Source organism: Taurulus bubalis, assembly GCF_910589615.1.
Source record: "Taurulus bubalis genome assembly, chromosome: 2".
Lineage (NCBI taxonomy): Eukaryota > Metazoa > Chordata > Actinopteri > Perciformes > Cottidae > Taurulus > Taurulus bubalis.
Genome location: NC_136590.1, coordinates 14,269,713 through 14,340,320, shown reverse-complemented (window position 1 = coordinate 14,340,320; position 70,608 = coordinate 14,269,713). Strand labels below are relative to the sequence as shown.

General features: G+C 41.6%; 6 protein-coding genes across 7 annotated transcripts in view; 4 read left to right on the top strand and 2 right to left on the bottom strand.

The window, feature by feature from the left end:
- LOC306753698 (SH3 and multiple ankyrin repeat domains protein 1-like) overlaps positions 1-16,171 on the top strand; it is a gene marked incomplete at both ends in the record, with an annotated part of 24,772 nt that extends 8,601 nt beyond the window's left edge. Inside the window, 18 exon segments of the mRNA XM_079237608.1 lie at positions 80-157; positions 348-414; positions 640-815; positions 973-1,103; positions 2,152-2,291; positions 2,750-2,863; positions 3,297-3,375; positions 8,256-8,338; positions 8,504-8,628; positions 9,552-9,687; positions 9,835-9,915; positions 10,491-10,517; positions 10,611-10,667; positions 10,835-10,956; positions 11,478-11,601; positions 11,685-14,862; positions 14,958-15,854; positions 16,120-16,171. Coding sequence (XP_079093734.1) covers positions 80-157; positions 348-414; positions 640-815; positions 973-1,103; positions 2,152-2,291; positions 2,750-2,863; positions 3,297-3,375; positions 8,256-8,338; positions 8,504-8,628; positions 9,552-9,687; positions 9,835-9,915; positions 10,491-10,517; positions 10,611-10,667; positions 10,835-10,956; positions 11,478-11,601; positions 11,685-14,862; positions 14,958-15,854; positions 16,120-16,171 — 5,667 coding nt within the window.
- A 4,278-nt stretch (positions 16,172-20,449) lies between these two features.
- LOC306732866 (protein kinase C and casein kinase substrate in neurons protein 1-like) lies at positions 20,450-27,313 on the top strand. Of its 2 annotated transcripts, none has more exons than XM_079214040.1 (10): positions 20,450-20,596; positions 22,146-22,216; positions 22,363-22,519; positions 22,689-22,924; positions 23,644-23,799; positions 24,175-24,350; positions 24,440-24,560; positions 25,122-25,192; positions 25,317-25,396; positions 26,722-27,313. In XM_079214040.1, exons 2-10 carry the CDS (start codon positions 22,160-22,162, stop codon positions 26,832-26,834), a joined length of 1,167 nt encoding a protein of 388 aa, XP_079070166.1. In that variant the 5' UTR covers positions 20,450-20,596; positions 22,146-22,159; the 3' UTR covers positions 26,835-27,313. The 2 variants fall into 2 exon arrangements, with proteins under 2 accessions (XP_079070166.1, XP_079070167.1); XM_079214041.1 differs by lacking the exon at positions 20,450-20,596 and adding an exon at positions 20,878-20,982.
- An 853-nt stretch (positions 27,314-28,166) lies between these two features.
- Positions 28,167-36,597, top strand: LOC306753822 (circularly permutated Ras protein 1-like). The gene is given in 21 exon segments (XM_079237739.1): positions 28,167-28,236; positions 28,514-28,613; positions 29,734-29,982; positions 30,442-30,669; positions 30,765-30,910; positions 30,999-31,077; positions 31,182-31,255; positions 31,530-31,700; positions 31,822-31,863; positions 32,029-32,118; positions 32,302-32,453; positions 32,995-33,076; positions 33,439-33,569; positions 33,690-33,774; positions 33,892-33,998; positions 34,087-34,199; positions 34,399-34,516; positions 35,021-35,161; positions 35,872-35,965; positions 36,059-36,085; positions 36,171-36,597. Coding segments are annotated over 20 exon segments (2,304 nt in total). The 5' UTR covers positions 28,167-28,236; positions 28,514-28,528; the 3' UTR covers positions 36,261-36,597.
- Positions 36,598-42,387: 5,790 nt separating this feature from the next.
- On the top strand, positions 42,388-48,170 carry znf646 (zinc finger protein 646; the record flags this gene model as incomplete). The annotated part of the gene is made up of 3 exons (XM_079233588.1): positions 42,388-45,020; positions 45,224-46,303; positions 47,276-48,170. The coding sequence occupies 3 exons, from the start codon at positions 42,388-42,390 to the stop codon at positions 48,168-48,170; spliced, it is 4,608 nt and encodes a 1,535-aa protein (XP_079089714.1).
- Positions 48,171-51,772: 3,602 nt separating this feature from the next.
- LOC306753297 (tumor necrosis factor receptor superfamily member 12A) lies at positions 51,773-58,603 on the bottom strand. The gene is made up of 5 exons (XM_079237168.1): positions 58,451-58,603; positions 55,030-55,128; positions 54,784-54,927; positions 53,845-53,893; positions 51,773-53,253 (listed from the first exon to the last, which is right to left on the bottom strand). The coding sequence occupies exons 1-4, from the start codon at positions 58,530-58,532 to the stop codon at positions 53,853-53,855; spliced, it is 366 nt and encodes a 121-aa protein (XP_079093294.1). The 5' UTR covers positions 58,533-58,603; the 3' UTR covers positions 51,773-53,253; positions 53,845-53,852.
- Positions 58,604-59,526: 923 nt separating this feature from the next.
- The window catches only part of rnf40 (ring finger protein 40), a gene marked incomplete at its 5' end in the record, with an annotated part of 14,289 nt that continues 3,207 nt past the window's right edge, over positions 59,527-70,608 (bottom strand). Inside the window, 13 exons of the mRNA XM_079237386.1 lie at positions 59,527-60,919; positions 61,301-61,402; positions 61,534-61,674; positions 62,183-62,308; positions 62,409-62,621; positions 65,310-65,459; positions 65,543-65,660; positions 66,501-66,766; positions 66,921-67,042; positions 67,345-67,480; positions 67,607-67,786; positions 67,893-68,012; positions 68,648-68,722. Of these exons, the coding sequence (XP_079093512.1) occupies positions 60,743-60,919; positions 61,301-61,402; positions 61,534-61,674; positions 62,183-62,308; positions 62,409-62,621; positions 65,310-65,459; positions 65,543-65,660; positions 66,501-66,766; positions 66,921-67,042; positions 67,345-67,480; positions 67,607-67,786; positions 67,893-68,012; positions 68,648-68,722 (1,926 nt within the window). The 3' untranslated portion in view covers positions 59,527-60,742. The remainder of the gene's footprint in view (positions 60,920-61,300; positions 61,403-61,533; positions 61,675-62,182; positions 62,309-62,408; positions 62,622-65,309; positions 65,460-65,542; positions 65,661-66,500; positions 66,767-66,920; positions 67,043-67,344; positions 67,481-67,606; positions 67,787-67,892; positions 68,013-68,647; positions 68,723-70,608) is intronic.

Genomic DNA, 70,608 nt, shown 5'->3' with positions numbered 1-70,608 from the left:
GAAACTAGTATGACCATAATGACTACAGCTGTTCTTCCTAAAGGTCTTAACACATCACTTTCCCTCTCTGAATAATCAGGAAAGCTGTGTCCGCGTTCTTCTGTACAGGGGAGCAAATAAGGAGGCAAAGAACAAGCTTGGTCAAACCCCTTTTCAGGTTAATGGTTTACTTATCAATTATCATGTTTTCAAAGTGAAATTGCATTTTTTTTTTTAGCAGCACTGATAAACAGTTCTGTCACAAACTAAAAAAGAAAAAGCAGACACCACAATACAACAAAAAATAACATTAATTACAATGGCTTAACTAATTACATCTTATTTTGTTTTTTTTTGTGTATTTGCAGCTAGCTATAATGTCTGGTCACTTTGAACTTGGTGAAATCATCAAAAACCACAAAGATTCTGACGGAGGTAAGCTGTTGTACCAGACTGTGTCGTCTCAGGGGGCTATCGAGTGTTACAGTCCCACACCTGCTTTTCTTTGTATTTTCCTGTAAATATCATGGACTTTTTTCCCCCTAACAATCTACCTAATTCTTCCCTCCATCAAACCCCACTGCCCTTCCTCACTTCCTACTCCTTCTTCCTCACCACCTCTGATCCCTCACCCGTTAACCTCATACCTCCCATCTTCAGTGCCCTTTTTGGAATCGCCAAAGTATGTTCCCAAGCGAAAAGAGAGCGCCCACACTCTGCCTCTCCCCTCACTTCATTCCCACCCCCTGCTGCGCGCTAACAGCGATAACTCCATGACCCAGTCTGACCCCCTGGCCCTGCCCAACAAGGCTGCAACCAATCCCAACCCGGGACAGGTACTGAGGACCATTAGGTGGATGCTCATCTGCTGATCTTTGTGTGATAATAGATATACTTTGCTGGTGTTGCATTTCTTTTTCTGTCTTTGACGTGTAGTAAGTCACAGGATCAGCTTTGACGTTCTGTCCATGTGGGACTTGTATGTTTCAGCAGGGCCAACGCAGGGCCTCCATTGGCATGAGAAGCTCAAGCAGCCCCAGAACTCGTACTCGCTCTCCATCCCGGAGTAGAGGAGGCCAAAGTGACACAGAGGAGAGGCACCGGCAGCCAAGAGGCAGACAGGGGTAAGGAGGGAAGATATACAGCGTATATGAAGATAGGGAGAGTGGTGGATTCTTATTCTGAGCAGGTGCTTTAAGGCCATCTACTCACAGGGTTCACTAAATATCCAGTTACCATCTGCTGTATGCAGGAAAATTACTATTTGTGTCTCAGATGCATACTGTATACTATTTTTAGGCGCAAGAATGTCACATACTTTAAGTGTGATATAGATGGACATTGTGGTCCTGCAGGATAAAAGAAATAGGTTTTTTAAATGTCAGACAGTGATGCTATTGCTCAGCCAAGACCATGCTGGTGGCTCGCTGAGGCTGTACAGTTGTGTTTACTATGACAGATATTAACATGCTTATGTTTACCACGTTCATCATTTTAGTTTATCATGTTAGCATGCGAACATTGCTAATTAGGCCTAAACACAAAGTTGAGGCTGATGGGAAGGCTATTAGCTTTGCAGGTGTTTAATCATAAACAAAAGTATTGAACAAATTAAAATTCAAATGTTGACATAATCACAGCACGAGGTGCGCTAGATCAACAAAGCTATTCATCATCAAGGAACTGTGAATATCTGAACCAAATATTGTTGTATCCAGTTGTTGAGATACTTCAGTCTAGATTAAAGTTGTGGACTGACAGACAGACCGACATTTTCAACTATTCTATTTCTTCTAGATCTAGTGTGGTTAAAAATAAACCAAATAATCCCTCATTATGTGAAATGTATTGTACTTGCTCTTTGTGTTTTTTTCAATTTTTTAAACACTAATTCCTTGTATACTAAATTGCATTAATTTCAACCATACATTACTTTATTGTGTACTAACTGCCCTAATAGTGTGTAATAATGTGTACTTTATCTTAGAGCAATGATTTGAGTCACACTGTGTTGACATTGTTAGCACTTTCCATATACCTGACATACGCTTTGAATTGAATACTGGATATTTTTTAAATACAAGATTGCTGCACACACCTCACTTTGTCTCACTTGTTTTTCCACAGTGTGCAACCCAGTCTTATCTCTTGTCTCTTGTTTTACCTCCGTAGTGCAACCTCAGCGGGCAGTGGAGAAGGTCAGATGAAGCGTATGTACAGCGCAGTGCCAGGGCGGATGTACGCGGCCATTCGGGCCTACTCTGCTAGCGGAGATAAAGAGCTCTCACTTAAAAAAGGCGACAGAGTTAAAGGTGAGATAGAGCCAATTTACAAATAGTAAATTATGACATTATATGGAAAAACCTGCACAAGACATCGTTTTATTCATGTCGTTGTTTGAGGACAATTAGCTGAACGTTCTCAACTGAGTAACTGCACAGATCCTGTTCTTCCAGTGCAACTGCAATAGTTTAATGCCAGACTTTTTTTTTTAACTGTATCTAAAACATCAACAGCAAGAAGAGATGTTCATCAGGAAAGAGAGAATTGTAAACAAGAGAAATGAGAAGCAACAGTCATCACAAAGCAATACATGTTCCTCTCCATTTTTAGTGGAGTGTTCAATGTTATTACTAAAAAATGGCTTGGGGTAAACAAGGAAGGTTGAGGGAAAGACATATAAGAGTTTGTGACAAACAATGTATTAGCCAAATTAAATTATATCCATCTATCTATACTATTGATTTATCTGTATATCTATCTGTCTCAGTGTTAAGTGTAGGAGAAGGGGGATACTGGGAAGGAACAGCGAAAGGTCGCACAGGCTGGTTTCCTTCAGACTGTGTAGAAGAGATGGCGGCTCTCAGCAAAGACAGTCGACCAGGTAAGACAAAACCAGTTGGAGTCCTCTCTTTTTTTTCAATCATTCATGTATATTTTAAAATAATTTCGCTATTGATGTTTTTGAGTTAACTCTCATAAGACACATAACATAGTAAATAGCACATAGATTGGAGAGAAAATGGGTTACATACTCCCTCAGGCTGGAATTGTCTAAGTCACTGTAACACCCAGCACACACTCATATTTACCAGCTGCTCTTTTTGCAGGATGTACAGCACAGACATTAAATTGTCTCCTATTTTCACAGCTGCACAAACTATATGCCATGTAGACAACTGGGTGTAAATATAATTGATTAATCTGTGCGTTGCACTACTAAAGACACAATATGTCTACAAAATGGTGGAGAAGGTGTCATGTGGGAAGCTGAAGGTTTAAATCGAGCATATGTTTTGACTGCGTGTGCCTTGCAGAGACACGCAGTGAGAAAGCCAAAAGGAAGCTTTTCCGTAACGTCACTGTTGGAGCCTACGATGGCACTGATGGCCCCAGGTAAGAAAAGTTGCTATGGCCCTTACAACCTGTGATCGCTCGATAAGTTATTTGGGAAAGTCTAAACTGCTGAAAAAGCATAAATGTGTTTGTCTGCTGCCCTGTGACGTTTCAAATTTGTCCTTGACCTTTCTCCCAATGCATGCTGGGACAGGCCCTAGCACTTCCCTGAACAGGATACCAGTTTAGAAAATAGATGGACTCATAAAACAAGTATAAACGTGATTGGCTGCAGCCTCTAATATAGTTTAGCTGAGGATTGTCACATGAGCGTGGGCAGCCACTGAACTGTCTGCTCTCTGGGTTTATTACTGTAAGGAAAGACTGTGAGGCTATTTAAGGTGATTGAATAGTTGAAACACAGGAGGTTCACGTGCGTGTGCGTGCCTTCTCACTTGTTTCGCCTATTGTGCTTTCATGTCATTCTGTCTGCTGCATGTCTGTTTTCTCTATGTTGCTGTGTGAAGGCGTCAGCGTTGAAAGCACAAAGAGCAGCCATGTCATTTTCAGCTCTGCCCCTTTTGGCTCCACCAGACAAATGTACTTATCTCTTTGATTCATCCAGCCACATGCCTCTCTCTCTCGTCTGTTGTCGCTTGTTTACACTGAACACAATAATGCCATAATGAAAAGTAGAGGCATGGCATTTGTCTGAAGCTACAGCTCAGCCCTGGGCAGCTGCAGCGGCGTATTTTGAAGCTGTGCATGTTTGTTTGAGAGTTGGTGTGCATCCAAATATGCCTGTGTGTCTTTGCGTGTATGTACATCCTCCTGCTGATGAGTCATGAGAAGGCTGAGACACCAAGCAATGGTTAGGTCCCTAGGCTAGTGAGACTTACCAGTCGCTACCCCAGGGTTTTACAGCCTCTTACACATTGTAGCTGACGTTACCCTTGTGCTGAGCCACTGCCACTGTCATCACAAAAAGGCATTCACTTTAATGCAGCTGCGCATGTGTTCTAAATGGAAATAGCAGCCACTGGGGATATATTACCTGTGCTAAGCTGGTTAAGCATAATTGCAGCACTGTGGTGAAGTGGTGCTCAATTAAGAACAAGGTGATCCAGAGCATGTTCCCTCGCTGCAGCTAGGCATTTGGGAGAATGTCAAATACTATTTCAGCGAGCTATAGAGAGAGGAAGAGTGTTTGTCAGCCTGTTTGGTGATGACAGCTCTGCTTTAGAGGAGAGGAGGGAGTGACAGAAAAGTTAGCAAATGTGCGTGTGAGTAAATCCATGGTGAGAACGAGCTGTTAGTATATCTGTGATACACCAGTCAGTGGATGTGCAATTCAAGCACTGTCTCTCCCTGTGCCGCCTTATATTTGTACCCATCCCCCGCATCCCCACACCGCAAATTCAGCTCTCCATCTCCTTCTATTCTGCAGCCAAACCCTCTTTGTGTCATGAACCAGCACACACCATACACTCTCTTCCTGTTGGGATAATTGCTGGTATTCTCTCTCTCTTTTCATTCACATTGTCTTTCTCTTGTCACGCTGTCTCTCTCCTTCTCGTTCCCCACCTCTCTCGCTCTCTCCTCCACCCTCGCGGCGCTCTCCGGCTGAGCTCTCGCTGGAAGACCGGGAGCAGTAGGAGGGAGGAGGGAGGAGGAGGGAGGAGGGAGGAGGAGGTGGTTGAGAGTGTGCGCGAAAGAGGAGGGGGGGACATGGCAATGGGGGGTTGCGGAGAGAGAGATCTCTCTCTCTCCCTCTCTTCTTCGTGGCCATCACTGGGCCCCAGAAACAGGAGCGTGTGGTTCATTTACAGGTAGCGGCTGTTTCCTCATTCATTGGCTGGCTATGGATGTGAGGAGAGGACAATGGAGAGAGGGGAGAGGTAGATGATGCTATTGAGAGGCCGTGTCTTTTCAAAGACAGACTAATAAGCTATGTATTTTGTGCCTGTGTGTCTTTGAGTGTGCGTGTGGATATATGTCCGTGTGTCTAATATGTGTTTTTTTCCTATGCATGTGAATATCTGTGGTACGGAAGTGGCGATTGAATGGAGACTGCAGTCTGTTTATTTCTGTGTTTTCCTCCCGTGTGTCTCTGAACGCTGTGTGCGTGTGTGTTAGTGCATGAAAGGGAGCACATATTGATGCATTTCAGTCAGACAGTGTGGGTGTATTTCATTCTCTTTGAGTCATGATTTCTTTAAGCAGCTATTTTTCATTCACCAGGACTTCCCATTTATGTCGGTTCCTTTTAAGATTTGTGTTGTCACATCCGATATCTTTTAATGTATCCCAGTCTATCATTAAGAATGTGGGTTATTTTGTCTGTACAGAGGGGTGAAAGTGAATAAGTGAATGAAAGAGTGTGGTTTGTCGGTTCCTTTCAAGCTCAAATTTGAGATACCTTTTATTTCTGTGCATGTTTGTGTGCACGCATTTGTGTTTATGTGTGTGTGCATGTGACTATATACACTGAATTAAATATATGTGTTTTCACTTATAAGTGTATACGTCATAGTGCTTAATTGCTGTGGGAGGATCTCCCCTGTATATTTATGTATATGTACTGTTCATCTACGATGTCTCCATCCACAGTGTCGGTCACTAACACCTGTCATGTGCCTCACTTGTGTTGTGTGGGTATAGTCCCCACAAAGCCAGTCTATCTGCATGTACATTCAGCAGGTTAATGGTTAAAAAGCTGTCTTTTTTCTCAGTAATTGTGGCTAGAAGAGAGGATGACTCAGGAGGGTACATAATAACTCTGGTCTCTTGTAGGCTTACAGCTTCATTGCAGCCAGTTCAGACAGAATGTGTCCTACAACAGGGATTAACCAGGGACTTTGCCATTTGTATGGTCCTAATTGGCCAGGCAATAGTGGCCCATGAGGTGACGTACAAGTTGAATAGCTTTACATATGTAAAGGAAATCAGGTATGTTACTGCAAGCAAGCAACACAACTTAGACCACCTGGAGGACCAACGCAGGCCACATTTCCCCTTGTCGAAGTGGATGGATGAAGAGCCCAATGGATTTGTCCACCCACTCTTTGCTACTTTGATCCTCAGAGAGGGTAAGCATGGTGGAGGACAGGGTGAGAGAAAAAGGAATGAGGTGTGAGGAGCAGATGGCTGGAAGGCGGCTGTGCGTTGGCGAAACAGTAACATTGATGGAGAACACACAAGGGATGGACCTCAGTAGGGGAAACTAGCGATCGTCTGTTCAGTGCTAAAGTTACAACTTGGTGTCGAAGTCTGGATCTTCAGGACTGTCGGCTAATGCTCATGACTCTGCTGTACCTCTGTGATCTGTGATTCTACAGCCAAACTTTATTACATGCTCTTGAATACACAAAACCTTGCTGGGTCTGTACTGTAAGAGGTGGTGTGGAATATTCTATTACTGCTTTTGTTATTTTAGGACTTGTATACACATGGGTGTTTCACAAGTGGTGGAGGCAGAATGAAGTTGGTGAGTGATCGGATCCTCTGCCAGACACAGAGAATATTTAAATCTGCTGCCTAAAAATTAAAAATGAATCAAAATGCTGGCATTTTAAAATGTTGTATTGTGGGTTTTCTTTAGGGTTACATGGGCAAGTTACCCTGCAGACCTAATTGTCAGGAAATGGTTGTGTTTAGGTTACGGACAGTTAAGGTTAGATTTAGCCCCAAGGTGAGAATTTGTATTGAGCCTGAGAGGAGGCAATGCCTGACTTATTGGATTCATGGCTGCAAAATGAAGGTCCAGGTGTGAACGCACACACAATTCACCCCAAATTCTCATTTGAAAGGGGGAGGGTCATAAAGAAAAAAACATGTCATTTTAAAAAAACATGTGAATGATGTCCGGGGCTTTTCCCCTGCATTATTGGGGCTCAAACTATCACTTTAGATCAAGACAATTCTTCCACCAGACAACTCATCCTGTTCACTCAAAGTTCATCCCTTTTAGGAAATCAAATCCTTTGATTTGATTTCAGTTGGATTGTCAGTTTTGTTTAAGTTGAAGAGCACATACTAACACTGAAATGCGCTGCCTAGGAACGAAATATCTGGAATTCCTCTTAAATCATACAGCTCTGCTCAAGCCTCAGGCTCTCTAACATAACCAGGGTGAATTGACATTGTTAGAAAGTCAAGTCCAGAAATGAGTCATGAGATGTGGCTGTGGCTGTGTGTGGCAGTGTGGAGTCCATTTAAAACCAGTCCTACATTAGAGAAAGGGCTGTAAAGCAGCTTGGCCAAAAGCCCCAGACATGGTAATAGAATAATGAAGGAGCTTCCCGGGGCAAGCTGTTACACTACTCCAACAGTCTTATGTTAAGATTGCATCAAATCTATGATCATTTCTGCCTTCCGAGGCTGTGGTCTCTTAACAAGAGGAGCTGTTTGTGGAGGAAGATCAGAGGCCTGTCCAGTGTCTTCATGTCCATGATGTGAAGTGTCATGTATGACCGGCAGTGGTGCGCTGGACTTGGTAAAACAGTATCCTTGCAAAAGCTGGCAGAGGCAGTGAAAGCTAATGCAGCAATTTAGGTGCATTTGGAAGTTTCCATTATCAGTGAAATGTATGTGCACATTTTATGTGCCATTCCCCCCCAACCCAGTGCTTGTCAGCTCTAGCGGGATTAGTCCATAGTATGGAACGTCATCTCATATACACTTCCTCCCATTGTGACACTAACTGTATCCCTGACATCAACCCATTTGTGCACCAGTGCTTTTTTGTATGACATTCTCAAGCCAACCTCTTTTGCTGCATTGTGATATCATAATGTGATGCAGTATAGCTGTTTTACACACTCAGAAAATGCTTTATTTGCATGACAATAACACTTTTCTGTTGATCAAGTCATCTGTTCCTCCCCTGTTCTCTGTCATTTTCTCCCTCTCTCTCCCCATCCTATTTTCCCCTTCCTAAGTGACTACATCATTAAGGAGAAGACAGTGCTCCTACAGAAGAAAGACAATGAAGGCTTTGGCTTTGTGCTTAGGGGAGCCAAAGGTGAGCCTCTTCAGCCAAATTGACCTAATATTTTTTTGTCTATATTTTTCTGTCTCATATGCTCTTTTTCTCTCTTTATATCTCTCCCCCTCCCTCATTTTCAAATCCATGTTCTTGCTATCTGTGTCCACTCATGCTTATCTGTTGGTCTTCTGTCCTCTGCAGCTCAGACTCCCATAGAAGAGTTCACTCCAACGCCAGCGTTCCCCGCGCTGCAGTATCTGGAGTCTGTCGATGAGGGGGGCGTAGCCTGGAGGGCGGGCCTGAGGATGGGGGATTTCCTCATCGAAGTAAGTACAAGAGGCATTTTGGACTAACACACAAACTGAACCTGAGGCACTATATTACATATTGAGTGAGGGATTAAAAAAAATACTGTACTTAAAATTATAGTGCTTTTCCCACTAATGAATGCAACAAGTGCAGGCATTTACCTCCGAGAGTCTCACAATCTATTCGGGGAAATGTAGCACATGAAAAAGACATAGACCAAGCAACCTGAAGATAAGTGGGTACACCAAAAAACTAGACTTCATTACAAAGTAACTTCTAGGATGCATCACACTGATCACTGGTTACTATTCCTCAAAATGTTACCCACACATGTTGCCACCTCACAATCAAGAAGAGTCAGTGTTCAATTCCCTGGGCATTTCTGTGTGAAGTGTGCATGTTCTTTGTGTTTGCGATTGTGCTCTGTTTCCTTCCACGACCAAAACATGTATCCTCGCTGGGCTGTAAATCCAGCGTAAAACCTATGCCCTTTCATATCCGTTTAGGCAGCAACTTTTCTGGTCATTTTGTACTTCCTGTTAGTTGCCTAAAAAAAACTCAGTTTTAAAACTGTGAATGTCAAACCTCTGTTAAAGCAGGCAGATCTGCTGATTAGTATTCAACATAATATGAGTCACTTATGTAGCTGCCCAAGCCTTTGTAATTGTGATTTACTGTAGTCGCTGCCTGAATTTCTGGTGCACTCGTCCAAAACAGTGGAAGATTATGTATGTTGAAGAAAAGTCTTTGAAAACTGCAACAACATATGCCAAACATGGGAAAGCTGCATTACGAAAGTGAACCAGTGGTCACAAAAAGACCCAAACAAATTATTTAAAGTGTGTTTCAGTGTTTCTGTCCAATCTCTTTTACCAACCTTTGTTTTTCAGCTCATCAGCTCATTCTTCATTCAATTCTTCCGTGTCTTTGTGTCTGTAAGGTGAACGGCCATGACGTAGTGAAGGTTGGCCACCGGCAGGTGGTCAACATGATCCGACAGGGCGGCAATAGCCTTATGGTGAAAGTTGTGATGGTTGCTCGAAACCCGGAACTGGAGGACACTGCTCGGAAGAGAGGTACGAGTCAAACTTTCCCCGTGTGTCATTTCCATCCTATGTTTATGATGTGAAGATATCTGTTACAATGTGGTTGTCAATGGTGACTGCATGTTTATACGAAAAGACTAAACATTACATTTGCATTTGGCTGGTTTCCCTTGGCAGCCCCGCAGCAGACTAAAAGACTGACTCCTCCTGCCATTGCCCTGCGCTCCAAGTCAATGACATCAGAGCTGGAAGACATGGGTAAGGTGATAGGGGGGTCTGGAAAGAACTTGTAAAAAGAAAAAAAAGATGATAGTCCCCACTAGCCTTTTTTTCAGGGGGACCACGTTTGAATATCAGCTTCTCTGCAGGATGATGGTCTATGGCACTATTAGATAAAACACATCATTAAATATGGAAGGTGATGCAGAGAGCCAAGAGAATAATCCAGTACTTGCGCAAAATAATTTTTTTCTTTAGCAATACTTTATTGTGAAATAAGCTTTTTGGTTAATTTGCACGTTTGTTATTACATATAAAGAAGAAAGGTTATATTTAAACAGATTGTGAAATAATAGTGTTCTGGGTTTTCTTCTTTTTCTTTTCAACCAAATGTGCTTCTGCATACAGTGGACAAAGGTGGGAGAATCACAGATTTGTGTGCTCTCATTGTTATTTCCGTCCCCATCACCATTCCTCTCATCACATCAGTATTCACACCATCACATGTGTCTGAGTATGTATTACATCCAGCTATGTCATCTGTCTAATACACATGACTACACAGCAGTTCTAGTCACACCTAATTTCTGTTTCCCGAATTATGTATGCTACAGCTGCGTCTCCATGGAAAAAGAAAGCAGGTGAATATCAGCCTTAATCATTACCCCTATCAGCCCCTGAGCTTTAATTAAAAGTTAGCCTGTTTGATGCTCCTTTCCCCCCTCCTTTTTTAGAATATGAGTCTTCTCTTGGTCCTGATAAGAAGAGGACCGTCTATCAAATGGCACTAAGTACAAAATCCCTCTCATCACTCTTGTCATACTGTAAAAGGGTGTTTTAAACATTGAGGAGATGGGAGGGGATCCTTCTTTTCATGTTTCTGCCTTTATTTTATGCCCCCTCTCAATTTCTCTCTACATTTCTTTCCTGCCCTGCCCCTGCTTGATCTTTGTTTTAGATAAACTGGATGAAATCTTGGCTGCTGCCCAACACACTATTACACCAGACAACCAGTGCCAGAGGGGTCATGGAGGCAAGAGAGATCGGAGCAAGAGTATTGTTCCCAACGTCTCCAATGAGGTACTGTTGATAATTTAATGGAAATTGTCCTAGTTTTGGTCGTTACCATAATTTGTGGTCCTGCTGTTTTTTTTCAAAACTTAATTTCCATATCTTCAAAATATTAACAAATCCTGTACAGTTATGAATCTCTCTCCGATTCTCTTCTTTACCGCGTTCACATACAACCAAGCTTCTTCACTGATTTAGGATAAAGCAGACATTTAGTCATGGAACTAAAAGCTCTCTATTATAGCTGTGTATGTTCTCCTGCTCTCACTGCACTTTACAGAAAATGATTGACAATGGACCAACCACACCAAAACATTTATTTAAGTGTGAGTCAGTTTGTGTCTTTGCATTCCAATACTCAGACTGACCGGTCCTTCTGTATTATATCTTCTATATTGCATTATACTGTATATCAATATCAGCTTAACAGCCGATATCAGTTTGATTTGATTATGTGTTATTCATGTTTCCTCTTCTTCTTTTCAAATTCTCTGTTGCTCCCTTTTCAAAATGTGTTTCGACAATTGAAGCAACCCTATGAGCATCAGTCATCAGGGAGTATGGTGCAGCCTGGACCAGGTTTTGGCTACAACCAAGCTCATTTTCAACCCGGCCACACTCAGCATGCAGTCATGATACGTCAAAAATCTATTGGTAATGGCAATCATCATGGAAAGATTTCTGCCTGCTCAATAGTTTCATTTTAATTTTATAAACACCTGTTTTCTTGTTCTCAGGTGTAACAGAGGAGGAAAGACAGTATCTACACCCACCCGCTATGAAACTGGCTCGCAGCCTGTCAGTGCCAGGACCGGAAGAAATACCCCCACCCCCTAACACATCTGCCCCAGAGCCACCTTTGTCAGCAGGCCCTCATCCTGTGAGAGGGCCTGCTATGGCCATACCCCCTGGATCTCAAGCCCACTACCAGCTCCAATCCCAGCCAGGGCATGCTACACAAGCAGGCTGGGAGAGGGGAGGTCCTGGTGGGATGAACCAGCAGGTCATGGCCCCCACCCTCCGCAGACAATCTGAAGGACTGTGTGCCAAAGAGCCGGAGGCTCCCAAGAGAGGTGGTGGAAAAATGGGAGGGTTAAGGAGAGGCTACAGTAGTGCTACACCACCGACAAGTGCTAAGCCAAAAGCCCCACAAGCACCGCAACATCACCCGCATATGGCCAACCGAGATCAGGTTGGAGGCGTTACTAGGGGGACAACCAGGAGGGGTGGTCGAGGAGCTCTGATGAAACAGTCGAAAGTGGAGGATGGACTGAGACAGCACCGAGGAAAAGGGGTTGCAGCCAAAGAGAAGAGCTCCATCCCCATCCCCACCATCATTGTCAAGGCACCCTCCACCAGCAGCAGCGGGCGAAGCAGCCAGGGTAGCAGTATGGAAGCTGAGCCCGCGCAGGATGTTGAAGACCACACCTCAGCAGATACAACCTCAGACAGCCCCAACACCAGTCTACCCTCACCACTCACCACTTTGCCACCTCAGCCCACTACGCCCACTTCCTTGCCTTCATCAACTGTTGCCCCATCTGTTTCCTCGCAGCAAAACTTGGAAAACTTGGACTACACGTCAACATACGGTACGGCCTTCAGAGGAGGAGGGGCACGCAGGGAAAGAGAACGTTTCCGAGATATGAGAAGAAAGAGTGCTTCTTTCTTCCTATCATCTGAGGAGGATATTCACGGGGAGGCAGGGGCAGGAGCAGGGGAGATAGGAGCAGTACTAGGGGCAAGAATTCAGCCTTTACAGGGCATACAAATGGAAGTGCCCACCCCTCGTCTACGGCCATCCAAGTCTATAGATGAGGGCATGTTTTCAGGAGACAGTTATGTCCACTATTCCAGCAGCATGCCCCCAGCCTTTGGCCTACCTGAGTATTCTTCACCTGTCCTTGGTCAGGATGGCCAGCCCAAGTCAGCTCCCTCAATGTATGGCACACAGGCCACTACTACTTTCATCCACCCGCTCACAGGGAAAGTTCTGGACCCGTCATCCCCACTTGGCCTGGCCCTAGCTGCAAGAGAGAGGGCCCTTAAAGATGACCGCAGGACACGCAGAGAGGAGAGGCACTTTGGTCGGCAGCTGTCCACAGTAGGAGCGTTCCCTACCCCTGTTCAGACCCCAACTACTTCCCTTTTTGCAACCCCTACACAATCGGCCTACACTTCCCCTGTATCTGTCCACCTAAACTCCCCCACCGCCACCGCCACCACCTCGCCTGCATCTATGAGCCGGCCACAGTCCCCAAGGATATTACGTTTGGGAGGAGGAGGTGGGGAGAGGATGGAGAGAGAAAAGGAGGGAGCACCAAGGGAGGGTCTCAGAGTTCGCTTCTCAGAGGACAGAACCAGTCAGTGTTCAACCCAGTATTACCCACAGAGCCCCAGGGAAAGAGAAAGAGAAAAGGAGGTGTATGACAGCAGACCTGCTCCACCCATTCAGCCTCCTTCGCCGCCAGTTCAACCTGCACCCCGAAGACCTTCCTTTCTGCAGATGGATAGCGCTCCCAACTCCAGCTACATCCCTCAGTATACTGTTCCCACAGCCCCAGCACAAACACACGAAACTTTGGGAGGAGCAAGATCAGGAGTAGGTGGAAGTCTCGGACTGATGGTTCTCCCTCCACCAGCTCCTTCTATAGATGCAGATGATGAGTTTGTCTTTGCAGATCCCTTGCCCCCTCCTATAGAGTTTGCTAATGGTAAAAGGGAGAGAGTCCAGGAGTATCCTCAGCAGCATCAACACCGGAGTCAACACTCTGCTGCTGTTGCACCACCCCTCCCACCCCCTCTTCCATCTAGCAAGTCCTCAAATGCTCCCCAACCCTCCTCACAGTGTGGGGACTCAGCTGCCTCCAGCCTTACATCCTACGACAGTGAGGTGGCCAACCTTACACAGTCAGCTCTCTCTCCATCTTATCCGTCCCCACAGATATTTCCCCCTCCGCCTGCCACTACAACCATCGCTGCGCCTTTGCCAGCCACTTCACTACACAGACCCCAGCCCATGTCTCACTCTCACGCCTATTACAGCAGCTCTGACGACCCCTCGGTAGGTGGTCACATCCTGGCCCAGGATAGAGGCACAGCCGCCCTTACAGCCACCATGACCTATGCTACCACTACCATGACAGCCACTGCAGCCGCTACCACTACAACCTCACTGGGGGGAAAAGCCGCTGACCATACACATCACCCTACTGTTATACCGAAGAGCGGAGACTGGCAAGATTCCGTGATCGATTCCGGGATTGAGGAGCTGGACAGTCACAGCAGTAGTGACCACCATTTAGAAATGCTGGGATTGAGTGGGCTAAGAGGAGAGAGGGGAGGGATTGGAGGAGATGGGCGAGGAGGAGAGGGAGAAAGAGGAGGTGAGCATCAGGATGCCTGCACAACCTACTCAGGTGGGCAAACATTTGAGTTGCACAGCGCCAAACTGGCAAACCCTGTGTTTCCAAGGATGACTCATTACAAGGATGGAGGAGGGAGGTGCCCGCCTGTTGCACTACGTAGGCAGAACAGCACCAACCCTGCTCCTTTGCAGTTGCACAGGCAAAGCAACCCAGACAATGTCAGGTTAGATGAAGCGTTCGAAGATGAAAGGAAGCGCAAGCTGAGTCGATCAAAAATGGAGGATGGCTTCAACACCACTCTGGCCGCCTGCTTGGAGAGGCAGATAGACCCTCGGTCAGTGAACTGGGTTGAGGTTGGGGGGCATGAGCAAGGTGGAGACGGTGTACAGAGAGGTGGTATCATTTTGGAGGGGCGCAGACTTCACTCTCCTCTTTCTGGTGTGAAGGCGAGCATCATCAATGAGCTAAGTTCCAAGCTACAAAATATGAGTAGCATGAAGAGCATGGATGACTGGAGCCACAGTCCAAAGTCACCCGTCATGCATAGGTTTGTTTGTTTTCCTCAACCAACTTTTGATATTAAAATGAAAGTTTTCATATTTGCTTATTTTAACTGAAGTTTGTTGTTTGTCTGTCTCTCAGGTATTCAGCGGATTTCCCTGATGCTTTTCATAGTCCCCCTTCTGGCCATTCCACCTCGCCATTACCTACCTCCTCTCCACAGCATTGTCAGATCCTGACACCAAATCTGTCGGCCACTCCTTCTGTTTCCCCATCCGCTCAAGTCCCAATTCAGCGCAACTGGACCCGCTCCCCGTCTCCACAGATGCCTACTTCCCCAGTTCATGCACACCCTCCCCATTCTCCGACCTACTGCCCATACCCAACGTCGCCGAAGCATCGGTCCAAGTCGCGCAGACAGACTTTTGATTTTCAGTGCAGTCCCACTAAGGAAATGCGGTCTTCAGTCTCACGACGGCGAGCTCCCAGTCCTCTTATCTATAGCACTGAACAGCCAAACCCCACTCCTCCCAGGCCTTCCTCTCTCCCCATACTTCCCATTACACCTGTCTACAACAACCCCTTTGACTTCCCCGGGCCCCTCACTCCTCCTTCGCCTGGAATGCCTCTAGGAGATACCTATATGACTTCAACTCCTGCACTGTTCTCCCCATCTGGTGTGCCAAGTGCGAACCCTCTACTTGTCTCCCGCTCTCTCTCCCCCACCCATTTTCTCTCTGGAGCCTCGTCCCCCATACATTTGCCATCCAGCCCATCCTGCCTCAACTATCCCCATCTCACCCCTCCTCCGCCATCCAAACCCTTTGCCGTCAAGCCCCTACCCTACTGGACCAAGTACGATGTGGCCGACTGGCTGGCTTACCTAAACCTGGGGGAACACAGAGAGCGTTTTATAGACAATGAGATAGATGGATCGCATCTGCCTTCGCTCACCAAGGATGATTTCCTGGACCTGGGAGTGACACGTGTAGGACACCGAATGAACATCGAGAGGGCGCTGAAGAAACTCACTGACAGGTGAGGGAGGACTAATAGACTCTGGAGCACGTAGAGGCAATGGGGTCAAAGGTCAAAAAAGGAAGCACTGGATGTGAAGGACTGAAGTTAGCTTGGCCATCCCCTTTCTTCATTAGATGCATATCATTTGATAAGTTATCTCATCTTCCCTCCGACCCTTTTTGTCTTTATATACAAATGTTATCAACCCGATTTAGTTTGCTCCGCCTTTATTTCATTTCCACTCATTTTTATTCTTATTGATTTGCCCTCCTTCTCTCCCCAGGCGGCTCTCCTCTTCCTTGCATGACACTACTTCTCTCCGAGACACAGACTGAGAGAGTGATTGAGTGATTCAAAGATGAAAGAAAGGGAGAGAAACTAATTGACAAAGATGGACAATAACAGAAGATGTGCAAGAGAACAACAGTGGACATCAACAGGTTGTGTTGAACTCAGACTAAGAAGGGCTGGATGTGTCGGGGGAAAACAAGTTTTCTTTCAGATTTGCTCCACATTTAGAGAATACTATTAACATTTCTGGAATGACTTTTGGTCAAGAAAGGGTATGAGAAAGTTAAGAATTTCATATAAAAATGACACTCTTCATCTGAAAATATACTTTAAAACTTTTGATTGACAAGCATTTAATTAGCGCACAGTTTTGTGCTGTAAAAGACAAACACATATTCACACACACACACACACACACACACACACACACACACACACACACACACACACACACACACACACATTGACAGATGAATTCTCACACCATCTGCTGTTTAGCAGCATTTAGAAAACTTCAGTCTGAGTTGAAAGAAAAATGTAAAAGTTGCTGGTTAAAGGGTAAATCCCAATAAAATGTTACTGACTGTGGCTGAGCCAGAAACTCTGGGTAAAACAGGGATATCCTAACATCTGTACTGAAGCTCGAAGCAGATCAGAGTATCAATTGGCTGTGAGTACAGGAGCCAACGTTAGAACATGAGAGATTTGTTTGTAAATGATGATAGATAAAATGGTAGACAATAATAGTATTCTTTTTATATATTTGCCATTATACCCCCAAAGGATGCCCCAATAAGCTTTGTATGTTTGTACTTTGCGAGCACTAAATATATCTTACATGTTAAACGGGATTCACTACTATAGTAAAACCATATGTTTTGTATAAAGTGCTGATCGCAATCATTCATTTCAAACTGGTCAGGGTATTTATAACTGTTGAATTGAAGTAGTGCATAATGAGGACGTACAAGTATTGAGATTATATTGTTGTGAAATGACCTTTCATTATTTTCCTGATTATTCTTTCAAAAGGAGATGGAATATATAGAAGAGGAATTAAAAAAGGGTTTGCATGACATTTTTAACTGCAAATCGACCTTTTTTAGTTTTTACTTTACTGGTGTTTATTGCCATAGCACAGGTCAAGGGATGGCTCCGTCCTCTTTGATGCCATAATGTTGACCGCTCTCTCTCACACAGCAGGTGCAGTGATCAATAAGGGCTTTTTACTGCTTCTCGGTCTACCTGAACCTCAACCTTCAGCCTCTGTGAGTCTGTGTGTCTTATTTAGTGTGTGAGTGTTCGTCAGCCAAATGCTTTCCCTGACCGACACCTTTCTCTTTCTAATGCCTTTTCCAAAACATATTTATAATGGTCAGAAAATATTGTTTTTTTTCTCACTAGTTGACAATCCCAGTGTTTCCCCGTTCTACACATCTACACACTAAAAAAGAAACACAATAAAAAATACAAAATCTGAATACTTAACTAAAAGCAAATACAAAATATGTTGCATTGAAGTGGAGATGAACGCCCTGAGTTTTTTTAAACATGCCAGTTTAGCCATTTCCCTGCAGTGAATTCAACTGTAAGGCAAAAACATCATCTTTAGACCTATATGTAATGATGATGATGATTACAATGATAACATACAAATATAGTATAATAAATATAATAATATTAAGTATGTAAACATTTTTAAGAATCTCCGTCTTCCAACTAGTGTGGAGAAATTCTTTGAAGCTTTGTTTTGTTTATGTTTCATTTTTGATTTTCTGTAAATGCTTTCTATACTGCTCGCCCTGTGGTGACCCCAGTGAAGCTGACACACGTGAGTTAATGTGTATTCTTTCTATGTGAGTTAAAAATTATGTATTATCATGCTGAGTATACTGCTATCTCATGATGGACTATTTTGAGAAGTAGAAAGACTGAGCAGTAGTGTAGAAAGCATTGCATACTATGATTTAAAAGTTTTTTAGGTCTAGTAAAATGCATAATACAGTATGAGCATAAATATGCAGAGATAAAAGGTATATATATATATATATATAGAATTCTGCTTTAAATAAAATAAAGTATATACTGATAAACTATATGATAGAGGTACAACTAAGGTGTTGAAATAAATGCGAAAATAAAATATGACCCTGTCGTCATTCTCATTTCTCTTTGGCTTCCCTCTTCTGACAGATTCACATAATGATCCAATTTAAAGTGTTTTGTTTGAATTGAGTAATTTGGCAGCAGTTTGTCTCAGCCCTGCGGTGGTTGAACACAACATTGTTTTCAGGTCCAGGATTATATTCCCATCAGGCTCGGTGAGCTAATAAGACAAACGAGTAGAGCTTGCGGGGCAGGAGAAGATGAGATGACTTAATTCAAAGCAAGCAGTGGCTGCATTTATGCAGCACACTGAAAGATGCCTGTTAAGCATGAAAAACAGCTTGGAAGAAGATTGTGTGAGACTGTTTGCTAGCATGGGGGCCAGTTTTTGCCAGTTGCTAGTTGCCCTTACTTTGTAGAAGTCTGCTCATAGTTACCAAATGTACAGATTCAGGGCTTGTTCATCTCTTGAGGCCACAAGCTGCTCTTTTTTTCTTCACAATATGAAACAAAACTTCCACAGAGAAAAACATAAAAGGAATGTTTTGATGATGGTCTAAAATCCCCCATACGTGTTGGGTTGAGATCTGCTGAGTGTGCCGACCACAGTATATAATCATCAAGCAACTGCTTTTATCACGCTTTTTCCTTCAGGTTTTTCCTCTTATTTGTCATCCATCTGTATTTTCAATGGAGGCTGTTCACAGTGTAGTCTGTGGAGCGTAAACCGAAACTAATGTTACTCTTCAAATTTTTTTATGTAATTTTCCGATGATGTGAGCAACACAAACAAAATCCATTCAGCTGTTGTACTGGGATGAAATCTCAAAAGACTGATTTTGTATAGTGAGGGCAAATGAAGTAGAAACTTACTGCATGACCACTGTAAGAGAAAAAATATTGTAAAGGGTCGGTCCCTCTGACAGATAGATAGATAGATAGATAGATAGATAGATAGATAGATAGATAGATAGATAGATAGATAGATTGATAGATAGATAGATAGATAGATAGATAAAATAGTGACAAGGGGCACTACATTTGATGAATGTATTCATCAGACCACAAATGACGCAGGCAGTTTGTCTCATATTGCCTTGTAATAAAAAATGTACCAATGTTCCAGTCTGTAGTTGAATAAGTAGGCAGACCAAAAATCAGAAACAAATTGTAATGCAGCATGATATACTGAATCTAGGATGAACTTTCATGCATATATACATTATTACCATAATCAATTGCTGATAGAAGTGTAGCTTGATAGAAAAACAGCATTTGTTTCTATAGTAGAAACCTACCTTGAGATGTGTTTGCACAACACTCAATAATGTTTTTAAAGACAAAATGTCTTTTTGGAAGAAAAAAAATGGTATTTATAAGTTGAGACTCAATATATATAATACATATTTAAAGATAATTTCAAATATAAATTATATGAACCTCTCCCAGGGTCCCACAGGTGCGTGTGCTCTATTGTTGTTGTTGTTGTTGTGGTTATTTCTGTAGTGTTGACCTCATTTTTATTTATTTTATATTATGTCATTATTATGTTAATATTTATTTCCTGAGCTCCTTATTCCATTATGCCTAAAGGAACACTTACCCAAATTGATATTAAACCCCTGCAACCACTAGTGAGTAACAATATCTCATGTATGGTGAGTGGTGAATATCCTTTGAATTGTTTTGGCTCTGGATAAACTGTTAAGAACAAGTGGCGGTTTGAAAACTGATTACATCCAGCATTTATCTGAAAAAGACTGAGAAATATAAACCAGATATAGACAGCAGTATGTGAACTGTAACTTGTGTGTTCTCCTTTAACTTCTGGCTGATATCCAGAAGAGTAAAATCCCACAACACATGTGTGGTGGACATGCTGCATATTGTACTGTCTTTGACATGCTCTCTTTCTAGGCCTGACCACCACAGAGAGAATGGCAGGTCGCAAAGGGGCACCGGGCTAATGTGGCAGTTCATGGGCATCCCCCACCCCCCTGCTGTCACACACACTCACTAATAAGCTCACATGACTCTGTGCCACATTGACACGTTTCTGTGACCAGCGAATGGTCAAAAAGAAGGTTCAGCATCTCATTAGCACCATATTGAGAGAGACAGAGGGAGGGACAGGCATGGAGAGAGAGAAGGAGGGGGATTCTTACAGCTGTTTTTCTACTAGTACAGTGGAGAGAAAGTGAGAGGGTGATAGTCAAAGAGCTAAACAGCCTGATAAGGAGTGAAGCCAGTGAGCCAAAGAAGCAAAGGATGGGGTTAAAGTAGGGAACAGAGGAGAAAGAGGAAGAAGAGTTCATGACTGTGAACTAGAATATTGCAGCTGACAGGAGAGGAGAGCAAGAAAGGTAAGTTTATTCCTCCCTCTTTGTTTGCCCTGAAGCCAATTAACAGCGGAGTGATTACCATGCAAAGGCTCTGATTTGGTTAATTTTTTTGCATGCATTTTCTCTGTGTCTCACGCCCACTTTTAGATCAACAATGTGTGTGTGTGTGTGTGTGTGTGTGTGTGTGTGTGTGTGTGTGTGTGTGTGTGTGTGTGTGTGTGTGTGTGTGTGTGTGTAACTTTAAGTGCCAAGGGAAAATTAGGTCAGTGAGAGAGGGGAGAGAAACATGAGTTAGACGAGGAGAGGCACACTGGGAGAGGGGAAGACGGACAGAGAGAAAATCCCCAGCCCTTGAACTACAGTAACAAGTGGTCACTTGAGTAATCACTGGTGATTCAGAGAGAAATGTAAGTGCTTCCAGGCATGACTGCTCTGTTGCCACTTCTTGCTTCTTCTATGCTTGTGGATGGAGTTTTTTTTAGCATCAAAATACTTTGATTGGAATGCTTCTGTGAGGTAAAATGAGTGTATAGGCTGTTCCTTTCCTCTGCGTTGATAACAGAATCCAACAAAGTGAAAAAAGCAAAATTTAAGGTGAGCCTTCAGGGACTCCCTTCCATGTTTTGACTTGCAGGAGCCCATAGTAACATGAATAACATGATAATATACGCATTTACACCAGCAAGCTAAGGGACAGAAAGTCCTACAAGAGCCTAACTCTCTGTCATGCTCAGTCTTGTGATGAGGTGTGGTTAGTCACTTTCATATTACTCAGCCAGCAATGTGTCAACTTGTTACTAAGACAGAAATAGGCCCTAATGTGACTGAGTCCTTTGCATGTTTGTGCATGCATCTCTTTCCTTTTGTTCAGTCTCCCTCCAATGTATATGCACCACTTGGGCTTTGCTTTACAGGCTGTGCGAAAATATCTGGACAGTTGAATTCCTTTTAAATCCTGTTTTCCCATTTGTAAGATAAAGCAAAAATCTTGCTCTTGCTCTTGTCATGATCTCCGAATCGAATGGCAGGAGGAGTCAGAGTGGGCGACAGTTGGTTCTAATATGCCTTGTATTAGTCAGAGCAAAGGAAAAGATGACCTTTCCATGCTGTTTATTTTGGGAAGGCAACAGGAAGAATGCTGGAGCAGCTGTTCTATTCCTACTGGCAGATCCCACCCCTGTGAATTCCAGTCTGCCACTGTATGGCACTCCCCTTACTGAGGCAGGGGGCTTCTTGGATGTAACCAAGCACTGTACAGTGTAAATAACACCACGTCAGAATCATCAACGTTGTTATGGCAATAAGCTCTGCAACACATACAGTACACACACACACTTTAGGGTTTCAGTCGCCAATTATTTCCTGCCATGCAGGGGTAACGGCTCTGTTTATGAGGAAGTCAGCCTGCGGTATCTGCACATTACACGGTGTAGACGTCCAACCTGTTGCGTGATTATCAATGTCACCTATCTGCCAATAAAAGCTCTCTTACGTTGCTCGTTATGCATCTTAACCAGTCGAGCCACTCTCTCATATACCACAAACAGCTATCTCTTGCTTTCTGAGACAGATACGTTCCCTACAATGGCGAGCCTTCCCAAAGAGCCACCGGAGGATGCCAAGAAACAGAGCTTCTGGATGGTGAGGATTATATTCATGATTCAATCTTACATCACTTTGATACAAGGAATTGCAAGTTAAACAAAATCAGTGCTCGTGTGTTTGTGAATGTACATACTTGAGTTCTGCAGGTTTGTTATTTTACATATCACCATTCCTCCTCTCAGCCGGGGAACTATGTGCGTACAGTGCACCGAACTGAACAATCCTTCCAGGCCTGCAACGACATTGTGGCCTGTTTCACGGAGAGAGCAAAGGTAGAAAAACAGTACGCCCAGCAGCTCAGCCAGTGGAGCAGCAAGTGGAAGTCCATAGTGGATTCTCGTAAGTATCATCTCAGTCGACATAGCTTTAAGTTACCTCATGATATTTTTTTAATGGTTGCATCGGTACTCGTTTGAAACTTTAAAAATGGAAGTCATTATTTCTCTATTGGTTCTATGACCTCTGTGCTCTGTTATTTCATTCCTCAGTCTTTTTTCTCCTTTCCCAGGGCCACTTTATGGCTCCCTCATGAGGGCATGGCAATGTTTCTTCACCTCCACTGAGCGTTTGTCTGCCCTCCACTCCTCCATCTCTCAGTCCCTCACGGTGGAGGAAGGCGGCCGCGTGAAAACCTGGCAGAAGGAGATCTTTCCAAAGCAAATCTGTTGTGGGTTCAGGGAGAGCTACAACAACAAAACAAGTTTTTCCCGTGCGCAGAAACCTTGGTCCAAAAAGCTGATGAAGGTGTGTGTGTGTGTGTGTGTGTGTGTGTGTGTGTGTGTGTGTGTGTGTGTGTGTGTGTGTGTGTGTGTGTGTGTGTGGAGAGGGGGGGTAGACGGGGGGGGGGTTCAGAAGTAGCAAATAGAGTTTGCACACAGTATTAATTGGCAACTCCATCTTCAGATGAAAACCACAAGATGCAACTGAAAGCTCAGAATAAAGTGAAAAGAAGTGTTTTTGTCAAACTCCTTTTTCAATGGTCAAGAATTAACTTTCATGTATAGCAACACCACCACCAATTCATAGCACATATATTGCCTCCACACAGCTCTCAAAAAACAGCAACAGCGTGGTTGCAACTAACAGTCTTAAATTTGAGGGTGGGCACCAGAGGGTGGGCACTATGCTTTTCTGACAATGCCATTGCGTTAGCAACTGTCACCACCATATGGGCACTTTGGTGGCTATGAGCTAACCACAGTGGGACGCGCTCTCATGCACCAACATCACCTAAAAAGCACACAAGATTGGCCCAGCTATGTCAACAAAGCACAAAAAAGTTAATTTAGTTTTCTTTACCTTTGGACAGAACCACACAAGCTGTTGCCCCCCTGCTTCTAGCCTAGCATTCCTATCTAACTATCCCCTACCAATAGCTTAATATTTAGCTTTCAACAAGAAAGCAAATCAGCAATTTTCCTAAAAGTAAATACTATGCATGTGTGTGAATGTGTATTCAACAGCTGGAGAAGGCCCGCGTTGCATATCACAAGTCCTGTCAGAGGGAGCAAACAGCCCTCGACAAAGAAAAACAAGCTAGCGAAAACGCTGAGATGAGTCCAGAGAAAAAGCAGAAAATCACAGAGGCCAGAGAGAAGGTCACAGAGGAGAAAGAAAAGGTGAGGAGGGATATTAACACACTGCACCACTGGACACCATGCATGTTGAAGAAGGGCTTCATTCACAGCACATTTAAATTCCCAATTACTGATTCATGACATGCCACAAAGTCAAACATGTTGCATTCCAAGAAGGATTTGTTAGCCTGCTGCATCTGGTAATGCACTATCAACTCTAAACACAAGCCTGCAGCCTTAAGTTTCTGTTCCAAGCATTTCCCTTGTATGGAGACTTGTTATTGTTACACATCTCTGTGTTTATGGAGCCCAACATGGCAACAGTAAAGGGCAGCAGATGATTTCAGATTGTCCTCCATTCAAGAGATGTAGTAGATGTTCTACTTTTCCTAAATTGTTCTTGTGCGCTGCCTGCAGATTAGAGATCGCTATGAGAAACTGCTGGAGGATGTGACGTCCTATACACCTCGCTACATGGAGGAGATGGAAGCCATTTTTGAAGAATCACAGGAGGAGGAGAGGAAGAGGATCAGCTTTCTGAAGCAGGCCTTCCTCTCCATCCACAGACATCTTGATATCACCAACAATGAGAGGTGAGCAGCCATCAGGGTGGAAGTCAATTGTTTTTTAGCGGTTAGTGTAGAGCAAGTGTCTCTGTGTATTTATCGTGTCCTTGTGTTAGTGTGAAGGCAGTGTACAGTGAGCTCCACCACACTCTGATGTCCATCGATGAGCAAGATGATCTTAAATGGTGGAAGAACAACCGTGGCCCTGGCATGCCGACCGACTGGCCAAAGATTGATGTATGTTACAATGTTGCACTCCAACACATAGAGGAGAAAAATACATGCACTCTCAGGACGACCGGATAACAATAAACAATGGAATGATAATTCAGTATTTAGCAGAATCAAATACTTTGCTTTTTTGGAGTCTTACATCAGAGACAGCATGAACTAAATGTGGACATATCTTATAAAATGTATATCGTTGCTTTGTGTTAACCTTCTTGTGTTGTTGTTTTTCTTTTGCTTATTAATATAATAATAATAATAATAATAATAATAATAATAATAATAATAAGGTTTATTTATATAGCACTTTTTACAGACAAGGGTCACAAAGTGCTTAACAAGAGTCAGGAAAAATAAATAAAAGTGTTAAAACCAGATTGACAATAACGGCCAAACATTTCAACAGTTAAAAGAGCACAGTAAAAAAAAGTTAAGAAAATGCATGGCCTCACAAATTGTCTAATCTACATATAAACAAGATACTTTCCTATTTGTATCTTGCAATGCATTTATCATAGCTGTTTTACTTGACCAAAGTTTTGATAACTCAACTTGTATCTTTTTCACCAGGAATGGGTCCCACCAGTAAAAAAGCTAGATAGAAAAAAAAGAGAACAGAAGAAAAAAAAAGAGAATCGACCGTAAGTAATCTATAGTTCTTTCAATGTATGATAACTAATTTGAAAAAAAGAACAACATATATTTTATTCCAATTAATATTTATGTGTTTCTGATTGTTCAAGCGTTCATGTCTTCTCCTGTTAGTGTGATGATTGGAGGTGTGAAGGTGCGAGCTATGTATGACTACGTGGGAGAGGAGGGCGATGAGCTGTCGTTTAAAGCAGGTGACACCTAAAGTGTGATGTGACGACGCTCAAATGGATTAGACATTAGTGTTATTCTCAAAGTTTTAAAGCTATAATAGGACTTGTGTAATAAATCACAACCATTGTATCACTGTAAATTTGACTATAAATGCATCCCATCCCTCGAAAATGATGGCAGGCTGTTAAACATACATGTGCTGTGTGTAGTTTACTGTGGTTACCTTACATGATATCTGGGTTGTGATTCTCACGTTAAATCATGCTTTCACAAATTAGGCTTGCACACACATCCATTTGCATTTGTAGAGAAGGCAATAGGAACACCCTCGCTGAAATGACCAGCGATTGTTCAAAGTCCTCCAAAGAGGAGGTGCCAAAGTCTAGTTGTCTCTCAGACCACTGGAATTACATTACGCCTAAAGGTTATTATATAATTGTTGCCCAATGACACCAAAAATAAACTGCCTACTCCAGCTTTAAGGCCTCCTCAAAATCTAAGTTTTATCTTTATCTTTCTGCTGTGTGATGGTTTTACCCAAGTGTGAAAATATGTTTTATACATAAAGTAGAGACAGTAACATTTAAACGCTCTATAGTTTAGTTTTGTGGGTATAATATTATTCAAATCCTGCCTAAAAGTGCACTTATCTCTTCCATTCTGTTTGATAAAGCGTTGGAATCTTAACAAACAAACATGAAAGTACTATTTGCAAGGCTTCAGTAAGATTTTTACCCCCTTCTGGGCAACTAAGTTAAGCTGAGGTTAGCTAAGCAAAACCAGAACTCAATCAGAGCTCAATCAAATCAAATAAAAACACACACTCTCTAAATGTATATTTTTTTAAGTAAAATATATTACTCCTAATTTCTCGAGAAAATATTGGAAAATTGGACATGCTTTGTATTTTGGAAGAACATTGGGTAACATTTTATATTTTGGTGCGCATAATCAATGTTATTTAATAGGTAATACTTTAGTAATAAATGATTAGTCCTTATAATGTGCTTGTTAACATTATTATGTGACTGAGATTTACGTGAAAATTATGGAATGTAAAAAACATTTGAAAGAGCTGTCTAAAAGACTAAAACATTGTGTTTACTGTATATGTAATTCTTCATTCACATTTGACCGTGAAATAAAGCGTTACTGATATTTAGAGAAGAAGTGGCCTTAATAAGAACAACATCTTATGGAATTGTTGCAATGGCTTAAATATGCATTGTGCTGCTTGAGCTGAATGGTACAAACAATTACACATATGCGTTTCATGGCTCACATAACTTACTATTTATTGAAACACAAACATTGATTAACAGACTTCTATTTTCTGTGATCCCAGGTGAAGTGTTCCTGAAGGTCGAGGAGGAGGATGACCAGGGTTGGTGTCGAGGAGTCCTGAGCGATGGGAAAGAGGGCTTCTACCCAGCAAATTACGTTGAAGTTGCAGAGTGACGTCATACTGTCTAATAGACTTTGTCCTAAACATCCATTTCTCACTGAGTTAGTTACAAATCTTCAAAAAATAACAAATATTGTTATATAATATAGTTTGTAACACAGATATAATCTGTTCCCAGACACTTTCAAATGTTAAATTTGTTATGGTTTTAATATTCTAAACTACTTTGGTTTGAGTGCTTCTGCAATATGAATTGTCGAAGACTAAATGTACTGTTTGTGCAGGAGCTGTATGTGTGCATGCGTGTGTGCACATTAAGACGAAACAAAACAGAACAAGAGAGGATATTTATTTACTGCCAACATGTCTGAGTCATTAGGTCATTATAATGAAGACAGATATGCACCGGTTACAATGATGGGAGCACACAAGGATAATGTTTACTTAATAGGTATTATGTAGAGACACATAGAAGTTACTTTGACTGAGAGAATTGATTTTCGAAATAAAAGTGTAATTGTTTTGCCTCTAATCCATCTGGTTGACTGTGTTATTTGTTGCCATGGAGTGTGTGTGTGTGCGTGTGTGTGTGTGTGTGTGTGTGTGTGTGTGTGTGTGTGTGTGTGTGTGTGTGTGCGTTTGTTAGCATGCCTAAACGATTATTCACATGGTAAACACTGTACCGGCTGAATCCGCCATACCAGTTTGTTAGCATTGGCCCTGTGTGCATGTGCTGATGTTAGCATTTGGCTCAAAGCTGCGCTGTACTCAAGTATAGCCTCACAGAGCTATCATGTCTGTAGACTTAGTCTTGTCAAGTTGATTCAGGTTATCAAACCTAAAACATATAAGACAACAGGTTGTCAAACCTAAAACAACACATGTGTAAACGTGTGTCATCATTTTACAAGTGTATTTAAATTGTTTCAATTGTATATTATGTTTTATTATTATTATTTATTTTGTGATTTGGGAATGTAATGTACATGTAATGACATGAATCAAACAGAAGCATAGTAAAATACTGAAAGACACCAAACAAAAACAACAAAGACAAAGAGCAAGATCTATCAAATAGGTTTACAATATAGATATTATTTTACTTTGAAAGGCATATTAATCATCTTGACTTTCAACAATGTATTGTTCGGTTTCGCAACTCAGCTTGTATTATTCCACCCATTTTAGTTTACATTCTTGAAATGTTTAACTAGTGTTAGGCATTATGCAATACATCTGTGACTAACCACCCAACCTCACAGCTGTGTGTGCACACCACTCTAAAGTATCACTGAGGTTCTTAAAGAAAGAAACTTGTTGGACAAGATGTCTGAGACGCAATGAATAACAATGAGTGAATGGCAAGACGCCACAGTTGTTGAAATATTTGAGAGACCTGGGAAGGTTTCATGTCTGGTTATACTGTACTGACAGCATTCAACGGACTCTGCATGTGTGAGTATTTCTTAGATATGCTTGTTTTCAGAGGAGGTGTTAATTATATATTGCGGACACAACAAATGTATGTTGGTTGCATTGTGTGGATTAAGTTTCTTTCATTTTAGGTGCTTAATTACAGGCGCGTCGACATCTTAAAAACTGAATTGGCACAGAGCCATTTGTATCGTGATTACTTTGGAGTGGACTGGCTGTGTTTTATGTTTTACAGACGTTTCCTCTTTACTGATTTATAGGTGTGATGTTTTGTTAAATAATGTCCTCTCTCTCATAGGCCGGTAGACTCACAATGGAATTTGCTTGTGGATTTGTTTATGTGCCGCCATCAGTGATTCAAAAGGACGACCATCGATCTCATGTCATTAAGCGCTCAGGTGTGAACTCTTTCAAACACTTCCAGACATCAAATGTATAACACCTATACTTGTTTAAATGCGCTGCATTTAACATTATGAACATTATTATAGCAGCAAACAACAATTGTCTGTGTAAAGATACAGTGGATCATGTACCTGAGCAGAGGAGGAAGTCGCCTTTCCCGTGTGTTTTGTTATCTGAGCTTTGCTTTGTTGCCGTAGCTTGGCCGGCCACGCGTGCGTTTAGTGCATGTGAGTGCATGTTAGTGCATGTGAGCCTGCCCCACTGGTTATCTCCGAAGGTTAAACTGCTTTCAGTCGGCGGTTACAGCTGATAACGCCAGCCCCAAATGCAGACAAGCAGGCAGACAGGATCAGTTAGGCTGATACGTAGATAACACATAAAGTGACGGAAGTAACTGAGAATCCACAGGTTCAAGAGATTTGTGTTTAGAAGAGGCTGGAGACAACACTGACTATCTGACTTTGGAAAAGGCGCTGGTGTATGACAGGGAGATGTGGGAGTCAATTCCGAGGGTATCTGGTGTACAGGTGGAGGATGGCAATGACTGCAAAGCTTCATGGAAATGCATGGGCCTGGGGATGTAGGGAAACTATAGAGGCAGCTGTCGTGGGTCTTAGATTCAAAGTGCTTGACTCAATAGTTTGAAGAAATCCACCAAAGACACACAAAGCTTTCACTGTCACTGTCACCAGCAGTCAGGTCCATTCTCTACAGGATGACAAAATAGATTCTGGTAAATATAGGAAGCCATAAACTGAAGTAAAAGTTGAGAGAAAGAAAATTAATTGCCAATACTTAATAACTAAATAACTGCTGATTTCTAAACGTATATGCCGACTCCTTTTAGCAGAGCTTTCTGAGTTGATTGAGTACCATTAAGCATTATGTAATGTGAGACACACAACCTCTCTGTCTATCTTAGAGGACAGATTCCTTTTTAGATACTCTGCTTTCCTCAGTAAAAGCCATCTGCCACCTGAGTCACATTTTCTTCACAGCACAAAGGTCATCGCTGCACCAGTTGTTTTGTCTGTGCTTCCATTTCTCTTGCAAGAAGCTGTTCTCAAATTAACAGCCACTGTACATATATTTTTTTATCTCTATTCTTTTTAGCTCTTCTTCCTCCTGTTAACCGGGTTCGTCCTAGCACTCCTCCCCCTCCTCCTCCAACAAACTCTACAGAAGCCAAATTACCAAAGTCACCCCAACCTGGCCCAAAGTTCATTGAACAGTTGGAAAAGATCAAGGAAGTAAAGAAGGCTGTGAAGCCCACTCCCTTTTATGGAAATGCTGAATTTCACAATAAAGCGGGGACAGCAGCATCCCCAAGTACACCTCCTCAGCAGACATCTCGAAAAACAGGTATTGTAATTGTAGTAATATCCATGTAAATGTATTACTGACCAAGATTAGACTCTGTACTATGGTATTATCTTAAATACCTGAGATACAGTTAATATCCTTAATGAGTAATTCAGTGTTATCCTCTAAGCCACACTCCACTGAAGGCTACCAAACAAGTTTAAGAATCTAAACAAATTAAATAAAATAGGCATTATTTAATCTGGAAAGTTTGATTCTCTCTGTTCCACATTGGATTTGCACATCCCAGGAGAGAGAGAAGAGAATTTGGGTGAACTACCCCTTTAAGACGATAATGACTTGATTAGAAGTCGTAAATTGAGCTTCAGGTGGTAAAGCATTGTGTTTAGTGGTCAACTGCTCTTATGTATTCCACTGATCTGCAGCAAATGAGGGTCAATTTATATTATTTGGGTGAATCATTCCTTTAACACATTGCTTTATCTCTGTTTCCTCAAGCTCTTCTTCCGCCACACATGAGATCTTCAGCAAAAACCCAGTCCCTTCCCTACAGTCAGCCACTCCTCTCCTCCAATAACAGTCAAACATTTACCTACGACCTCCCGAATGAGCCAGATTTAAATGTACGTCCTTGGGACCCAAACTACTCGTACAGCACACCAGAAGGCACAGGGGTCGAGGTGAAGCTGCCTATTGATACTAGCAAAGTGGCGCCTCTGGTATCAGGTAAACGAACAACTTTTATTTCATTTTTTTATTTGACAGTATGAAGGAATAGACAGCTCATCACAGTTTTCTTCTATTCTGCTCTCATACGTCAGTCCCACCCCTTCCTCCGAGACCTTCATTCATGAAGTTAATCCCAGATTACATGGTGCTGTTGCCTTCACCCAACTCATCTCCCGCAACATCTCGGAAATCCCTCTCGGACACATCGCCTACTAGTAACGATAATTGCAACAGTCCCTGTCACGCTGTCAAAGGAGTACCTCTCATCCAAATGTTTTACACCACCGGTGCTTATTTATAATGCACTTGTTGTTCCCATCTCAGGATCAGCAGATAAGGGGCCTCTGCCTGGGAATCCCAATGTGCTCCTTGTCAGTTTAGAGAAATTATGCAAAGAAGAAAGAGGTCAGTAAACCTTTATCGTCACCATAAAACCTGCATTATATGCCATTAAGTTCGATTTTCAATCCAATTGGCTTATAATGACGATGATGTTTGCATATTTCCAGGGCAGACCACACGAGGAGAACCCGCCTCTTGCTCCGAATGCGGCTCTGTGCTGGACTCCTGCTACGACAATGTGGTAATTACATGCTGTATTTCATTCAGTCTTTATTCTGAAACTGTTAAGTAGCCACACGGTTAAGACTCATTGATTTCAAATGTGAATAATAACTGTAAATCTCCTTGTAATCACTAATCAGAAACAAATAACAAGCCTCATTGATCTCAACATAATGAAACTATGGATAACTGGGGTTGGTGTGATTGATACAGACTGCAGGCAGGGTGGACTCAGTTAATGTTGCTCATGCTTTTCAGTAACAGTGATGTTCTCTCCTTGTGCTGAACTACAGGTTAACGAATGTTACTTCTGTCAGACCTGGGAGCTGACCAGCACTCCCAGTATGCCACAGTGTCAGGATGTCCTCTTTTTGCTACGTCCTGATGAAATGCCCCTGTGTGCTGCTGACGCGCTGCTGCTCTTCTGCATCGACATCTCAGGCTCCATGAGCATCACCACGCAGGTAAAACCACATGACCTGACACTGATCTACTTACCGCTGGTATCATGAGGCCATGTGTGACAGCTGGCGTTCACAAATACATTCTGTGGTGTTTCAAAAGATCAGTCTCTGTTGTTTTAAGGTGTCAGAGGGAGAACGTGTGGTCCACAAAAGCCGTCTCCAGGTGAGTTATTTGTCATGTTGTCAAGTGTCTTTTCACCTTTTATAACTGAAAATGAACTGTGATTCTTAGGTTCGCTTGAAAATCTAAATCTTCTAAATAAAAATGCTTGTACAAAGATGCTATCAAGACGCAGTTGGTGATAGGAAGGTATTGTCTTCGAACCAGTTTGTTCAGGAAGCCGTGTTGCAGTGTGTTCAGAGACTGAGTGAGCAGCAACCGGACATGCGAGTCGGACTCATCACCTTCAACAATCAGGTGCATAAATTATCATTAGAGGCTTGATCGTCACGATAGATCTGTATGTACATTTAGCATTTCTCCCAGTTTTTCAGTAAATTACTTCTGTTTTCTTAAATTTATGTCTGACGTATTTAAATTTGCTTTTCAGCTCATGCAAGTGCTGCTTTTCTTCATCCCTTGTAATGTGTTTGTTACCAGGTGACAATGCATGGAAATGAGAATTTCACATCACATTCCCTGAGCAGTGATGAGTTAACTGACTGCAACTTTCTGAAAGAGACTGCAGTCGGTTTCCCAACTCCACCTCCACTCTCACAGACCAAGGATTACCTACAGAGACAAGTCCTGGGGTAAGAGAATGAACAGTAATTTAACTATTTTATTAGTGGCTGGGCGATATGGCCAAAAACTTCTATCATGGGTCTATCATATCTATATATATATATTATATGTAATTTCACATGTTGATACTGTCTATAAGGAATAACCATGCGGGAAATCCAGTTTTTGAATTCTGTGAGTATCAAGTATTTTTTCTTTTAAACTTTAGTGCAAAATGAGCCGAACAGTTTCAAGTGAAATTGTACAGTAAGAATTAACATAATTAATAGCCATAACTGACTGTGTTGACATGCTTTCACAAAATAACACAATAATTGGATTTAGACAATAGTTAGATTTAACTACACTGGTGTAGTTAAACAGAATTCTTATAAGAATATATAAGATTTTCTGTCATTTCTTCGACCAATTTATAAAACGTTTTCATTATGATTTGATTCCATTGAAAGACAATACATTCGTAAATCCTATTGAATTACCTCCCAATTATTATGTATTATAAAACTTAAATAACAGATGTGTTTTTTTTAATTTTTCTCTTGTTAAAAGATTATCTGAAGGTGGGACCACAGCTCTCGGTCCTGCTGCGCTCCTGACGATTGCGATAGCCTCCAGACATCCAGGGTCCAAAGTAGGTTTGGTCTTATTCACAAGAGCATACAAGTGTATGTATATGTCTTAGCCCATGTACTACATTATACATGTACTACCTGTAGTACATGATAATTTCACATCACTGCAAACATTAGCTGAACAGATTCAGCCAAACTCACGCACACCATGAAGTGTTTATGACAGCTGTCTAGCTGCAGAAACCTTGTTACCTGAAAAAGATCCAGGACAGTGATGGTCACTTGTACTCACTTTATTTCAATATTAAATTGCGTTTGTTGACCGTAATCAGTATTTCTGACTGAATCATAGGTCATTTTTCATTTGTCTATTCTCTAAAAACAACACCAACCTGACCTGCTATCCCTGCTGATCTCGAAGGTGATTATCTGTACAGATGGAAAGGCCAACACAGAGTTGGGGAATCTGGAGGTAGAGGATAATGATGCTCGCACTCTCCTCTCATCCACCATATTCTACCAGGACCTGGGGGATTATGCTGCCAATCAGGGGTTGGTAAACATCTCCTCATCGGTCTCAGAAATGGAACAAGTGTTATAATACATATTACAGTACATGTTATATTATCGTCAAGTGGATCACTCTCATGAGGTTCATCTTTCTTTCATTAGTGTCACAGTGTCTGTGCTGTCCATAGAGGGAACAGACTGCAGGCTGGATGAGCTGGGAAGACTCGCTGATCGCACTGGAGGGAAAGTAAGAAGTGTTGCGATGTGTGTCAACATTTGTCCGATTTTTATATAAATTACCAGTATTTTTATTCATGATGTATGTCATTCATTAGAGCTTGTCATCTGTGTGTTTGTCCCCTAGGTGGTGATAGCAAGTCCCAAGAGGTTGCACCAAGAGTTCGAACAGATGATTGAGAACAGGATGATAGCTACACATTGCACTGTCACGTTACTGCTGCCCCAATTACTGTAAGATCTGCTCTGTGTACACCTTAATACTAATGTGTATTAAATTGCATTATTAACAGGCATTGACTGATGTTCTCCTTTGGTCCAGGTGTACGAGAGGGGAGAAGGAGGCAGGACACAAAGGGACCAGAGAGGTGGGGAACGTGGGCCCAGATACAGAGATCACCTTCCAGTTTGGAGCCAATGAACAGGATGCAGACGGTGAGAAAACACTGTTACATTATGTCACCATGACAGACGGGTTACTTTGGTATGCATGACATTGTCTCACTGCAGACTAAATCTGTAGTAAAATGCTTGTTGAAATTCCCTTTGTCAAATTCCGTCAGTGAAAAGCAACATGTACTTTCTCAGAAATACTCTCAATTCTTATTTGTGGATTTCCTGTGCTTTCCTTCAGTGTCAGCGCCAGTCGCTGGTAGCCGTGTGGCCATCCAGCTGCAGATCAGGTACAGGCAGAGGAAGGGACAGACGATGCTCAGAGTGATCACCACAGGCCGAGATGTTACTAATGACAGGTGATAATGATGTTTCCATAATTACAGTGCTTCTCCCCCCACCTAACACACGCACACACCGCTGAGCTGTTGCATGCTTTTGGCCTATTTTTAAGCTTAAACAAGTCATTAAGTCATTATCGTCTGACATCTTTAATCAACGAGGCATTTTCTCCCTGAGGACAACAATTGATGAGATGTATTATTTTACACCAATCTCTGTGACGCTTCAAGTAAAGCATTTGAAAATCCAAGGAGACTGGCTGTTGCTGAGTAACAGGACCCTTCACATCATGCAGAAAGGATTGCACCATGTAAATCGCATTTCTCATTCATTCTAACAATTAGTCACACAGTAAATGACCCTCTTAACTCAGTCTATACTGAAAGAAGGTCGTGCAATTCATCGTCTAAACAGCTACAAAGTGGCCCCTGTGTGTGTTTGCACAGTAATAATAATTGCATGGCTGAAGCTGTAAATGTTAAGAAGCACTCTTGTGATAAAAGTGGGACCCTCCTGTTCAGCTCGACGGCCCTGTCCTCTCTCTCCCTGGCCATCATTCAGCTCAACTCGTCACAGGCCAGCGCCGCTCTGGCTGTCAGAGGTCGCTTCCTCGATGCCAGGAGGGAAGGGGAGCTGCAGAGGAAGCTGATCGAGAGAGCGATGTGAGTAACAGGAGGGATGGAGGAAGCTCTGACTGACAGTATTATGTGTGGGCAACATGTAGAATGAGAGCTACTTAATCCTTCAGTCTGACAAATTGATTTAATGAGGGCAGATTCTATATAATCAAGAAAAAACAGAGAAAATGACATGTCCAATTATTGTGCAGGTGACGTTACAAATGAAGAACAAAAAAAGGGATTTAGACGATTGACAATAATACTTTGAATTACAGAAACTGAGAGCAAAACTCAAGCTGATGCAAAAGTCAAAAGTGATGGGAAAATGAAAAAAACTGTTGAACTGCCTTGCTCTTTAGTTGACATTAAAATGTTTATTAAAGAGCAAACGTTAAATACGTCTGATTAATCTGATCAACTGTTAATGATTATTTACTTATTATTTATTACTCAAACTGGTGAATATTATTTTTTAATTCACGGGTTCATAAGCAATAACCCTCATTTTATTTGTTAAATCATTCAAATAGATCATTTTGAGTTTAAGCTTTTTTAGGCTTTCGTTTTCTTTTTTTCTCTTTTTGATCAACTTGATATTATTATTATTATAGTGTGTGTGTGTGTGTGTGTGTGTGTGTGTGTGTGTGTGTGTGTGTGTGTGTGTGTGTGTGTGTCTGAATGCATGCTGTTTTATTAGATGTATTTATTCGGCTAGATACTGTACTGTAAAGTGAGTCTGCCTCTGTTTGCAGAGAGAATTATCACAGTGCAGAGGACCATCAAACATACCAAGAATGGATTAAGACCATGGAGCCAATATACACCCACAAAGATAACATCACAAGGGTGAGTTTTTTAAGTTTTTTTTTTCAGCTTCAGTGTATTACATTGGTTGAAAAAAAAAAAAACACAAAACTCTTTTGGTTTGTTTTTTCATAGAGAAAATCTGTCGTTTCAGACTCGCAGGTAAATCATGTTCTGTCCCTATAAATTAAACTGTTTAGTAAGGAAACACTTAGCCTGTTTTTCTGAACTTTCTTCTTCCCACCAGTCTCTAACAGACGCTGGTGCAGTACTGTTCTACACTATGAAGCACAGCAACCGGAAGACCATCTCACTGAAGAATAAACACAAACTTTAACCAACTGTGAGCCTTCACCTTTCATCTCGTTGGAAGCAACTCAAGTCATGAATGACAAGGACAAACACTGTTGTTTGATTTTCATCATCTGGCTGAATAAATACCCCTCAGTTTACAATGTAAATATTGTATTGCAGTATATCAACAAAGAATCTGGTCATCTGTATCATGAAGAAGTAAGACTTCATGTGATCTCTTTCAGTGTTACATCCAATGAGTCTAGCGAACAGGGATGTGTATTTGACACTGTCACTGGCAAAGTCCACACTAACCAAAACAGACAACAAAAACCTGACTCAGAAACACCACCATGCAGCTAACACCTAGATCCTTTTGTGTCGGCAAAACACATCTCACAACATATGTGAACTTCCAAATAAAGAGTTAATATAGTTAAGAATACAATTATGTAATTGTGTTTTAATATAGGCATCTTATTTGCACAATGACAATGCAACAGAAAATACAACCATTCAATAGCAGCTAAGCAGTGTTGTTTACTTAAACAAAAAAACATAACATATATGCACTGCTGTTGTTCAGAAGATGCCTCAATACATTATTAAGCGTCGGCAGGTTCCGAGAGGAAAAATGCAAGATCTATCAATGCAGGCTGATGCAGAGCAGGTAGAAGCATAGTGGGTCTCTGTCTCTGTGGAGATCTGTGACCGTCTCACCGTCGGGTCTGTGGACAAAACCTGAGCCTCCAACTCCACATCGATCTTCCCCTGAGAGCTCCATGGGAGCGTGGAGAGGATAACCAGGATGGAGATGAGGTTCCATTCCGCCATCATTGTGGAAGTGTTTGCTGAAACAGACTCTTTAGCAGATGCTGTCCCTTTTTATGTCATTGAAGGCAAAGTCAGCCACTAGTTTGGTAAAGGCCATCTCAGCCAGGAAGAGGATCACCAGGCAGACGCACAGGAAGCCAAATCACAGGTAGCGACACTGGTAGATGGTGGTGGTGGCATCCGCTGCTGTCTGGAGAATAGGTAAAAGGTCTGTTATTATTGCTGCCATTGTCTCTCCTGGCTATTGTATGGAATTTTACCAGAGGGGTAGTTGGAAAAAGGAGCCCAAAACTGCTAATTACATATTGAGGGCAGATCATTTCCTATTCAATCTAGTTTATATATCATGAGTGTGTCAGGAATTCTTAATGTATAAAATGAAAATAATTTTCTCTTCCCTGAATGATTAACGTTGCACCCCTAGCTCACAGTGCAGACACACAAAAGAAAGCTTTAAGGAGAGACGAGTGCATTAAGTATAAAAGCTGTTCATTAAAACATAAAGAAATGTCCCGGCAAATATACATCATTTAAAAAATGTGTAACATATAAATGACGACTAAAACATTAAAACTATTTACACATTACATATATTTATTTTTATAAAATGTAACTTAACTGATTTGACATTTTGGAATGCAGCAGAGTTATTTTTTCTTTTTTTACCCAACAAAGCATATATTAAATAATGCTAATACTTACACAGTAAAACAGTAACATTTTGTTCCAATGAAATTTAAATTAAAAGCAATTATAAGACACATTTACCTGAAATCACAACATCTTAAGTGATCAGCATACATGTTTTTGCAACACCATATTTTTATGAAGAGATTACAGATAACAGAGTAGATTTCTTAGTAGGCTACTTATAGCATATATTTTAAAACATGAACATCATAGGTAATATCTTTGAAATATCATGGCACTGCAAAACATTGACAAAGTGCTGACAATTTACATAAATTAGATTTTTCTTTTGAGGTTTCTTGAAAAAAAAAATGTTTTGCTGAAAAACACAGCATAAGACCCATCATCAAGAAAAGATTTAAGGCCCGTGGCTTTGTGGAAAAAAAATTCCAAAACAGAAAAAAAAAAAAAAGGAGCTTAAAGTCCCTCTTCTTTGACCAAGTATTCTGGCAGAGTCTGAAAAGCAGTCACAGGTACAGTCACTGGAACTGTCAGGGATATAGTGCTAGGTTCAACAGTGGAGAGGGAGACCTCACTTGGGGGTGGAGGAGATGGAAGCGGATCAGTATGAATAATGTTTAAGTCACTGAGTTGGGTGGCCGGGACAGCGTCTGGATGAGTTCGCAAGTGCTTGCGAAGATAGGCAGCAAACAGGAAAGCTTTGCCACAGAGGGGGCAGCTGTGAGGTTTGCTGGTGGAGTGGATCTTCTGGTGTTTACGAAGTCCAGATTTGTTGAGGAAGCCTTTGCCGCAGCTGCTGCAGACGTGAGGCCTCGGCTTTGGATGCTGCTTCTCATGCTCTTGCAAGTCTGCCAGCTGTTCAAACTCTGCCTGGCAGGTATCACAGACATGTGAGCCCATGGGCACGATCTTGTTAACAGTCGGAGGAGTGGAGTCGATGGGGTGAAGATTCTCATGTGACTGAACTTCATCCCAGCTTCCAAATGTAGCATCACAGTGAGTACAGGAGAACTGAGGGAGAGTTGTGTGGGTAGTAAAGGAGGAGGCGGACCCGGCCTCTGTCTCCTGCTGTTGCTGCTGCTGTTGCTGCTGCTGCTGTTGCTGCTGCTGCTGCTCAGACTGCTCAGCTAGGTGAGTTCTCTCATGTTTTCGCAGGCTTGAGGATACCACGAATGACTTCAAACACTCCTCACATTTGAAAGGCCTTTCTCCAGAGTGCACACGCCGGTGCTTGTTGAGGCTGGAGCGCTCAGCAAATGACTTGTCGCACTCAGTGCAAGAGAAGGGCCTAAGACCTGTGTGGACCAGCATGTGGCGGCGCAGGTCCCAGGATGCTACAAATGCTTTGTCACAGCTCTGGCATTTGTAAGGCCGCTCTCCAGAGTGAACACGCTCATGCACGGCCAGATCGGCTGGCTGCCGGAACCGCTTGGAACACTTGTCACAGGGATATGGCTTGAAACCTAAGTGGGCTCGCTGGTGGCGACGGAAACTGGAGGGGTCAGAAAACATCTTGCCACACTGTGGGCAGAGGAACGGCTTCTCACCAGAGTGAGTGCGGAGATGAGACTGGTAGGAGGAGAGCTGGGTGAAGCCTTTACCACACTGCTCACACTGATAGGGTTTGTTCTGGGAGTGAATACGCTGATGGCAGGCAAGGGAGGAGGAGCGGGAGAAGGCTTTGCCACAGTCTGAGCACAGGTATGGTTTTTCTCCAGTGTGGGAGCGCTCATGGTTTTTCAGGTCCTTCAGCTCTGTGTACGTTTTCCCGCACTCGTCACAAGCGTACGGCCGGTGGCCTTGGTGGTTCCTTCTGTGTTTTCGAAACACAGAAGGATCTGCAAAACTCTTACCGCACTCAGCACAGAAGTATGGCTTTTCTCCTGTGTGAGAACGCATGTGCACCTTCAGTTTAGACAGGGTGGGGTAGCTCTTAGAGCACTGACGGCAAGAGAAAGGACGCTCTCCACTGTGTTGTGTCATATGGATCCTCAGGCATATAGCTTGCATAAAGGCCTTACCACACTCTGTGCATACGAATGGTTTCTCCCCAGTGTGAGAGCGGCTATGGTTGCGGAGCTCTGTGGGTGTCTTGTAAGCCTTGTGACAGTCGGGACACTGAAAGGGGCGCTGAGCTGAGTGAGTGCGCTCGTGCTTTGAGAGTTGAGACTTGCTTGAGAATGTTTTAGTACACTGAGAGCATGAGTGCTGTTGCAGACGGTCCTTTACGTGTGCAGAAAGCTTGTGGCTCCGTAGAGCTGACGGACTCCTGAAAGCCTCTGTGCATGCAGAGCATTTGAAGGATGGTTTGGCTTTTGGAGGTCTGCCTCTGCCACGTTTTTTTGCAGGTTGATCCCTCCCCACCTCTTCCTCTTGTTTGCTCTCTTTGTCCTGTGCTTGAGGGGTGCACTGCTCTACAAGAGAGGGATTGACAAGCTGAGGAGAGGCCATCTTTATACCTGCAAAGAAATTGTTTTAAAAAACTTTTGCAATAAGTATGTAAATAAACAGATGATCAGCAGCATAAGGCTATGAGACTACAAGATTGTTCCACAGACATCAGGCTTAAGTCATTGGCTATGATAGATCAGAATGAGGAGAGCAGATCGAAAGTGAAAATGGCTGATGAGGACAGACTTGAACAAAAATTTGTATAATAATCATAATAGAAATATATTGGTGTGCATTAAGTCACAAAATGGCTGGCATTAGGACCTCAGGGACAATAAGCTAACCGCTTTGATGCCAAAGGAAGTTGGCAACGCAGTCACAGGTCTCATTGGTCACGATTGACTGACATGTCCCCGAGGATGAACGATCACGAGTCCGTGCGGTGGTGTTACCAACAGCAGACGATATGTACGTATTATTTGTTTTTGCTAGCTCTCCTGCTAAACACTTTAACTTCCTCAAAATGGCTGGCTTTAGGACCGGCTGCACCAATTCACTCGACAGTGTCGTCATCACAATGACCGCGATTATGCGGGATGGATTCGGTTAAGATTAGCTGCCTCGCGTGCGTTAATGAAACAAAGATACGTCTTACCCGAATCAGGACATTAATAGTTGATCGATAATGGCTGGAAAAGCGTCTCGGTACACGCCTGCATTTACAGTGAGACAAGGTGATTGCTGTTGACTGGCTACAGGGTGTGGGACGGCTCTAGGACCATGATGACGAAAGCTCTCGGCAAGCCAAGTGTGCTACATTGTAATGCGTGTAATGTTAAAACATAGTCCGAGATAAGACAAATACTGCCTGCGTTAAAAAAAAACCTAACGCTAGTAAAACACGGTAGTTATTGAGAAGCTAGCAGGTTATCTTCCAAAATGGAAACGCTTGTGCCGAGCTGAAGATAATTTACAACGCTCAGAAGTCAAAGGCAGAGCTAACGCTACGTAAGCTAACGTAGCGTTGGATGAAGCCGATAGGTAATGTGCTTTGGGTGTTTTGCGATAACCAGCAGCAGAATAGTTAAATTATCTTTAAGTGATTGGGTTGTATTTGAGTTTAATGTTTGCTTCGTGATTCATTTAATGCCGCAGTTTTATGAACTCAACTTTTAGTCGAGATAACGGTAGGGAAGCATTTCACTGCTGCACATTTCCTGTTTCCTAGCAACAAGAGCAATGTGGAAATGGAGATGGAAGGAAAAAAGACAATTGAAAAAAAGGGGGTTGCCCTTTACACAAAAATAGCGTTTTTAAAATAATGAATGAAATGATACCTTCGGAGGCTGGTATTGAATCTGTACGGCTGCAGGTATTTAATGTTATCTGTTTGCTGACGTTGTGACTGCATTTAAAACGGCTTTTTGGTGCAATGTTTGTTTAGCTAGCCATGATGGTGCTAAGCTAGCTGGTAGCGCGCTAACGTGTGCCACCTATTATACAAATGTAGCTGTTGTTAACCTTTCCGCTCTTCCTTATACGGTGACGATAAGAGTATGTTCGTTCGGATTTTGTTTACAATGTCGGATACATTTGTTTTTTGGAGTAGTAATAGATCGACAGAGAAAGAGGCGTTTCCCGGTTTATTGACATAGATAGCTAGTTCAGTTAGCCTGCTGGTGCAGAGGTGGAGAAAAACATGGCAGGCTACTTACCGTTTATAGCGAACTGCATTCAACCTCAGCTTCTGTGTATTACACTGGTTACATGCCGCAGTTGACGCATGTACACTTAAATGTATTGGCTGGTATTTACAAATATTTGTATAGATGGAGCCGGGATCTGCCCCTGTGAGGGATAGACATTATGAGATTTCCCCTGATGCTACAGAAATAGCACGGTGTGATGTACAGGTTAAATTGTCGATTTGTATTGTAGTATGATTGATGAAGAAACCATTGTCTCGTTTGGATTAAATTGCGAAAAGCTTACCCTCTTTAATGTATACATTCTGGCATAAACCTGAATACTGTTAAATATATTGTTAATGTGTTCACCACAACTAACTGTAACTGCCATCTCTTCTGTCTTCAACAGCTCAATTTGCCTGCTTCTCCTAAATTTAAGTCACTCTCCTAATTGTGTGGAACTGGTTCTCAACATCTTCTGCCGTGTTACGTCACTGGGCACTGCTTGGCCATTCTTATAAATCCTCTTTGTCTACGGACAATAAATGCATCTAATGCATTTCCCCTCTGCATTTGCATACACTCTGTGTCTGGTGCTATCTTGTAATGGCAGTGCAAGATCCTGGCAGGACAACAGGTTTTCCTTGCAAACAATGTGGCATGGTATTTCCCAATATGCCCATTCTGCTCGAGCACATGGATGCTCACCTTCAAGAAGAAGAAGAACGCAAATTTAAATGTGATGAATGTGGACGTGGTTATAGGCATGCTGGTAGCCTAGCTAACCACAAAAAGACTCACGAAGTGGGTTCTTTTCAATGTAACATCTGCGGTAAAGAAAACTCTAATGCCTTGGCCCTGAAGAGTCATATCCGGAGCCACACTTCACAGAAAAAGTACTCTTGTGCCGAATGTGGGAAATCTTTTCGTCTGGCAACACAGCTGTCCACACATGAGAGGGTTCATCTTGCCAGGCGAGTAAAGGAGAAGTCATATAGGAAGGTAGACATGGAATATCCCACACATGAAGAGGAAGAGGAAGATGAAATTGAAAATGATCTCAGTGAGCAGTCAGCCAGTGTTCAGATTTCAACAGGAAATAGCCCAGCTGATGACAAGATGGAGGTTGTTTATAATGCGCAATCCGAGACCTCTGATGATGCAGCAAATCGACCTTTCAGATGTGATTTGTGTGACAAGTCATACATACATTATCGAAGCCTGACCAATCATAAAAAGACTCACCAGGTGGGAATGTTTGAGTGCACAGTGTGTTTCAAGCTGTTCAATAACATGGCTGCTCTTTACAGCCACCAGAGAACTCACAAGACAAGAAGCGGGACAGACCCTGATTCAATGGGTGGGTCATACACCGGCACACCACTGGGCCAGTTTTCACCTCAGAGCCAGGATGCTCCACTACATTTTTGCCATTTGTGTCAGGTACTATTCCCCAATGATGAAGAGTTCCAGGAACACATCCAAATGCATAACTCTTCATCTGTGTCATTTGGACTTCATGATACCTTGTCAGAGAACCCCAATATATCATATGACAACAGTATTGCTTCGCCCGAGTCAAATCTGTATGCATCTCCTATAAATAATGTCCCCTCAATATCATCAGTAGATAATCTTGGAGGCTTTGATCACCCACAGGAGCGGATTAGAAGTAACGGCCGCATGTACTCTGACTGCCCCAATAATCAAACACCCCCTTTCAATAGCACTCAGGGAGAACCCCCAATCATAAATACAAGTGTTCTCAATTCTGCCCTGATGCACACAGAAAACGATGACAATGCAAGTGAAGCGGAAGAGACTTCAGCTGTAGATTCTGGTGAGCGTCGTTTCAGGTGTCGAATCTGCAGTAAAAGTTACCGGCACTCTGGGAGCCTCATCAACCACAAAAGGTCACATCAGGTCGGGATTTACCAATGTTCCATCTGCAGAAAGAGCTATCCTCATCTAGCTGCCCTAAAAAGTCATCTTCGTCTCCACAAAGCTCAGTCAGCATCTTTTGGTCTCAACGGTGAGGGTGACTGGCTCTCTTCAGAGCCTCTGACTCTCGATAACCAACAGGGCTGCTTCTCCTCTCAAGACGAGGAGGAAGATGGCACTCCTCCTGTGCTTGGTGTGACTCAGGAGAATGCAGTTGACCACAGCAATAGTGCTTTATACCATGAGCAGTTTAAACAGAACTTTCCTCAGAATATCATGCATCTACCTCACAATGAACACCTGATGCAGAGGCACATGTGTGCAGATTGTGGTGAGACATTTGCAGATATTGCAGGGATTAAGTCTCACAGTTGCCCACTGCTACAGCAGCAACACAACACTACTAGCAGGGACTATGACAGTAATATACCTTTCCCAGACAGTAATGGTCAGTGTGCCATTGAAAATCCAGGGAATAATGTTGATTTCCACGGTCTGAATAGTAGCCACGATCAAAGGTACTTTGATCAGAACTTCCATGACCATTTGAGCATTGATCAGCTAAATGGTGACAGAGAAGGTGGTAATCCTGACGAGGATGACGACGAGGAGGAGGAGGAGGAAGAGGAGGAGGATGATGATGATGATGATGGAGATCTTTATCAATGCTCCATTTGTGGAAACAGCTACACCAGCATGAGGGCTCTCAGGAGCCATCTCCGAGGGCACACACAGTCCAATGTTACTCCTGCAAGCTCAGGGCCTTCTTCCATGTCCTCCCACGAAGAAATGAAAGAAGATGAGCCCGGAGAGATGATGATCTGTAGCACGTGTGGTGAAAGTTTTGCCAATAGCCAGGACTTGATCCTTCATCAGTTTCTACACAAAAAGGACCAGGTAGATAATGTAAATATGAACAGCAGTGGTGTATCTGTAGGAAAAGAGGAAGCACAGAGTATCATCTGTGGCAGCTGTGGCACCTTCTGCACCAGCTTCCATCATCTTGAAAACCACGGTTGCACAGATAGGATGGATGAGTTGACACATGGTAAGGAGGAAATGAAATTAAATGATGTTGCCCAGCATGAAGACATGGGTAACCACAAAGAAACTTTGGATTCCGAAGATCGTCAGTACAAGTGTGATCAGTGTGGGCGTTCATACAGACACGCCGGCTCCCTCCTTAACCACAAAAAGTCCCACAAAACGGGTGTATTCAGATGCCTCATCTGCCAGAAGCGCTTCTACAACCTGTTGGCCCTTAAAAACCACCAGAGGTCCCACTTTGATATTAAGAGGTTAGTTCCAGTAAGCATACACATCATCCATATATGTAAAAATGTTGCCAACTGTTAATGTTTTTTTGAAATTATGAGTGTTGAACCAAAAACCTTAGTTTCTTGTAGAGTCTTACATGTTTTGTGTTGCAGATGTGTTTTGTCATCATGGCTGCCTATTTGGCAAACACAAAACTAAACATACGCCTTGTCTCCTCCCCCAGGCATACTTGCAATGAGTGTGGGAAAGCCTTCAAAATTCAGAAGCAGCTCTTGAATCACCTGAGAAGGCACAAAGAGAACCAAGCCAAAATCCAGGATCTCAACAACCAGATCCAGGCTCTCATGCAGATGAATGGGACCAAGTCAGATGGAGGAGTGCAATCCATAACTTCAAATGCCGGTCAGGCTTTATCCTCCTCTCGACGCTGCAAGCAACTGCGGGGAGCTAAGAGAGGCCCAATAAAGTGTAAGACCGCAATCAAAACAGAGGACACAGGTGACCAACGGCCTTTCGCCTGCGACCAGTGTGGACGTACATATCGCCACGCAGGAAGCCTGGTCAACCACAGAAACTCTCATAAAACAGGTGAATACTACTGTTCTGTTTGTAACAACACTTACTCAAATCAACTAGCAATGAAGAACCACTTGCGTACCCACTTTGCATTAAAAAAGCACTCTTGCCAAAACTGTGGAAAAGGCTTTAGGGGAAAGAAGCAGCTATTGGGCCACATTTGTGCTGAGCTCAGAAAGGATGAGACAAGAGGCAAGAGGGTCCTAAAATCTAGAGCTGTTAAATGTAAGGAATGTAAGCAGGCCTTTATCTCTGTTGAGCAACTGACAGCCCACACTTGTGATGGACATTCCGGCAGCAGTGATGCACAAACAAATGTGTCTTCAAATAAAGAGGAGCGACCTTTCACGTGCAACATATGTAATCGCAGCTACCGTCACGCAGGCTCACTTCTGAACCACAAAAACACCCACAAGACGGGAACATTCAGTTGCACCTTCTGCTCTAAGCCTTTCACTAACCCCATGGCTTTACGCAATCACACACGCATCCATACGCAGAAGAAAAAGTATGTGTGTCTCACCTGCGGAAAGGCCTTCCGCCTTGCCAGTATCCTGCACAACCACCAGAGGATCCACAATCGGGTTGCCAGTCAATTCAACTGTCGTGCATGTGGAAAGAGCTTCCAAGGCAGGTCTGGCCTGAAGAGGCACCGCTGCCGCAGAGGCCAGGAGAACTCCCCAAGAGCTGGAGTCCAGCAGTCGGAGAGAGGAGACAAGTGCTTCATGTGAGTTACTGGCTTAATGTCAACTATGTACATCTTGTTTTGTCTATTAGTCATCATCAGGGTCGTTTTTTATATATTTTATTTTTTGTTTAACAAAGTTGTCCATACATATCCATACATATCGGCTAATATATAAGCTTACGGCTGATATGTTACCAGAAATTGCAGCAAACATACGTGAAAGATAAGTTCACTGTCAAGTTTGTTTTTCAACTGTAAATTGTTCCGCTGATTACATTTCTTTGTTGTAATACTTGTGTCTCCGGAGCGGCTGTCTGCTCTCCTCCCGACTGTAGTCTCCTTGTGGCGGGGTGCTGGGACCCAGCGTTTCAGCTGGACACCAGCCCGCTGTTCTTCTTATTTTCTGTTAACAGTGTAACATTAGCATGTTGTAATTAGCAAGCTAGCCAACTAGCCAGCCAATAAATGTAAAAAGAAAAGAACTTAATGCTTCTACACACCCTTGTTACAGCATAGGAAATCACATTTCTATCGCCAAAAGGTTGACTATCTCAGAATTGCTCTCTAAAAACTACAGCTGATTTTAAACAGCAGATGCCATTTTGAGCCCTTCTCAACCATGAATTGTAGATTTATTTTTTATTTATTGTAATTTATATAATAATTTGATAATGAATGTCAATATTAACACCAGCATTGATGTACAGTTTTACCATTTAGTTTATCACTTCAAAAATCATGTTCAATTCTGCAGTTTTGCTTTAAAGAATCCTTATCAACAATGTTTGTTTGTGTTCATGTTAAAAAACTAATATCAGCTGTTATTGGACTTTCAAACTATAGATGTCAACCTTAAAGATCCAGTATTGACCAGGCTGTTATTTTGAAAGTAAAATAATGTTTAATAGTAAAAGTTAGGTAATATAAAGTAATTTGCAGGTTGACTAAAAAGTACATTTTGAGTTGAAGTGTAATATTAGGCAATTAAATATGAACATGTCCCTGCTGCAGGTGTGACCTGTGTGGGCGCTCCTACCGCCATGCTGGCTCTCTCCTCAACCATAAAAAGACACACTCCGAAAGCCTCCACCACTGTACCTTGTGTCTCCAGACATTTCCTGATCCTCTCACTCTACAGATACACTCCATGATGAGGCGTCACTGCTGCCCCGAGTGCGGCAAGACCTTCTGTCTGGTCGCACACCTGCAGAGCCACATGGAGGTGCACTCAAAGGACCAGTCTGTGGTCTGCAGCCCTTGCCAGCAGAGCTTTCCCAACACGGCGAGCTACCAGCAACACCAGGACATACACCACAGGGCTCCGGACCCCTATCAACAAAGCGTGGATGAACCTGTAGATAACAGCATTTGCTGGGACTCAGGAATAAATCAGACCATGGGGATCGACGGGATGCACAAGCAGGTTCCGCCGCCTTTGTCCCACATTCCAGGAAGCATCGCAAATTCACAGAAGAGTAATGAGTCTGCTGACGCGGAGGAGAAGAGCCACGTCTGCGAGCATTGCGGCCGCACTTACCGCCACGCCGGCTCCCTCCTGAATCACAAGAACAGCCACAAGACGGGCTCCTTCTCCTGCTCCGTCTGCCAGAAAGAGTTCACCAACCTGATGGCTCTCAAGAACCACCGGCGCATTCATACAGAGCCCAAGCGTTACCAGTGTCTGGAGTGCGGGAAGGCGTTCCGCGTGTCCACACAGCTCATATGTCACCGACGCATCCACACCAAAGAGAAGCCCTTCGCCTGCCTGCTGTGTGACAAGAGCTTTTCCAGCAAGTCCAACCTGCGGCACCATCAGAAGATGCACCAGAACGCCCAGACCTACGACTCCTCTTTTAGCATGGATGCAAACGCTTTTATGGACTTGGACATGGGGTCTTTTCTCTAAAGTCGGATTCCAGAGCGTACAAAAGAAGAAGACAAGTGGCTCTTTTATTGATCTGTTATTCATCCCTCTATCAATAATTGTAAAACAGTATTTTTTTTTTCTTCAAAAAAGGACGTACACTTTTCATTACTGACTTCCAGTCTTACCCCCACAACAAATGGTGACATCATTCAAGAGTCTCCAGAGGGTTTATCAGTCAGCTTTTAATAAGGACTGAATGTTTCCCATGAATACACAGGATCCCACAATACAGGGCGGCTGATGGAAATATTACTCAGCGCTCATTCTTCAATGACGAACTACCCAACCAAAGTGAACAGAAGTGCAGCCCATGTCCATGTAAGAACATTAACACTGATAACATGTTTTTGTAAGACAGTACTGTTCTAACAGTGATCTCTCCTCTCTTACGATGTATACTTGTGTTCAGTGCCTCTGTAAGTTCCTTAGGAAACGAAATATACAAACTATATTTATCTCTGAATCCTTTTGTTAGCTTTGCCGTCAGTGTCAAAGGAAGGCTCACTTTTCTTTTGAATTGCACATCGGGCAAACCTGTTAAGTCAAATACCTCTGGGTGTGTCAAAAGGTCAGTGGCAAAGTTATTTTCTGAACTCATATTATCAAGTAAATAGTTGTACTGTTAATAATATTAAAATAAATAGGTTTTTAATAATTTATTCCTGTTATTTTATGTGCATATTTTACTAGAAAAGCTTTTTATGAATGTTGTAAAAAATCTGTCTTCTAAAACTCATGTAGCCTTTAAGGAACATCATCTGTCAATTTGTATTTGTTTATTAGTTGTTAGTTACAACAGGCAGGAATGAATGAGCCAAACATGACTGGCAGCGCTCAGGGTAAACCTTCAAAAGGAGCATACCTGATGTGTAAACATTGTAGATAATCCGTTTCTGAACTGAGCATTCTATTTTCACTCGTGCCATTTCAACACTTATAATTTAGCTCATGTAACATTTGTCAGTGGACAGTTAGCTGCAGCTCCACATGCAGTGCATGTTGTTGAAATAAGATTAATCTTGAACCTTTGAGAAGCCTCAGTTATGTTGAAGTGCCAGTGCCTAAAATGTAAGTCAATTGTAGCAGTTAAATGTGAACAAACCTCCTCTCACTGTATTTGTTGTAAACTGCAAACCACAATGTTGATTTTAATATTTCCGTGACATAATTTGATTTATTTTTATCTACTGATTTGTGAATCTCCTCAGCCACAGACGGTTGAAACATCTTAAAGCAGTCAATAACAGAAGTATTTCAACAGTGATGTGAAAATGGTTCCTTTTTGTCTCATGAAGTTTCTTCCCCTATAAATGCTTCATGTGAATCAAATAGTGACACATAAACAAATATGTTGGCCAAATGCCTATTTTCTGCCAAGCACAAGTATTGCCACAAACAGCCCAGGCTTTATGGATGTGCAAGGACGAACCAGTTTCATCTTCACTGTCAAGTCCATGAACCACTTTATGTTCTGTAAAAATGTGCAATTATTGATTCTATGGGTAATTGTTTTGCCATGTTGTCCAGCATGCCTGTTGTTCCTTAAGTGGTTTCTTTTCAGAAATCTAGAAAAAAGGAGCGCATGGCCCTATTCATAATAATCTGAAATTAGATTTTCTTCATGCCTTATACATTACATTTCATGTATGAGTATGTTTGGCACTGGTCAGAAGTATGAAATACCTCACGGGAAGTCCTGCCTACCTAGCAACTGCTTAATGCCTCATGCAGCTTAATTGTAGAGAATACACTGTAACTATAGAGATAGTTATCAATTGTAAGACAGAATGGATGAAGCGTCATTTTTAAGGTTTTACATTGTAGTTCCCAGACTCTGTTTTCTCCATAAAATGGTCGTTTCGCTGCGGTTTGTTGTTTTCAGAGTTATATTTGCACATTTCTAGATGAGACACTTGTAGCCGAAGAAGGACTGGACGACTATAATAAATCAGCCAACCTGCTGTCGTCTGTCGGGGTATCGACGGGCAACAAGTCGGCTGTTCCATAGTTCACCTCACCTTAGTTTGCGGGTAGTAATTTGTAAGCAATATGCTGAAAGTATTGTTTCAGTGCATGAACCAAGTACATCTCATTTGTCTTGTCTTAGCATTGTATCTAGTACATCAGACTCAGTATACCTACACTAGCCTTGGAAAACCTTGACAACTTGCCATCTGCCGGTTTCTTACATTATTTCATCAATTGTAATGATTTAGATGATCTTACTGCAATGTATTTCTTTAAGCCAGGGTAGCCTACATATAAAAAAGACATGCACATTTGAGTTAAAACTGTAAACTTTATTTTTTTACAACGTTCTCCCTGTGGCACTAAACACATTCACTCCTCTGTCCTTGATCACAATCACAGCCTGGTGTTTGTGGCAGGTGTAAATCTCAGAGTTCTCTCTGTAAATATTTTAACTATCGGTAACTATCGGTTGGCTCTATGTACATTCAGATTTTCTTCAGCAGGAGAAAACTGCTATTGTGTATTAAAAAAGCATATACCACATGTTCTGATTTATTTGATTTCAATGTTAAAAAATATCTGCTCACTATTTAATTCACATTTATATAACTATTTTGTCACTCTGAAATGTAGATTTTTACTTCTTTGTTAGAACGTAGTTTAGAAAGTAAGCCAATTATAGAACATATAACTAGTTCAAATTATTAAAAGACTTGAAGAAATACAATGTGTTTGTTTATTGTCAAAAGCCTTCCAAAGGATAGTTAATACAAGCATATTATGCTATGATCGTTATTCATGACAAAATAAACAGACTGTGGCATGATTATGACAAACTTAACTTTTAATTATATAATATACTATGACATTGTTTTTTGTATTTTGTTGGTAAGTATTAGACATTTTTTATGACTTTCTAAGGTCATATTAAGTATTTATACCATGACTTTCGTATGCCATACTAATACATTTAAAGACATATTCTGACTTTAAATTCAATTCTATACAAAGAATTACCTTTTTCAACAAACTAAACATTGACTGTTATTGACTTACTATTATATGATTACTTTAACATACTATACTATGCTTTTCTAATATAGTATGATATACCATTACTTCTCTTCAACATAATGACTTTTGTAGTGACATGCTACTCTTTGACTTTTTGGCATTTTTTTATGATATACTATGGTGTTTTCATTCAATTTGACTTTTAAAACAAACTTTAGCCCATACTTTACTTTTTCATACATTTCATGACTTTTCATTACTATAACTTTTTTCACAACATTTGCATACGTTACATAATACATTTGTACCATATTATGCCTTTATATATAAAAAAAAATAATTGACAGTGCTATGACTATTTCACGATATCTTTCTGACATATTATATAGTATCACTTTTTTATGGCCTTTTTTTCTGACAGACTGTACTTTGACCTTTTGGCATATTTTTCTGACTTTTTAACTATATGTTCTGCTGTTTTTAATGGCATTCAATACTATAATTCATGATTTGTGTCATGACTTACATATTAAGATAAATGTTACAGAGCAGAAAATGGAGCAGTTTTTGCAGTTTGCACATAAACAAGACTTGCATTAATTGGAAGTTGTCAGTTTTATTGTGAAAATACATTTGGTACACAAAGCAGTTTATAAGATTGCATTACGTACAAGAAGCCAGTGCATGTACAGTATATACAATTATAAAAAGAATGCAAGAGAAATATGCAGAAAATGTTAGTTATTGCTCAGTATCATCGTTAGCTGGCCTGGAGGAAATTTTACAAAAATCTTCACTGGAGTCCCTTTAAAAATGTGCTTGTCACTTGCAATTAATGCAAAACATTACCACAAGATACTTAAAAATAAATAATATTAAAAATGAAAAAAGAAAGGAGGAAGTGTCTGTGTTTTAAGTAATTCCCTAATTTTGCGGTAAGCAGTTTACCCACAAGCAGACAGATCCAAAATATGACCTGAAACATTGTCAGCCACATCGAATACATCAGTAACTGCTGATCAAGATAGAACAAAGGAAAAGGAAAACAACAACCCTGGCCACCATAGTTCTCGTTGATTTCAATGGCCATAAAATTATAAACAGACATCTCCACATATTTCTTGAGATCTGAGACGATTCCACAGATCAAAGTTAGTAAGCATAGTGATTGTGTAGCTCTGCCAAACCACCGTAGGTGTCAATTCTTTCACGACAGTACATTCCTCGTAACATTCCCACACGTTAGCTGTTTGGGATTGTGTTCTAGTGTTCTGTCCCACCCTACAACACCGGGACATTAACAAGTAACTTCTGGGGTTGTGGTAAGAAAATTCCAGCTAAACTCTCCTAAAATCTTGTAACATTACAACAGACAAGACAATATTGTAATAACCTGTAATACAGGGTATTTGTTTTGTTGTCATAAGTAACTGGGAATGAGTACAGTTGATCCAAAGCTTTTTCATTTTTATAGGAGCAGGTACACAGAGGTACTGGCAGGGAACAAGGCTGGAAAACATTTCACCTACTGTAAAAATAGCTACATTCAAATGGCCTTAATGTGCCCAACTACATCTTACTCACATGGAATTTATCTTTAAGAGGCTGTTGTGGTAAAGGATAACCCCGCTGAAGAGCAGGAGATCACGCTGCAGCCCGGCAGGCAGCAGTAGCCGTGTTACATTCATCGGAGACCTGCTAGAAAATACACAGGATTTGGGAAGCATCCATCTCTCTGAAGAAGGAACTGCAGTTTATTTTTTTCTGAACCAAGGTCTCCCAGACGAAGGTATTATTGAAGTGGAATATGAAGGCACACAATATCTGAGAATGATACCACTAATATAATGTTGTTACTATTCCTACAGAGGTTTGAGAGTTGCTCCTGTGGTCACTGAGTGAGAGAACTGAGCACATCTCTTCACTCAACAGTCACAATAAATTAAAATCGTCCCATTCTGGTGAAGATACCCTGATCTGCAGTCAGAGTACACAGCTCTGCATAGAGGTTGCTCCGTCCAGGTCTGAACCAGTCGCTTCTTGGTTCTGTCACATCTGTTTCCAGATTAAGATGAGGCTGTGAAGGCCATGACAAAAATTACAGTCAGTCAAAGTATAGGTAATTAAAGGTAGATAGACATTTCCAACCAATTTGATTATGCTCGGACCAATATGTACTTTTCAAGGCTTAACATGATATTGATATTTCTGGAGCTGCAAATATCTGGTTAGGATATTTAGTGGCTTACATTAAAATTGAATTTCATGCAAATGAAATGTGAAGAACAAAAAGTCATACATATCAATCACATTTTTAAGGATTTACATTTTTAAGGAAGAAGGGACATTTTAGTCCTTGTATAAGTCTATTTTAATTGTTTTAAAATTCATTTGTGTTGGCTCTTTCACATCGGTCTAAAATACTTTCTGTAGTAAATATTAAATGCCAAATCAAATACATTTGAAAATGTGTGTTTTGGGACATCGAACATTTCTTTAATTTAGTTTACATTACAATTGCTGCAATTCTTACATACTAGAGGTTTGCAGGTTCCATTGCTGGATTTACAGACTTCAAAGTTAAACCTCCTCTCTTCCATTAGAAGTATCATTAGAAGTAAATAGTTGGGTCCAACCCTTGTGGTGACATAGAGAAAGTTGTACCTACTGAAAGGTTTAAGCATGGTAAAGTGGCCCCGCCGTTTCTTCAATGGGTTCTGTAATAAACAAAAACAAAAATTAGAATTTTTTCCAAGCTTCCCAGTGAAATGATTACATATATATATCATCTGTAATAGGCCTTCAATAAACAGGACCCAGAAACTGAAGCTGTTAAATTAAATGAATTGAATTATTTGCACCTGTGTATTATAACTGTAACATGTTAAAATAGCTTATGTGAAAAATACCTATTGTCTCACACAACAACAATAATAATCTACAAAGCCTTCATACCAAACCGCCTCTGACCACCATGTCTGTCTAAAATATCATCACTTATCATTTTATCCCATTAGACCTTTGAGGGAAATCATCACGATTAGCAAATTAATTTTCAAGTTAAGGCCCAAAAAGTAGATGTTTGTGCCACATTTGAAATAAGTATCTTGAGGTATTCCTGAGATATCGGATTCACAAGAATGGCTCTGACATATGGATGTACGGACGGACAACTGTCACTGTCCCTGAGGCATAACACATCACAAAAACTGTATGGAATGTCAACATTAATTCATAGTGGGATATTTCATAAAATTGTCACAACAAATTTTCTAAAAAGTATAGTATACAATAAAAAAAGCAAGAAATGTAATGAAAAAAGGTCAGTAAAAAAATCTGTGTCATAAAAAGTCTTAGTAAAGCATGTCGTGAAAAAGAGGAACTGCACAGAGTACGCTAATGCCACCAAGAATCGCTTTGCACCCGGGACACAGCATGCTTTTTAAAGCATTGCTTTAACCCCAAAGTGATTTACCTATCTATGTGATCAATTCCAGGGTAAGGGAGATTTTTTTTGTTTTAAATGCCATTTCATGACTTTTTTTTTCTAATGTACATGTATATGTCATGAAAGCTTGATCTTTGATTTTAAGTGAAAATATCTCACCACGTAGAGGCCGTTTGTGGGACTTGCGTCGATGCACCATGACCCCGATAATCAGCGCAGCACCAACCAGCACGATGGCCAGCACTGAGAAGCTGGTGATGGCCGCCAGTTTCCACACGTCAGGTGTCTCATCCACAGATTTACCTATTGGTTGTACAGAAAGAGGTTAAACTGAAAACAGTGAAAGAAATGATTTCACTGTATGAATCCATTATGGCAAGAAGTTTACATAAACTAATGTCTTACATGTGTTGCATGACGGGGTCTTTGGGTACTGCTTGCACGATGCACACGGCACACAAACGTCTAAATCTGAGTTCAAAAACTCTAAACGGCCACACTGAGCTGCACAGAGAAAAACATCAGAGATCATTGGTTAGTTAGTATTCAGGTGGATTTTATTTTTTTCATAATTCATTAAATATTGAACCTTGCTAAATATTTGAAATATTAGAATGTGGGGATAATATTAAGAGACACCACTTGAGAGTAAAACAAAGTTTATTCTGGAATACAATAAAATAAAGTAATCACCGACAGGTTACATGCAGGACAGGTGGATTCAGCTCATACAGTAACAGGTTTGACTTGGACCAAACATGTGAGGAACTTTGTGGCTTTCTTCTTCTCATAAAATGTAAGTGGGAAATTCCTTTGGGTCAGAGTGCTGATGCAACCTAATTGCAGGAAATAGAATTACTCAGTAACTTTGGGTGCGTGAAGAGCAGGATGTGTTTTCAGAGTGCTTCCGTTGAATTGTTTTGCGTCTGTGTACGTGTGCGACTTCCATAGAATAAACGAAGACTTGTATGAGAAAGAAGTTGAAGGTGGGTTAGCCTCTACTTAGCGTCTACCTCTGTGAACACAATGGAAAGCTTCATCTCTTTTCGTGGCAGCCAGATAGCTGAACAATTAAAGCTTTGCACTTCCCAGATGATAAGGAAGGAATCAGCCTGAAGATGTGAAAGTTAACACCAATAGCAGGCGGAGTGTAAAAACTGTTTTAGTGTTTTCATAGTGTGTGTTTTGTTTCCTGCAGGTTCCTGGCTTTGGTTGAGCACTTGTGTATTAACACCCCAAGGGTCATCACACTGAAAAACAACCTCTAATAAAACAATATTACAACACAAATCCGCCTATAGGACGAATGATACATTAACACACACAACAAAGTTACAGATTGAGAAACAAGGAAATAGGCTACAGATATGTGATAGATCAAATTAGATCAATCTTTCTTCCTTCTTAGGGTCACACATGTATTTGCATGGACACATTTTTTTGTGTCCAACATTATGAACCACCGGCAGCCTAAAATGACTCATCATTTGTGGTATTTGTCGTGTTCAAACCGGCTCTTTTCTCACCACTGAAAGCAATACCAAAACTAACAGAGAAGCGAGTCTGACGCAAACCAAAAGTAGTACAAATAATGTGTAGGAAACTGTGGCAGCTTCAATGACAACAATGAGTATTGTGACATCAAGCAAGGAGCTGAGAACCCCACTTTTCACTTGGCTTGAGCGTAGTGTTGCACATCATAAATCACAGAAACGACAAGTTCCACTGATTTTGTAAGTGCAATAACAACTACATAGTAATGGTGACCACTGGCATCCAGGTGAGGTGTAAAATACATGTTCTACTTTTAAAGAAACCTGATGTGCAGAAAGCCTCTCTGGACTTCCATGTTTTATATCTCATTGTGTGCAGCAGTAACATTCAGTGGTAGATTAAGTCTTCAAATCGTTATATCAGAGTACTAGTAGACTATCATCCAAAATATGGAATAACCATGTATAGTTAAAGTTAGTACCCCCAAATTGTACTTAAGCAGTACTTGAGTACATTCATGTAGTTTTTTTTTCTGATACTGGTGGATTTACAATTAAGTCTAAAACTAATGATCATTTTCTTTATCTATTAATCTTGCTTTCTTTTTTCTCAAATAATAATTTGACCTATCAAATATCAGAAAATAGTGAAAATGTCCTACGGCTTAAGGCAGGATTAAAGAGCATTAGAGTAGTCTAAGGGGGAGGACACAGAAGATAACCATTTCCAACTGCTGGAAAGATGGGAGTATTTTTGCAATATTGCACAGAAACTGTCTTGATGTGTTTATCAAATTTCACCTGGTATTCAAAAGTGCCGCCCAGAGCAAAACATTTTGTAAAAGTTGCCAATGATCCACGATGTTTGAGGATGTTTATAGCGACCTGGTCTGGGGCGAAAACCAGTTCTTTAATTTTACCGACGGATGAGAAGAAAACCAGTTTAGTGCAACACCGTATATCCCAACCTTTCCAGCCGATCCATTAAAATAGAGTGATTGACTGTATCAAAGGCCGCAGACGAAGGTAGAAGAACTAAAAAGGCAACTCCACCCTGGTAACATAATGCAAAAATACTAAATACCTGTCGCCAGTCAGTACAGGTCATTAATCAACCAGCTGCAGCCAAACGACTGTTGCTGAGAGAAAAAAAAAGTCATGTTTGAGGCATTTTGACCTCTAACTCTCTGGTTATGTTACAGCCACATGCTCAGGCCCCAAGAGACGCTACATCCTCCACAGCCTGCACAGCTTGACTGACTGATTTTATAGCTGCGGTTACAGCAAAAAAATGTGTCACAGTTCTTGTAAGGATTTATCCAGATGACTTCAGGCCTACATCATCGAGCAGGTCCAGCTGGACTCCGCACACAAGGGTTCAAAAGGCCACCAAGAGGAACTGAGCCGTGACTGTTGTTTGACCTCCATTCAGAGAATTCCCTAACCACACCTGAGGAGTTTTTGTGTTTAAGTCAGACAACAACCTGAAACGGTTGATTACATTTTAACCATGTTTGAGATCGATCTTAATCTTCATTTTGAGATTATTACTTTGATTTCTTAATGGCAATACTTCCAACACACGTACTTATATTTTAGAATCAGAAATTGTTTTCTGACTATCACAGACGTTTCTTATGATTCAGCACATACGATCTGGCAAACAAGAACAAGTTTGGAGTCATTTTGTGTTTCCTCAGCAGAAGACCTTGGCAAATCTCCGCACCTATTAGCTCCTTGACAACGGGTGTTTTTGGGTGTGGGGGTGCTGTGTTTCGTCATGAATCGGAAGGGGGTGGGTGGACCAACAGCTGATGTCCAGATGTAGAGATGGCTTCACATAGATAGATGCAGGCATGTTTTGATTTAGTGAGTTAAAATGCATTTGGTAGCTAGTGTTTGAGGAAATGGTCCTAACCCAGAGTATTAGTCAAGATTTTAGGCTTTCAGTGCAAAGTCAAAACTTTCTTCTTCTTTTTTACAGTTTCTGGAAGACTATAAAACGTGTCTTTAAGCGACATGGACACAGGCAGTGCACCCTGTCCATGTGGCCTGTCCTCTCACAAGAGACACGGATGGATGAGGTGAAATAAGGCGATCGGAATGCGGAACCGGTGAGAAATGCAGCTGGTAAAGGAAGCGGCTTTGTAATCAGACCCACTATCTGACTCCATTATAGGGAGACCAGACCAGCAGACTAGTCCATGTGAACAGAAACAACAAGAACCAGCTCAGAAGTCAAATGTACAAACGAAGAGGGAACATTGTGTCGTGACTTAAGTAAAAAAGAAAAAAAAGAATAGTTGTTAGAAATGAAACGTTATTTCACTTACTTTTCTGTGCGCCAACGCCATATAAATTGGTCACCGCCGCTATAATAAGTCCGCACAGCGCGCACAGAGCGCTTGAAGCCATGGTGTCTGCGGGAGAAAAGCTGCTCGCTGTCGGCTACACAATTCCCGAAAGTTCATCTGATTAACAATCCGTGCTGGTTTTCAGCATGGAAAAGCGAGCATCAGAGTGAGTCACCCGGAGGAGTCTGAGCCTTGTTTTAATAGCGCACACACCCACGCTAACAGTTCAACTCCTATGAGTCATTTCCTATGTACTGTACTGCTCGGATTCTCTGTGCGCACTCCCCGACTCACAGGAAACTCCTCTATCATAGTATGTGGTCTCATTTGCTTCGCTTCAAGCACACACGTTGCAAAGAAACCACCTCAGGTATGAAAGTTTAAATACATACATTTCATATTTTATGGCCACACCCTGCAGGGTTTTCTCCTCGCTTCTTTTCTTTTCTTTGAGTGTGTCGTCTGGATTTAATAGTGTTCTCATTGTTATTACCACGCCTGTCGACGTCATTCCCTCCTCTCTGCCAACAAACACAACTCTCTGGCACGAGTCTGGGTCCCATGCACAGAAAGAGAGGAACAGCAAGTGAGGCAAAAGCAGATGACATTCTCGAGAGAAACATCAGCTTTTAAAGCCTTTTGGGATATTCTGCTCAAAGTTAACGCAAGATACGCGTTATATTTGGCCACTCGAGTGCCCGGTGTGCATACAAAACAACTGCATTGGTTTTGTTTTCGGAAACTGACATTTGAATCGTGTGTCCCTGACGCAGGATGATGTTATTAATGTCTGGGGCTGGGTGTAGCCTGATGCTGCAGCACAAATATGCAATAACAAAAGCCAGTGGCGCTTGGAGTGCTATCAGGTTGGCCTCCGTCACAGCATTGTATCACCATGAAGACCATTCGTTACTACAACCACATCTGTGCTGTGTGACATACAAATGATCACTTAGCACAAAGTCAAAACTACTTATTTATTTATGACAGGTTATGCATATTCATATGAGTAAACAACCACTGCTAATGTATAAACTACCTATCAAGTTATTATTTTTGCCAACATTAAAGCCAATTCTTTAAGGAATCTTACTTGACTGTTCCCAAATGACTGATAAACTTTTCTCACATATGTACTCTTTGTGCCTGGAATTTGTGTGTGTGTGTGTGTGTGTGTGTGTGTGTGTGTGTGTGTGTGTGTGTGTGTGTGTGCGCGCGCATTACATGGTGCAATCTGCCTTTCCCACAAGCGCTAACGCCAAACAGACGTGAAGCAACCTCGAAGTAAATAGTTCACATCATCCGAACAGAGGAAAAGGGGTTTCATTGGATCAATTAGGTAAGAAGCATGTTGTTAAACAGATGGTTTTGTACTCGACTGTCACGGCTAACCTTTAGGAAAGCGGTCTGAGAGGACCTGGAGCAGTACAGCCCACTAAGGACACCCATATGAGCTGACTTTCCACTGCAGTGATTTCATCCGTAATGAGGCACTATAAGCTGCAGATGTTGTGTCAAACTCTCCAATAGGAACCATGGCAACAGGATGAACACACTCACACAGGACCTTGCCCAAGGTGATCCAAACACTGCTGTATGTGCTGACTGGGTGCCAAACTAGCTGACGTCTCTCAGGGATTGTTAATACTATAGCTTCACCGAGGAAGTTATACATCTCTGGCTGTTCCTTATATATTAGAAGCCTATTTAGTTTCACACACGGAGTCTTTAAAGCACGGCTTCTTTTCATTTTGAAATTAAAATGTCAGCTTTGCTGCTTTTACGGGATTCTAGAAAACCAGCATGACAAAAGAGTTCAAAGAAACACTTCATTAAGATCAACCATGTACCACTGCAGTTCCAAGTTTTTCCATACATTATAAAAAAACAAATATTTTAAAAATGGGCTTGTTTAAAGAGAGGATGTATCAAATGGCCTGAGCGGTGAGGACCAAAAAAAATAAAAATAAAACAGTGCAGAGCAGCTCAACATGTAAGACTATCACTGTGTGCACAAACAATTGTGTTTATTAACTACAGCACAACACTCAGACAGATGTGTCTCTATCTGTTTGGTCACCAAATGGCAATAATGCGGTAAAACAAGTCTTTCCAAAGAGAGATTAAAACGGGGAACCACATCTCATCGGCTTTCCCCAAAATGTCTGCCTCTTTGAATAAATCTTCAGTTCCTTTGTCTCTTCTTTATTAGTTTCTCTCCTTTGGTTCGGTCTACGGTTTTCTTTTTTCACTCTTCCGCCTCTGTGTGAATTAGGTGATGTAGATGCGGTGAAAGTCGTTGGCTCCAAAAGCACAATTGCACTTGGGGCACTTCCTCTGTCTGGTGTCGTAACGCATCTTCAGACATTCGTAGCAGAATACGTGGAAACACTTGGTGAGCACCGTCTCCTTGTCCCGCGTGTTGCAGCATGGGCAGCGCAGCTTGGCCTGGAGACAGATAAACACATTGCACATGGGCCAAATTCTGACTTCCCAACACTTTTATGACATGTATCCATGTATTGTTTGGTAAAACAAGTTAACACTTGAGGGTGTAACGAGTAAGCTTCTTAATATCCGCAGAGCGTAATATTTCTATGGAGGTTTGAGCTCACTTTCTGGACCGTACCCACGAATGAACAGGGGGAAAAAAAGGTGTAGTAATTTGCATTACAGCACATTACTTTCACTAGACTTAGTTCTGTGGATAACAGTCCATTACAGTTTGTGCCAAAAAGCTGTTGCCGTTTTTAAAACCTCCTTGCCACTAGCGGATTAATTGAAGCCATACATTTCATCTGCATTAAAACAAAACACTCTTTTCCTGACCTTGTACTGGTTGATCTCCTCCTGCAGGATCTCGTCAGCATCAGAGTACACCTCCACTTTCTTCTGTTTCTCCAGCTTCCGTCTCAGCCTGGACAGATCTTCCTAAAAGGCGGGAGAGGGGTTGTTTAACACAGATTCCTGATGTGATCTCCCAATCAGAACTTCAGGAGTAATTTGTGAGAGTTCTTAAAAGAGTAAAGAGCGAAAGCCCCAGTGCTGAAAATACCACATACCTGTGCTCGTTTCAGGTTGCTGCTCTCCCTCTCCCGGGCGGTACGGTTCTCAGCCACAGAGACCTGGATCTCCTTAAGCTTGGCCTGCGTGTGCTCCAGCTGCACCTTCAGGTCCTCTGCCAGCTGGGCAGCCTCCACCGCCTGCAGGAGGAAAGGAACCGGACACGCTCAATAAAAAAAATGGAAAAAAGACCTAATGAAATTCCTGAGCTGTAATTCGGTGGTAGTATAATACGCTTGTGCCAACATTAAAGATTCAGTCATGTATCAACTTAAACAACAGCATATTTGGTTTTGCATATGTTATCCTATTTACACACACACACACACACACACACAGTTGTTATCTTGAAAGGTACTTGCGCAATGTTAGGAATTACTAGACAGGTGGGTTTAGTTGGCTAACAATGTAGCTCGTTATTACGATGTTTTGTCGAAGGAGCCCAACAAATGTTGGATGTCAGAACTTTTTACGAGAACCTAAACACACCAGATTGATGATGTGTACAATTTTGTCACATGCTATTATCCAGACCCGTGAAATGTAGTGTTTGTATTTTAGGACATCTGGCAGCAATCAAATCATCCGTTGATTAGCAAACCTTAAATGCAAAGCTGACAAAATGATTGATGGCATTTTTCTTCACACCTTCCTCTTGTTGAGTTCCAGTGCTTGTGACCGAACAGACAGCTCTTTTTCCAGAGCTGCAAGTGTGCACTGGAGGATGCCCTCTTTTTCCTCTAGCCTCTGCACAACCAACAGCTGGGCGTCCACCTGCAGAATGACGGCAACCGCAACAGTTAATACACTCAAGTGCCCTGGCACAATGAAAACCATCAATGCTGCACTTCCAGGTTAAGAGGTTGCACGTCACCTGGGTTTTGAATGTGTGAACTTGGTCAGCCAACTCCTCCTTCTCCTCTTTCAGCAGCTTGTAGATCTGGTTCGATTTGATTCGCTCACTCATGAGCTTGAAGTTGGCGTCATCCTTCTCCCGTAGCTGCTGCAACAAGCGGCTGTTCTGCTCCTGCATGTCCTCGAAGGCTTGGCCTGTTACATCCATCTCACTAAGCAGGGCTTCCTCCTCCTCAAAAGACAGAGTTGTCGGGGATCAAAAACAATGACAAGACAGTGACAGAAAGTGATATTGCCTTTGGACTCTTAAAAAAAAAAAAAAAAAAGAGATATTTTTTAAACAAATCAAAGATTGAACAATTAATCAACAGCATCTTGTCTTACCTACTCCTTTATGAATTCTACATAAACATGTATATTTTTTTAAAAATCAAGTCAACACCATAGAAAAAAATCAGAACTTTTGGCTCACCAATTTATTTATTGTACGATTGGAGTACTATTTCACTATGTACCATTTTGTTTTTAAATAAATACAGTGTATATAACACTATAATAAGTGTCTAATCAGCATTGATTCATAATACAGTTCACAGTTGCTAAATTATGTATGTGATATCATTCAATTACTTCTTTTGGTCAAACTTACGATTTATAACATACAATATTATATACCATACTATGACACATTAAGACATTTTTGATGGCATATTATAATATGATTTTTATGACATGCTATACTATATTTTTTAGTACAGTACTACGACTTTTATAGCCTTTCCATGGCACTATACTGTGACATACTATGCAGTATTATGAATGATATTTTCATGGAATATTACATTATGATTTTTTTTAATGATAAACAACACTGACTTTTTATGACATACAGACTGACTTTGACTTTCATGGCATTTTTAATTACCGGTATATTTTTATGACACTATACTATGACCTACTCTGCCTTTTTATGACACTATATGATATGACATACTATAACTTTTTTAAGACATTCTTTATGACTTTAAGGCACTTTTTTATGACATATTATACAACTTTATGATATTTCTATGGCATAATTACATGATTTAATTAATTACATCTGTATTAGCCTATTTTGACTATGCATCTGGAGGTGCAATCCCACTGGTTTGTTTTCTGTGCTGCAAAATGTTACTTTTCTGCATTTTGTCACGCTGCAAGCTAACTGGGCCCATAAATAAAAGTCAAATTATCTCACAAGTTGCTTGTTTATTGGATAGCTTTGTCAATCTGTCACCCTACAAAGTTAATTGCTGGCAGCCAGAAACTGAAGCGAGCAAATCAAACGCATACAAAACTATTCAAAAATAGTTTAGTTACTGTACTTTATACCAGATAAGGCAAAAGTAAAGAATGTATCAGTATTAGTCCAGATTGTCTTTTGCCTTCTGTTAATTATGTTCTGCCAGACCTTCCAAGACTGAGAAGCAGATCTCAACATCTGTCTCCTTTGTGCTCATAAAATGTGACGAAACAGTTAAATAGCTTTATACACAGACAGAACTCTTTTACACGTTTCCTGCATTTAATTTAATTAAAGTCTCAGAGCTAACTGCATTTATTTCAGATGGTCTTAGTAGTTGTTTGCACCGCACCAAAGTTCAGAGGCACAATGGAGCCCGAACTGAAAGAGAGGATGTCCTTGAGTGACAATAATAGGAATTATATTATCTGATAAGCATTTACAAGTTCACTAAGGTGAACAGTGAAATGAATATTATTGTGACAGTATAAGATTATCTAATATGGGTGTGTCCCACATCTAAACAACTATGGTTTTAGATTTACGATGACATAACTGAAACAACGTTGGACCCCAGTCAGTTATCGGGGTCATTATGCTTAGTTTTAGTTTTCTGACACACTAATGAAATTCCATTAAAGCATCGCAACATTTACAAGACAGCAGAACAGAGTAAGTGTGCTCAGATCCGACGGTGTTTAACATACTTCGAATTCATCAGGGTGCCTCGTCCAAAGATATTTGCCGCTCCCAAAATTATTGCATTTATACATTTATTTTCTTAAAATGTCAACATGACCATTTCACAGTATCCCCCTCCTCCTGTCTCCTAGCAGGGTCAGATTACAAAAAGTGATAAATGGAGATCGCACTAAGAAAGAATAAAAAAGAATAATAATTCTGGGGTGTGTTGTGAATAATATTGAATAAATAAAAAGCTTTAAAAAAAAAAAGAAAGAAAGAAAATGTATATAATCAAAACATAAACATGGACATTGTCTAAACTACAATGCGATTATAGCTGATTCTTGTATTAATAATGGTATTAGAATTAGTCTGGCACATGAAGAACAAACCAAAGTGGCTTATTTTTCACTGTTGTCATGCTTACGGATTGAGTGCCAAGAGATTTGTACATATTTCTAACTGATAGTTCAGACAGAAACTGCAGACAAAAACCAACAGATGAAAAAAAAAAAAGGTTTTTAAGTTATTTGGAAAAAAAAAAAAAAAAAAGTCAACCAGCTGATTAGATTTAAATTCAAGGCCAGAGCGTCAGCTTTCAATTCCTCTTTTCTTAGATTAGAAGAATTTGTGTCTTAGGCAAATGTAATACTCAATGCACTACTTTCATTCTGAACACAGCTGGCTCGTTTATATTTCATATCTGGTGCTGCCTCGAATGTTTGAATAAATGTTCCATACGGACGGTTCATGTTGTTTCATGCTGGACTGCAATTCTTAATGTTTAAAAGGTGGAAGAGGTTTTACATTTATCAAGCTTTTGTTTCTGCTATGAATAAATGTAAAAAGTGCTGCATATGTGTATAGACTGCATTTAAAACCTTTGGGTGAAAGCTGTTGCAACATGGTGTTTAATGGATGTACGCTGCTGAAAATAGAATTCCCCCATACCTGCTTTGTGGCAGCGAGTTTCTTTTGCAGATGCTCAATGGTCTCTTCTGCCACTCGAATCTTCCTGAGGGCATCTTCATCAGCCAGCTTCTTGCTTTCTTTCCTCTCCCTCTCCTCCAGCTCACGCACTCGCATCCTCAACTCATCCACCTGGGCAGTTTGAGATAAAGGTGATGAGGCAAAAAAAATAATGTGCAAAAGTATGACGAAAAGACAAAGACCAAAGAACAAACCTCCGCTTTAGATTTACGTTCAGCTGCCATGAGCTGCACTTTGTCCCTCTGCTCCTTCGGAGCTGACTTATACATGTCTAGCAAGAGCTTCATCTCTTTCTGGGACTCTTGGGCTTTCCTGATAGGTTAAAGGAGACAAAGAGATCACATACAACAATTGCAATCCATTAGTGCAGTTAATTGAGCACTTCTAATGCTGTGTTCACGCGAAACCAATTTGTCACGCAACCAGATTACATGCAAAGTCAATGCACAGACGCGACAGGTTCCGAATGCGCGACATTTCCGCCGGGCGACGCGACTAACGCGTTTGAGGCGGGGCGAACAGCGCGAAGGACGCGGGGCAAAGTTGCGCGAGTTGAAATTTCCCAACTCTGGCGACAAAAACGCACGAGTCATAGTTGCGTCAGCCAATCAGCGTTGAGAAGCTCCGCCCGTCACTACCGTCGTCTTACCGTTGCTGAATCAAACTATTCCTGCTCCGCCTGTCGCGCTGGTAGCGGCCGTCATTCAGACGCTGTTGTGGGACTATGGATAATATTATGAACCCAGACACGATGGAGTTTGATGTTCCGACGTATGTGAAATTTACACAACGAGTATAAAGTGTCGGTGAAATTCACCGAGCTGTGTGCGGCTACGGATGGTGTTATGAACCCAAACACGAGGGTGTTTTATGTTCCAACATGTTTGGGACATCCACAACAAGTATAACACAGAAATAATGGTTATTTATTCCATGGTCGATAGCGGAAATGAAAGAGAGAGGGAGAGACACAGCGGCAATAAGCCACGCCCCCTTTGTCGCGTTTGGTGTGAACGCAGCATAAGTGTGCATACATTTGCTTAAGTTATTGCTGGTAAAAAAGAGGAAACAATACAACATTATATATATATATATCTATATATATATATATATAGATATATATATATATATATAGAGCAGAAAGGGATGTACTTGAGTTCTACTCTGAGCATCTTCAGAGTGTCTGAGTCCTTCCTCTTCAGCTCGTCGCTGCGCTGCCTCTCTCTCTCGCGCTCCCTTTCTCGATCTCGCTCGGTCTCTCTCTCTCTCTCTCGCTCCCGAGCCCGCTGTCTCTCCAGTTCCTTCCTCCTCTCCTCTTCCTCCTCGTGGTCCTCATCCTCCTCTTTCTTCACGTCGATGCTCTCACTCGTCGTTTCCTCTAGAATCGGAACCCCTGTGTCGCCACTTTGACAACGCAACTGTCGACAAAGCAAAAACAATTTTTAGGAATTCCTATATTTTATTGATAAATAAAGTGACATTTGTTAGCCATAAGGTATCACTACTAATGTTTGTGTTTTTGTTTCACTAAATGAACACAGTAAACTCTTCTCCGTGAGTAACAACATCTACCTTATTGATCTCCATCTGTGTTTCCCGCAACTTCCTTTTGTAGCGCTGTACGTCACCTTTCAACTGCAAGTTGTGGTTCTGAAGGCTGCTGATTAAGTGACGCATCTCTCTGTTGATTGGTCCTGAGAGAGCGGAGACAAAGGATGGAGCACAGTCAGCGCAGGCTTTATAAGTCATTCAACATTATCTGGAGCTGTAAATGATAAGCTCAACTATAATGGTGCACGGGAGTGACATTATGATCCAAATGCATTGCTTCACATATAATCCTCATATTACCGTGCAGTACATAAAACATAATGCATTCTAAATACAGATATAGATTAACAAATACAGTATATGCTATTGGACCATACTATGGCTTGATTCCCCTTTCCTCTTCAAAGACTTGCTGATAGATGTGAGTGCACGTTTCAAAAGGTACCTGCTTGCTCGTTGGCTGCCAGGTTCTGCTCAAACTCGATGCGCAGCATCTCATACTCTTTGCGGACCTGGGCCAAGGTATCCTCCAGCTGGATTACCTCAGTCCGCAGCTTCTTCTGAAGGGACAGCTCGTCACTCTAAACAGATAAAAACAGTAAGACATGTTGACATTGTTGCGGTGAGGACTTTTTTTCCCCTTCATTTTCTCTGATGAACAACGGAATGTTGTTCTGAAGAGATCAACTTTGACATCCGATATGTACCTCCATGTGCTCAATCTGTCGGAGGTGGGCGTTCTTGGCAGTGAGCAGGAGGGCCCGTGCCTCATCCAGCTGGGTTTTCACTCCAAGGGACTCATTGTACAGCAGCGAGAATTGGGACTGTAGACATTTATACTCTAGAGTCTCCTTCACAACATCTTCTGGAATATTCCGCAAGTCCATCTGAAAAACCAGGAGATGGTAGTGAAAGGTGAGCAATTGGTGTGGCCCAAAACTATTAACTATGTTTTACCAGTTCTACTCTAACAACCAGAGATTATAGCTTTACCTTGAGCTTCTCGCTCTCCCTCACAGCCTCCTGGAGCTCCACCTGCAGTTTCTCCAACTCTGCCATTCGGCTGTTAGCCAACTCCTGGTTGTGCTCCAGCTCTGCATTGAGACTCTCAAACTAAAAAACAAACAAATACATTTTATAGTTCGGAGAAATGTGCATGGTATTAAACACTGTTTGCCAGCACAAACTGGCATCTGAGATATGAAGTAAGTTATGTGCTAAGATATGGATATTACTAGGGATGGGTATCGTTGTTTCTTTACTGGACTACACGTCATCATTAATATCAACTGGGAGAGATTTGTTCCAGAAAATCGAGGACGGACGTTCAAAAGCTCGTGCCTCCAGTGTGATCTCTGTGTGCGCGCGCGCTGTGTGTGGTGTGCGAGCGCTGGAAGCCCCGCCCCCTTGAGCCCCGCTCTGCATGCAGGCGGACAACAGAGAGCGGAGCAGCGAGTGCTCTGATCCGCGCTATTTTAATAGAGTATTGATAAATCAAAATCTTATCGCTTTTAACGTACATTTTTATTATCTATATACCGTGCAACTTTACAGAGTAGTGTGAAAAAAAAAGTATTTAAATCGGCTCAGGCACCGGAAGGAAGCACTGAAATCTGCGTTGCTTTTCGGTCCGGTAGGTACCAGAAGTGTTGGAGAACCGATACCATATTGGCACCGGTTCTCGGTACCCAACCATAGATATTACACACAACCATAATTGCAAAGGGGCACTTTCTATGAATCATCACCTTCTGAATGTTCAGGGTAATCTGGCCTCCAGGAAGTCCACCTGAGCTGCCGCTGCTGCTGTATCCAGACTTGAGCTGCAGACAGCAAACATGGATCAGATGTAAACAAATGAAATAATAAAGAAGACAGTGAAACACAATACATATTCTATTACATGACTCAGGCAAAGTTTATCTTTTTAAAGAGTAACTAAACCCCCAAACCACTTTTGTTTTGCTGAAAACCAATTTATTTGGGTTTTAGTAGTGTCGTTGGCAGATTCCGGTCCTAATCGTAACATTCAAATGCAAAGTATTTGAATTCTAGAAACTTTTATAAATATGCATAGATACTGTCCTATACTGGTTGAATCCCTGCTTTTGTAATATAACTTAGCTATTGGTTTATCTGGAGGCAGATGACGACTATAATGGCAACTTCCATCACTAACCAAACTCGTACCACTGATACACATGACCGAAGCACAATGCTTAACCATAAATCACTAGCTCGAAATCCACAAAACCAGCCTGCATATGTAGAAAAGCTGAAACGGTTGCATAAGAGGCGCTGAAACAGTCGTATAGTTATAGCTCTGGTCGGAGCTGGCCAATGCCATTTATTCAAGTTTGCATTTGAGGAAAGGGTCAATCTATTTAGACAAGCAAGTACATAAATGAGGAAATGGGAAGATAAAGGGCAGGGTCAATGTGTATCTAACATCAAAGCAGGTAACACCAATGCAGCATATCAGTCTTTATTTAACTCCTATTTATTATTATTTTAGTATATACAATCTTCTTGACACTAATGGAGATGTGAAACACCATTACAAGATCTTTAGATGTATGAGAGTCTATGGACCACAGCCGTATGGTTGGACCCGAGTCAGAGCTAGCCGATACTAAGCTATGATTGGCCAGTCAAAGTTTAAATGGCAGGACTTAGCGAAAGCTCAATTAGAACTGTGAATTGCATATACTTATTGTTAGCAGAAACAAATCCCAGCCTCGCATGTCAACTAAACTAAACTGTATGTTGTCACCATAACAGATCCTTTACAGCACTCTGAACTAACTATAAACATAACAACATAAAACACCTAATTGAAAGTAATGACTATCATACATGGTAATTCACAGTTAAATCTGGCTATATGTTTAAAAGTAATGTAGACCAAGCACCAATACACTTGGTACTCATTACCACTTGGTACTTATTATGTTTTGGACTGCGGCATGAAAGTATGTTGGATTTAGCTAGCCAGACGCTAAATAAGTAAAATGTCGAAAAACACATTTCTATTGTCAGATAATCAGTCATCAGCACTTAGATTGTGTAATGTGCTGGATTTTAAGTCCATAGGAAAAAAGAGAAAAATACTTGTGCTGTGATGTAATTGTAATGCTACACTGGTGAGGAAAATGAGCCCCGATAGACGCAACATTGTTGTGCCCTCAAATCCATTGTTGTCAACGTGGAAAACACACATAAAAAGGAGAGAGCGACAACATCGCAGTGCCCAAGCATCTATTTTTCAGGGCTGCGCCCAGAGATCAAAGTAATTCAACTTTTGGAATGCTGAAGCGCACACCGCATGTCATGTGATGAGAAACAACCATTTACACCCGGCAGATAACTTTTCTTTGTTCCATAAAGATCAGTTTGTGATAAATACATGGAGGAGAACTTAATTATTTCAGTACAGGGCTACCCAGAGCTATATAATCTGTCCCACATACTTTTTTTTTTACTTGCTTGGACCTTTGTCAAGGGACGTCACAACATCCAGTTGAAAAGTCGGCCAAACTGACAAACAATAAAGCTACCACGAATGATTTAGGGTGCTGAAAACCATTGAGCTCTGTTTTGACTTTGTTTAGTTTAGTCAGTGAGGCTTACTGCTGCTAAATCAACGCAACTTTATCATCATCGCAGCGTGCAGGTTTTCTAACAGCAGAAGCCACAGGAGTGCACCCCT

Coding starts and splice junctions, on each gene's coding strand:
- LOC306732866 (XM_079214040.1), top strand. CDS start 22,160: ATGGCGAGCCTTCCCAAAGAGCCACCGGAGGATGCCAAGAAACAGAGC. Junction 22,520..22,688: donor GAAGTCCATAGTGGATTCTC/GTAAGTATCATC, acceptor CTCCTTTCCCAG/GGCCACTTTATGGCTCCCTC. Junction 22,925..23,643: donor GGTCCAAAAAGCTGATGAAG/GTGTGTGTGTGT, acceptor TGTATTCAACAG/CTGGAGAAGGCCCGCGTTGC.
- LOC306753297 (XM_079237168.1), bottom strand. CDS start 58,532: ATGGCTTCAAGCGCTCTGTGCGCGCTGTGCGGACTTATTATAGCGGCG. Junction 55,129..58,450: donor TGGCGTTGGCGCACAGAAAA/GTAAGTGAAATA, acceptor TTCTCTGTGCAG/CTCAGTGTGGCCGTTTAGAG. Junction 54,928..55,029: donor GACCCCGTCATGCAACACAT/GTAAGACATTAG, acceptor TACAACCAATAG/GTAAATCTGTGGATGAGACA.